The sequence below is a fragment of the Rutidosis leptorrhynchoides genome, chromosome 10 (genome assembly GCF_046630445.1).
Source record: "Rutidosis leptorrhynchoides isolate AG116_Rl617_1_P2 chromosome 10, CSIRO_AGI_Rlap_v1, whole genome shotgun sequence".
In the NCBI taxonomy this organism is placed as follows: domain Eukaryota; kingdom Viridiplantae; phylum Streptophyta; class Magnoliopsida; order Asterales; family Asteraceae; genus Rutidosis; species Rutidosis leptorrhynchoides.
This window is the reverse complement of record NC_092342.1, coordinates 13,237,300-13,309,388: the sequence shown is the minus strand read 5'-3', so window position 1 is coordinate 13,309,388 and position 72,089 is coordinate 13,237,300. Positions and strand designations below refer to the sequence as shown.

The following is a 72,089-nucleotide window of genomic DNA, read 5'->3' as shown; positions in this document are numbered from 1 at the left end:
AAGATCTATCTTCCTCTCACTATTTCCTTCCATTAGGAACTTAGTTTCAAGGAATTCAGCCTTTCGAGCAACAAATACATTCTGCTCGGAAGGATCATAGAAATAATATCCCATATCATCCTTGGGATATCCTATGAAGATACACTTCGTGGATCGAGCATTCAACTTATTAGGGACGTAACGCTTAGGATAAGCTTCACATCCCCATACCTTTAAGTATGATAGAGATGGAGGTTTTCCAAACCACATCTCATGAGGAGTTCGTTCCACTTTCTTGGTTGGGGCCATATTTAGAATACGAGCCGCGGAGCATAGACAATAACCCTAAAATGATAGAGGTAACGAGCTTCTAGCCATCATAGATCGAACCATATCCATTAGGGTTCGGTTCCTCCTTTCGGAAACTCCATTAAGTTGGGGTGTTCCTGGTGGAGTAAGTTGTGAGATAATCCCACAACTCCTAAGATGATCTTGGAAAGCATCGCTTAGGTATTCACCTCCTCTATCGGTACGAAGTACCTTGATTGTCTTATTGAGTTGATTTTGTACTTCGCTTTGATATTCTTTGAATGCTTCAAAAGTTTCGTCCTTATGTCTTAACAAGTAGACATATCCAAAACGACTGAAGTCATCAATGAAAGTAACGAAGTATCTTTCACCATTCCTAGCTATGGTCTTAAAGGGTCCACATACATCCGAATGTATTAATCCCAATAAGTCCTCAGCCCTTTCATAGGTCCCTTTGAAAGGTGCTTTAGTCATTTTGCCTTGTAAACAAGATTCACACACATCAAACGAGTCCATCTCATTTGATTTCAAGAGTCCATTCTTTTGAAGTGTATGCATTCGGTTCTTGTTTATGTGACCAAGGCGACAATGCCATAAGTAGGAATCACTCAAATCCCTTTTGAGTCTCTTGGTGCTAGTATGGTATATTGAGCTACTAGATGATGTATCATCGTGAACCAATTCATAAATTCCATTTGAAGGCGAAGCCTTAAAATAGAATACATTATCTAAATAAACATGGATATCATTATTAACAAAATTAAGATAAAAACCACATTGTTTTAAACGGGAAACTGAAATAATGTTTCGACATAAATCCGGTGCATACAAAACATTGTTCAAAATAAGTTCCAAACCACTTGGAAGCTTTAATACAAAGTCTCCTTGAGCCTTCACTTGCACTTTGGCTCCATTACCCATAAAGAGACTTGATGTTCCCGTTTGCTTGCTACTTCTTTTGAACCCCTGCAATGAATTGCAAATGTGAGTTCCACATCCAGTGTCTAATACCCATGTATTAGAAGAAGTAATACTAAGCTCTATATATACCATATATATGTTACCTGAGGTTTGCCCCGCATCCCTCTTTTCCTTCAACTCCTTAAGGTAGACCGGGCAGTTGCGTTTCCAGTGACCCATCTCACCGCAACCGAAGCACGGGTCTTCCTTGGAGTTTGCTTGTCCGGCAACCTTTTGCTTCTTGTTCTTGTTTTTGGTTGGGGTAACCATCCTCCCCCTTCCTTTGCCTTGATGGGCGGGTCCTTTTCTCTTAGCCACCTTAGGCTTAGAGGTGTTGTTACCTTTTGACCCGCCATCATTGATCATTAGCACGGGTGAAGCCCTTTTACCCATGCTTGTTTCGGCCGTCCTTAACATGCCATGAAGCTCACCGATGGTTTTATCCATCCCATTCATATTGTAATTAATTACAAATTGGTCAAACCTCTTTGACAAGGAGTTTAGGATAAGATCGGTGGCTAGCTCATTGGAAATGTTGAGGTTAAGACGGTTTGCGCGATCAATGAGGCTTTTCATTTTGAGGACATAGGAGGAGACGGATTGGGTGTCATCCATACGACATGCATGTAGCGCTCGAACCGTTTCGAAGCGCTCGACACGTGCTTGTTGAAGGAACATCTCCTTCAATTGCGTTATCATGTCATATGCACTATGATGTTCGAAATCCTTTTGGAGTTCGGGTATCATAGTCCCAAGCATTAGGCAACCAACTTGCACCGAATCGGCACAATATTTGTCATAGTAAGCCATGCCCTCCGTATCATCCATGTCGGGTTGATCGAGAATGGGGTCCTCCAACACATACGCTTTATCCTCGAGTTTGAGGACAATCCTAAGATTACGGAACCAATCCATAAAGTTCGTATGGTTGAGTTTGTCTTTCTCAAGGAGAGACCTTAACGATAGGTTGTTTAGGTTAAGTGGTGCGTTTTGCATGTTGTTGTTGTTATTAGCGGCCATCTACAAAATTAACAAAGTTCATTTAAGTATTGATTTCAAATTTAATAAACAATACCCTTTTATATTATAATTGTCTTATTAAATATTAGAATCCAACGGTAAATCAAATTTCGGTTAGGTGACCTTTATCCCGTTATTTGATTTAGCTAGGTAGTCATTTATATGACAATTGCAATCCTTTTGCAACTTCTAAATTATGGGATCATGCAATCCTTTTGCATGGCATATTTATCCCATCAACGCCTATTTGTTCCTCATGCTTTGGTGACCCTAAGTTCATGATTCCCAAATCAAGTCGTCCTACTTGTGTAAACATGTAAAATTAACATGCAAGTGGTTAGGTGACCTTTATCCCACAAGCATGTGAATTTTACCTTAACCATATTAGTTTGCTTATAACGGTTAGGTGACCTTTATCCCATTATGAGTTCCCTAATATTTTTAAGTGTCACACAAAAGGATGGCGTTTAACTTGTTTGCTTTGTTGATTAAGGGATTTTAAGTTTTCATTAATTCTAGTTTGAGAAAACATTTATGCCATACACCAACATGCATTTAGTGTATGGTTCATTTGAAATCCATTTTCAAGTCTTGTAATTAAGCCAATTACTTGATATAAACCAATTTATATATGCGATCCTTTTCATGTTCTTAATAACCGTTTATTAATGTCCTTTTGCTACTTTTAATTTAACCATTTAAATTGTCGATATGCATGTTATTAATAATGTTAATTTAACCAATTAAATTGTCATTTTAGTTTGTTGTTAACTTGTGTGATTAACTTGTAGCATACATTCAATCCACAATCATACAATAAACAACCAAGCATGCAAAACAACATGTTCACAATCAAGCCTTTTGGTAAGCATTTTGTTTAGCCGAAAACAAAATGCCACCGGGTAAGGGTAATTACACAAAGTAGGAGATTTTAAATCTCCCACTTAATCTTGCATCCAAATGCTTCTTCATGTGTTCTTCAAGTCTTCATTATCTTCATCAATTTACAAAATATATCCTAATACATTTTTGTCTAAAAAATGAAATTACAACCTAATCTATTTTACATACCAAATATAAAATAAATTACATAACCAAATGAATTATTACATGCCAAATGAATAAATATTATTACAAACCAATTGAATAAATATAAATCAACCATGCATGCAACCAAACACAAGGTCAAGGCTTAGATTGTGAACTTTAACATACAACCAAGTATGAACCAAATAGAAGAACCAAAACCCACTTTTGGAACTCCATAAATTCGGCCATATAATAAACCCACCCAAAACCATAAATTTTTTTGCATTTTACAATCATGCATGTACATAAAATGCAAAATATATAGTGAGTTTAATAACTATCTCGAAGTATATTTCAACAACTTCGGCTCTAGATACCATTGTGGGGATTTAACAAGTTACAAAATGCTTAAAACATTTTAAGAATCATATTAAAGCGGAAGCATGTAAGAATTACCATTTAGAACTTGTTAATCTTTAACCAATTAAAGTTAAATCCCAATAAGGATCAAGTTGTGTTATATACTTACAAACTACAAGCAAGTAAAGAGATTATACCTACTCCAAGCTTGCTAGTAAGGAATGAAGATGATGATGTTGAATGGAGCTCCAAAAGTGTGAAACCTCAAGTAGTTATACCCCAAACTTTGAACCAACACCCTAGCTTTTAGTTAGGATTTATTTGACACTTAATATGAGCTTGCATAAACTAGTGAAGAACCCTTTTTCTTCCCCTAAAACCCACGGCATACAGCAGCAGCTAGAGAGGTTTTTTTGCAGTTTTTTTTGATGTATTTTGTGTATATGCATGTGTTGTTGTGACTATGAGTCAATGGACATGTTTTATAGAATGATGCAAAAGCATGACACACTAAAGAAGGAATCTCTAGCATGTGCACTTGACTCCCAATGCCACTACCAACAAGTTTATAAAAAATTAGTTTTATAAAAGAATTAGTTTTTATAAAACCTTTTAATTTTTATAAACTTCCATATATTTATATATATACATTTTATATAAAACCAAATTATATAAAATGTAACATAAATACATTAATTATTTAACCTATAAATAATTAAATCCATAATATATATAAGTTATTCCATAATTTATATATATATATGTATACATCAAGTAATATCTCAGAAAACCATTTTTCTTAAAGTTCAAGTGTCGCGTATTTAATCAATGATCCAATCGTTAAGATTAAATACGTACAAGGTGTCGGTAAGTTTGTTATTGGGTATGACCCGACTTGGATAATAACACATTAGCCACATTAATTTAATATGTCTCTCGGGCATACGGAATACCTTCAGTTATATCTTTTCCTGAATCAATGGTCGACACTGGAATCTATAAATCTCATAATATTAACAAAATTTGTTACCTTTCACTCTCAAACTTTTACAATTTTGTTTCTGTCTACAAATTATTGTACTTGATTATACTTTCAGTTAGCTATCTAATCTTCATATCTCTCTATCTATATTCATAGAAGGGAAACTCTTCTGCAACTCTCATCACTATCTTCTACTTCTTTTTGAGTTCTTCTTCTTCTTCTACAACTCGTCGTCTCCACTACCTCATCACCTCACCAACGAGTACCATCATTCTTCTGTTTTTATTCGTCACTATCAAACACACCACCGCTACCCTAAACCGCCATCAAGAACCACAACAACCACTTTTGTTCACCATACTCGACCACAATCAACCACCACAGTCACCATCGCCAACCATCCTTATATCTCTATCCTCTCTCTCATTTATTTCTGTTTTCAGTTAGAACATCGATCACTTCCCATCTCCATTTTCGGGTAACAACCACCAAGGACACACCATGAAACCACCTTACTTGATTACCACACCCACCGTCCCTCTTACTACCACCACCCGCCACCTTCTACCTCTCTATCATTTTCTCTCTCTTGCTTCACGTCTTCTGTGACAACCAAAATCACCATCATCATTGGTTGTAACCTACTCTTAAACAAACCGAAATCATCTAATATCTGTTACTGTTTCAACGAACAACATCACCCAACTAATGATACTATTACAGCCGGAAAACGACCATTATTATGCTGCTATACTTATTATTATATTTTCCTGTCAAAACAGTCCCAACATCACTAAACCAACCCACTTCACGACCAACAACTCCGATCACCACTGCAGCTTAATTGTTTCTATTTTTTTTTCTATCTATGTACGAGCAAGAAAAGGTGAAACCCTCTACAAATATTTCCTGTAAACCATCAACCAAAAACCACCCACAACCGTGACCTTCAACAACCCACGAAAAACTGCTGCAACCCTTCCTGTTTTGCTGTATGCTTCATTTTATTTTTCTTCCTGTCAAACACCACCGTGACACCACCAACAAACACCATTGTGAACTGCCTACTGCTGCACGCTACTATTTCCATTTTCGTTTCGGTTCCTGTGATGAATAACAACGATGGTGATTAAGATAATCACCATGATGAAAGGTTAATGATGATCGATGTTTACTTGGATAACACGATGAAGAAGATGACTAGTAATAAGTATTGATGATGGATCTGGGAGTGAACGATTGATGAGGTTTATGACTAGGTTGATTAAGAAGCAAAGAAACTATTAATAATGATGCTAAAGTAACTATGATAGTGATGATAATTATTAAATGGTGATGATGATCATAAACGCATAATGGTGATAATCGATGGAGGAAATCGAGCTGTCTAATTTCTTTTTGCAACCCCACTTGTTTCCTTTAGTTAGGTACTGATATTATTATAATTGGAATTAGCATTATATATATATATATATATATATATATATATATATATATATATATATATATATATATATATATATATATATATATATATATATATATTATGATATTTATCACAAAACGAAAATCGAATGGTTTTAAAGATGTGTTTGTAAATTATATCAGAAAAACCGGATAGCTCAGCTGGTTAGGAGTGTTGTGTTTTAAGCGAGAGGTCTCAGGTTCGAGTCCGAGCCATGACGTTTATTTTCTTAGGCTTGTTGGAAGGTAGTCTTCTTTTATATTATTATTATTATTATTATGGAAATAATAAAAGTTATTACTATTTTCATTAATCATAGTATTAGTAACCTTTTAATAGAATAAGTCTTATTATTAAAATTATCATTAGTAATAAGATTTTTATAATTATTATTATTATTAAGTATGAAGTATTATTATCAAAAATATTATTTTCATCATCATTATTATTAAATTTTTCATTTAAAAACTACAAGTATTATCATTAGAATTAAAATTATAGGACTTATTATTAAAACTATCATTAATATTATAATCATTAATATTAAAATTTATACTATCATTATTATTATTTTTACTAATATTATCTTAGTATCATTATAACTACTGTTTTAACAAACAAATGATATATATATATATATATATATATATATATATATATATATATATATATATATATATATATATATATATATATATATATATATATATATATATATATATATATATATATATATATATATATATATATATATATATATATATATATATATATATATATAATTAGTATACATAACTTAACTATATTAATTTTCTTATTTATTTTAAATGTACAAAATAAGTACATTTAATTAAATGATGAAATATATATAAGTTATTAATACAAAAGTTGTATCACTAACAATAAAATATATATTTGATCGATTACGAATATATGTGTAAATGAATATACAAATGATATAGGTTCGTGCATCCGAGGCCAACCCTGCATTATTCAGTATCGTCGTATGAATATTTTTACTACAAAATATTGTATTGTGAATTTCATTTGCTCCCTTTACTCTTTATATTTTTGGGACTGAGAATACATGCGCTGTTTTTACAACTGCTTTATTAAATGCTTTTGAAATATATTTTGAACTGCGAATACATGAAATGCTTTTATAAATGTTTGACGAGATAGACACAAGCAAAACATTCCTTGAATGAATTATTATGCAGACAGAAGTTCTGCGGATTATTATTGAATTATGTGGACATGATAATTGCCACCCTTGAATTATGTGGACATGATAATTGCCACCATTGAATTATGTGAACATGATAATTGCCACTATTGAATTATGTGGACATGATAATTGCCACCAATTGAAGTGAATGTTATATATCGAGAGAATGATTTTATACACAGGTTATGTGTATGATATTTTGTACACGAGATATGTGTACGGTTACAAAGATTTGTTAAAATGGTTTCGTACACGAGAAAGGTGTAGTGACCCGAACTTTTCCATGTTTATATATATTAATTGATATTGATATTTACATGATTAAATGTTTCCAACATGTTAAGCAATCAAACTTGTTAAGACTTGATTAATTGAAATATGTTTCATATAGACAATTGACCACCCAAGTTGACCGGTGATTCACGAACGTTAAAACTTGTAAAAACTATATGATGACATATATATGGATATATATATAGTTAACATGATACTATGATAAGTAAACATATCATTAAGTATATTAACAATGAACTACATATGTAAAAACAAGACTACTAACTTAATGATTTTTAAACGAGACATATATGTAACGATTATCGTTGTAAAGACATTTAATGTATATATATATCATATTAAGAGATATTCATACATGATAATATCATGATAATATAATAATTTAAAATCTCATTTGATATTATAAACATTGGGTTAACAACATTTAACAAGATCGTTAACCTAAAGGTTTCAAAACAACACTTACATGTAACGACTAACGATGACTTAACGACTCAGTTAAAATGTATATACATGTAGTGTTTTAATATGTATTTATACACTTTTGAAAGACTTCAATACACTTATCAAAATACTTCTACTTAACAAAAATGCTTACAATTACATCCTCGTTCAGTTTCATCAACAATTCTACTCGTATGCACCCGTATTCGTACTCGTACAATACACAGCTTTTAGATGTATGTACTATTGGTATATACACTCCAATGATCAGCTCTTAGCAGCCCATGTGAGTCACCTAACACATGTGGGAACCATCATTTGGCAACTAGCATGAAATATCTCATAAAATTACAAAAATATGAGTAATCATTCATGACTTATTTACATGAAAACAAAATTACATATCCTTTATATCTAATCCATACAGCAACGACCAAAAACACCTAAAAACACTTTCATTCTTCAATTTTCTTCATCTAATTGATCTCTCTCAAGTTCTATCTTCAAGTTCTAAGTGTTCTTCATAAATTCCAAAAGTTCTAGTTTCATAAAATCAAGAATACTTTCAAGTTTGCTAGCTCACTTCCAATCTTGTAAGGTGATCATCCAACCTCAAGAAATCTTTGTTTCTTACAGTAGGTTATCATTCTAATACAAGGTAATAATCATATTCAAACTTTGGTTCAATTTCTATAACTATAACAATCTTATTTCAAGTGATGATCTTACTTGAACTTGTTTTCGTGTCATGATTCTGCTTCAAGAACTTCGAGCCATCCAAGGATCCGTTGAAGCTAAATCCATTTTTCTCTTTTCCAGTAGGTTTATCCAAGGAACTTAAGGTAGTAATGATGTTCATAACATCATTCGATTCATACATATAAAGCTATCTTATTCGAAGGTTTAAACTTGTAATCACTAGAACATAGTTTAGTTAATTCTAAACTTGTTCGCAAACAAAAGTTAATCCTTCTAACTTGACTTTTAAAATCAACTAAACACATGTTCTATATCTATATGATATGCTAACTTAATGATTTAAAACCTGGAAACACGAAAAACACCGTAAAACCGGATTTACGCCGTCGTAGTAACACCGCGGGCTGTTTTGGGTTAGTTAATTAAAAACTATGATAAACTTTGATTTAAAAGTTTTTATTCTAAGAAAATGATTTTTATTATGAACATGAAACTATATCCAAAAATTATGGTTAAACTCAAAGTGGAAGTATGTTTTCTAAAATGGTCATCTAGACGTCGTTCTTTCGACTGAAATGACTACCTTTACAAAAATGACTTGTAACTTATTTTTCCGACTATAAACCTATACTTTTTCTGTTTAGATTCATAAAATAGAGTTCAATATGAAACCATAGCAATTTGATTCACTCAAAACGGATTTAAAATGAAGAAGTTATGGGTAAAACAAGATTGGATAATTTTTCTCATTTTAGCTGCGTGAAAATTGGTAACAAATCTATTCCAACCATAACTTAATCAACTTGTATTGTATATTATGTAATCTTGAGATACCATAGACACATATACAATGTTTCGACCTATTATGTCGACACATCTATATATATTTCGAAACAACCATAGACACTCTATATGTGAATGTTGGAGTTAGCTATACAGGGTTGAGGTTGATTCCAAAATATATATAGTTTGAGTTGTGATCAATACTGAGATACGTATACACTGGGTCGTGGATTGATTCAAGATAATATTTATCGATTTATTTCTGTACATCTAACTGTGGACAACTAGTTGTAGGTTACTAACGAGGACAGCTGACTTAATAAACTTAAAACATCAAAATATATTAAAAGTGTTGTAAATATATTTTGAACATACTTTGATATATATGTATATATTGTTATAGGTTCGTGAATCAACCAGTGGCCAAGTCTTACTTCCCGACGAAGTAAAAATCTGTGAAAGTGAGTTATAGTCCCACTTTTAAAATCTAATATTTTTGGGATGAGAATACATGCAGGTTTTATAAATGATTTACAAAATAGACACAAGTACGTGAAACTACATTCTTTGGTTGAATTATCGAAATCGAATATGCCCCTTTTTATTAAGTCTGGTAATCTAAGAATTAGGGAACAGACACCCTAATTGACGCGAATCCTAAAGATAGATCTATTAGGCCTAACAAACCCCATCCAAAGTACCGGATGCTTTAGTACTTCGAAATTTATATCATATCCGAAGGGTGTCCCGGAATGATGGGGATATTCTTATATATGCATCTTGTTAATGTCGATTACCAGGTGTTCACCATATGAATGATTTTTATCTCTATGTATGGGATGTGTATTGAAATATGAAATCTTGTGGTCTATTATTATGATTTGATATATATAGGTTAAACCTATAACTCACCAACATTTTTGTTGACGTTTTAAGCATGTTTATTCTCAGGTGATTATTAAGAGCTTCCGCTGTCGCATACTTAAATAAGGACGAGATTTGGAGTCCATGCTTGTATGATATTGTGTAAAAACTGCATTCAAGAAACTTATTTTGTTGTAACATATTTGTATTGTAAACCATTATGTAATGGTCGTGTGTAAACAGGATATTTTAGATTATCATTATTTGATAATCTACGTAAAGCTTTTTAAACCTTTATTGATGAAATAAAGGTTATGGTTTGTTTTAAAATGAATGCAGTCTTTGAAAAAACGTCTCATATAGAGGTCAAAACCTCGCAACGAAATCAATTAATATGGAACGTTTTTAATCAATAAGAACGGGACATTTCAGTTGGTATCCGAGCGTTGGTCTTAGAGAACCATAATTTTGCATTAGTGTGTCTTATCGAGTTTGTTAGGATGCATTAGTGAGTCTGGACTTCGACCGTGTATACTTGAAAAATGATTGCTTAACAAATTTTGTTGGAAACTATATATTTTTAACATGTGAATATTATGTGATATATTCATCTCTTAACGCGTTTGATATTATGTGATAGATGTCTACCTCTAGAACAAGTCCCATTGACTCACCTAATAATAATGAAGAGTCAAATGTAAATTGGAATGATTCGTGGACTGATTCACAAGTTCCCGAAGAGGAACCGGAAGAAGAGTCGGAACCGGAAGAAGAATCGGAACCGGAAGAAGAATCGGAACCGGATGAAGAAATAGAACTGGTGGGGGAAATAATAAAACGGTTAAGTAAAAGAAAATCCTCAACCAACCGACCAAGGTTAATTATGGTCAATGGTGTTTCCGCCAAGGAAGCAAAATATTGGGAGGATTACCAATTCTCCGATGAATCGGATTCCGACGAGAATTCCGATGATGTTATAGAAATTACCCCAACTGAATTTAAAAAGGCAAAAGAAAATAATAAGGGAAAGGGCATAAAAATAGAGAAATCTAATTCCAACCCCGATGAACTTTATATGTATCGTCAACCCCCGAAGTCCTTAAGTTGTAACAATGACCCGGGAACCTCTAAACCACCGGGTTTTTCTAAACCAATGTGGAAAATTACGGCTCGTATTAGGGAAACATCATATATCCCTAGAAACTTGGCAAAACGAACCAAAACTGAAGAAGAAGAAACAAGCGAGTCGGAATAAGATAGTTGTATTCGTGTGGTGTAATATATGTAATACAGTGTGCTTATGCTTTATGATATATGTAAAAATTGCTTGTATTAATAAGTATTTTTTTATGAATCTAACTCTTGTCTATTTTACAGTATAAAAACACAAAATGGATAGACAACCCAATATTTTAAGAGACCTACCCAGAGACACGTTTGATGAAATCTTGTCTAGAGTCGGTCAGAATTCTTTGGCACAACTATTTAAGGCGAGATCAGTTTGTAAGACATTCGAAGAACGTTCCAAGAATGCCTTGGTTTATAAAAGGCTTTCGTTCGAAAGATGGGGGATATCACATTGGGAAATCCATAAGTTACGATGTGTTTACTTTGACGCATATATTGCGGGGAACCCAAATGCTATTTTACGCAATGGGTTAAGAAATTATTTTGACTCAATATATCCGAATATTGGACTTCGTGATTTAGAAAAAGCGGCTAACATGCAACATAAAGAAGCATGTTATGCTTACGGATTAGTAATGTTCGCTTCTCACCAAAGTGAGAACAAGAACATCGGGCTACAACTATTAAACAAAACGTTCCCACAAGTGACGGAGTCAGTAATTGGGGTAAGAAATGAGGTTTTTAGATTGTTACGGGACTGTTGGACATTACGTAACCCTCGTCCCTTTGACGACGTTACAACACGATGTCTTATCAACGGCCATAACGGTTATGTTCCACAAGACCAAGGATGGGAAGTAATCCTAGTAAAACCAGAATGCATGACTTGTTTCTGGACGTATGAATTACGTGTCTTTATTGCCTTTGCTGAACGACTTGTGTACTAGCTAGAATTATCTTCACAACCATCTTGTATCAAATTTATTGTGTGCTATATTTCATGCTATATGTAAAATAAGCGGTATTGTAAGTTTGTAAAATATTGTGTAAAAGTTTGAACGCGAAATATTATTATAATCAGTTTTTCATATAGAATTGTAGTAGTTGAATTGTATATTAGCTACTAAGTATGAACTTAACGGGTAGGTACTACCCGAATTTAAACTTATAAAACGCTAATATGAAGAAAAAGCTTTTATAAATGAGTTCATATTATGCTACGAAATACTATTAACTACTCTTAATATTCTGTATGATTAACTTGTTCCATTTGACTATTTTGAAGGAAATGGCACCGACTACTCAACACACCGTGAATATGAATGAAGAGGAATTCCGTACTTTTCTAGCTTCAAACATAGCCGCAGTACAGGCTGCGCTACATACCAACAATAACCTTGGATCTAGCAGTACAGGAAATCATGTAGGATGCACCTACAAAGAATTCACTGCCTGCAAACCTTTGGAATTTGATGGAACCGAAGGACCGATCGGATTGAAACGGTGGACCGAGAAGGTCGAATCGGTGTTTGCCATAAGTAAGTGTACTGAAGAGGACAAAGTGAAGTACGCTACGCATACCTTCACAGGTTCTGCGTTAACATGGTGGAATACCTATCTAGAGCAAGTGGGACAAGACGATGCGTACGCACTACCGTGGTCAGCATTCAAGCACTTGATGAACGAGAAATACCGTCCCAGAACCGAGGTCAATAAGCTCAAGACAGAACTTAGAGGGTTACGAACCCAAGGATTTGATATTACCACGTACGAAAGACGATTCACAGAATTGTGCCTATTGTGTCCGGGAGCATTCGAAGATGAGGAAGAGAAGATCGACGCGTTTGTGAAAGGATTACCGGAAAGAATCCAAGAAGATATAAGTTCACACGAGCCCGCCTCCATACAACAGGCATGTAGAATGGCTCACAAACTAGTGAACCAGATTGAAGAAAGAATTAAAGAACAGACTGCTGAAGAGGCCAATGTGAAGCAAGTCAAAAGAAAGTGGGAGGAAAACGGTGATAAGAATCACCAATACAACAACAACAGCAATTACAACAATAACAATTATCCCAACAATCGCAACTACAACAAACGACCCAACAACAACAACAACAACAACAACAACAACAACAACAACAACAACAACAACAACAATTATCCCAACAACAATAATAACCGCAACAACAACAACAATCAGAAGCAGCTATGCCAAAGGTGTGAAAAGTATCACTCGGGGTTCTGCACCAAATTTTGCAACAAGTGTAAAAGAAATGGTCATAGCGCGGCGAAGTGTGAGGTCTACGGACCAGGGGTTAATAGAACGAAAGGAACAAATGGTGTCGGAACGAGTAATGGCGGAGCAAGTAGTGTCGGAGCAAGTTATGCCAATGTAGTTTGTTATAAATGTGGAAAACCGGGCCACATTATTAGAAATTGCCCGAACCAGGAGAACACGAATGGACAAGGCCGCGGAAGAGTTTTCAATATTAATGCGGCAGAGGCACATGAAGACCCGGAGCTTGTTACGGGTACGTTTCTTATTGACAATAAATCTGCTTACGTTTTATTTGATTCGGGTGCGGATAGAAGCTATATGAGTAGAGATTTTTGTGCTAAATTAAGTTGTCCATTGACGCCTTTGGATAGTAAATTTTTACTCGAATTAGCAAATGGTAAATTAATTTCAGCAGATAATATATGTCGAAATCGAGAAATTAAACTGGTTAGTGAAACATTTAAGATTGATTTGATACCAGTAGAGTTAGGGAGTTTTGATGTGATAATCGGTATGGACTGGTTGAAAGAAGTGAAAGCAGAGATCGTTTGTTACAAAAATGCAATTCGCATTATACGAGAAAAAGGAAAACCCTTAATGGTGTACGGAGAAAAGGGCAACACGAAGCTACATCTTATTAGTAATTTGAAGGCACAAAAACTAATAAGAAAAGGTTGCTATGCTGTTCTAGCACACGTCGAGAAAGTACAAACTGAAGAAAAGAGCATCAATGATGTTCCCATTGCAAAAGAATTTCCCGATGTATTTCTGAAAGAATTACCGGGATTACCCCCACATCGATCCGTTGAATTTCAAATAGATCTTGTACCAGGAGCTGCACCAATAGCTCGTGCTCCTTACAGACTCGCACCCAGCGAGATGAAAGAACTGCAAAGCCAATTACAAGAACTGTTAGAGCGTGGTTTCATTCGACCAAGCACATCACCGTGGGGAGCTCCTGTTTTGTTTGTCAAGAAGAAAGATGGTACATTCAGGTTGTGTATCGACTACCGAGAGTTGAACAAACTTACCATCAAGAACCGCTACCCACTACCGAGAATCGACGACTTATTTGATCAACTACAAGGCTCGTCTGTTTATTCAAAGATTGACTTACGTTCTGGGTATCATCAAATGCGGGTGAAAGAAGATGATATTCCAAAGACTGCTTTCAGAACACGTTACGGTCATTACGAGTTTATGGTCATGCCGTTTGGTTTAACTAATGCACCAGCTGTGTTCATGGACCTTATGAACCGAGTGTGTGGACCATACCTTGACAAGTTTATCATTGTTTTCATTGATGACATACTTATTTACTCAAAGAATGACCAAGAACACGGTGAACATTTGAGAAAGGTGTTAGAAGTATTGAGGAAGGAAGAATTGTACGCTAAGTTTTCAAAGTGTGCATTTTGGTTGGAAGAAGTTCAATTCCTCGGTCACATAGTGAACAAAGAAGGTATTAAGGTGGATCCGGCAAAGATAGAAACTGTTGAAAAGTGGGAAACCCCGAAAACTCCGAAACACATACGCCAGTTTTTAGGACTAGATGGTTACTACAGAAGGTTCATCCAAGACTTTTCCAGAATAGCAAAACCCTTGACTGCATTAACGCATAAAGGGAAGAAATTTGAATGGAATGATGAACAAGAGAAAGCGTTTCATTTATTGAAGAAAAAGCTAACTACGGTACCTATATTGTCATTGCCTGAAGGGAATGATGATTTTGTGATTTATTGTGACGCATCAAAGCAAGGTCTCGGTTGTGTATTAATGCAACGAACGAAGGTGATTGCTTATGCGTCTAGACAATTGAAGATTCACGAAAAAAATTATACGACGCATGATTTGGAATTAGGCGCGGTTGTTTTTGCATTAAAGACTTGGAGGCACTACTTATATGGGGTCAAAAGTATTATATATACCGACCACAAAAGTCTTCAACACATATTTAATCAGAAACAACTGAATATGAGGCAGCGTAGGTGGATTGAATTATTGAATGATTACGACTTTGAGATTCGTTACCACCCGGGAAAGGCAAATGTGGTAGCCGATGCCTTGAGCAGGAAGGACAGAGAACCCATTCGAGTAAAATCTATGAATATAATGATTCATAATAACCTTACTACTCAAATAAAGGAGGCGCAACAAGGAGTTTTAAAAGAGGGAAATTTAAAGGATGAAATACCCAAAGGATCGGAGAAGCATCTTAATATTCAGGAAGACGGAACCCGGTATAGAGCTGAAAGGATTTGGGTACCAAAATTTGGAGATATGAGAGAAATGGTACTTAGAGAAGCTCATAAAACCAGATACTCAATACATCCTGGAACGGGGAAGATGTACAAGGATCTCAAGAAACATTTTTGGTGGCCGGGTATGAAAGCCGATGTTGCTAAATACGTAGGAGAATGTTTGACGTGTTCTAAGGTCAAAGCTGAGCATCAGAAACCATCAGGTCTACTTCAACAACCCGAAATCCCGGAATGGAAATGGGAAAACATTACCATGGATTTCATCACTAAATTGCCAAGGACTGCAAGTGGTTTTGATACTATTTGGTTAATAGTTGATCGTCTCACCAAATCAGCACACTTCCTGCCAATAAGAGAAGATGACAAGATGGAGAAGTTAGCACGACTGTATTTGAAGGAAGTCGTCTCCAGACATGGAATACCAATCTCTATTATCTCTGATAGGGATGGTAGATTTATTTCAAGATTCTGGCAGACATTACAGCAAGCATTAGGAACTCGTCTAGACATGAGTACTGCCTATCATCCACAAACTGATGGGCAGAGCGAAAGGACGATACAAACGCTTGAAGACATGCTACGAGCATGTGTTATTGATTTCGGAAACAGTTGGGATCGACATCTACCGTTAGCAGAATTTTCCTACAACAACAGCTACCATTCAAGCATTGAGATGGCGCCGTTTGAAGCACTTTATGGTAGAAAGTGCAGGTCTCCGATTTGTTGGAGTGAAGTGGGGGATAGACAGATTACGGGTCCGGAGATTATACAAGAAACTACCGAGAAGATCATCCAAATTCAACAACGGTTGAAAACCACCCAAAGTCGACAAAAGAGCTACGCTGACATTAAAAGAAAAGATATAGAATTTGAAATTGGAGAGATGGTCATGCTTAAAGTTGCACCTTGGAAAGGCGTTGTTCGATTTGGTAAACGAGGGAAATTAAATCCAAGGTATATTGGACCATTCAAGATTATTGATCGCGTCGGACCAGTAGCTTACCGACTTGAGTTACCTCAACAACTCGCGGCTGTACATAACACTTTCCACGTCTCGAATTTGAAGAAATGTTTTGCTAAAGAAGATCTCACTATTCCGTTAGATGAAATCCAAATCAACGAAAAACTTCATTTCATCGAAGAACCCGTCGAAATAATGGATCGTGAGGTTAAAAGACTTAAGCTAAACAAGATACCAATTATTAAGGTTCGATGGAATGCTCGTAGAGGACCCGAGTTCACCTGGGAGCGTGAAGATCAGATGACGAAGAAATACCCGCATCTTTTTCCAGAAGATTCGTCAACACCTTCAACAGCTTAAAATTTCGGGACGAAATTTATTTAACGGGTAGGTACTGTAGTGACCCGAACTTTTCCATGTTTATATATATTAATTGATATTGATATTTACATGATTAAATGTTTCCAACATGTTAAGCAATCAAACTTGTTAAGACTTGATTAATTGAAATATGTTTCATATAGACAATTGACCACCCAAGTTGACCGGTGATTCACGAACGTTAAAACTTGTAAAAACTATATGATGACATATATATGGATATATATATAGTTAACATGATACTATGATAAGTAAACATATCATTAAGTATATTAACAATGAACTACATATGTAAAAACAAGACTACTAACTTAATGATTTTTAAACGAGACATATATGTAACGATTATCGTTGTAAAGACATTTAATGTATATATATATCATATTAAGAGATATTCATACATGATAATATCATGATAATATAATAATTTAAAATCTCATTTGATATTATAAACATTGGGTTAACAACATTTAACAAGATCGTTAACCTAAAGGTTTCAAAACAACACTTACATGTAACGACTAACGATGACTTAACGACTCAGTTAAAATGTATATACATGTAGTGTTTTAATATGTATTTATACACTTTTGAAAGACTTCAATACACTTATCAAAATACTTCTACTTAACAAAAATGCTTACAATTACATCCTCGTTCAGTTTCATCAACAATTCTACTCGTATGCACCCGTATTCGTACTCGTACAATACACAGCTTTTAGATGTATGTACTATTGGTATATACACTCCAATGATCAGCTCTTAGCAGCCCATGTGAGTCACCTAACACATGTGGGAACCATCATTTGGCAACTAGCATGAAATATCTCATAAAATTACAAAAATATGAGTAATCATTCATGACTTATTTACATGAAAACAAAATTACATATCCTTTATATCTAATCCATACACCAATGTAACGACCCGGAAATTTCCGACCAAATTTAAACTCTAATCTCTATATGGTTCCGACACGATAAGCAAAAACCCTAAAGTTGACCCGCATTTTTTTTATTTTCGATCGTTCTATACTTATAAGATTAATATGTACATAAATTAAACCTTACCAACATGATAAGCAATCCAAATTGTTGAGACTTATGTTTTCGAAAAGAGTTTTACACAACGTTTGACCGTCTAGTTTGACCGATGATATCACGAACTATATAACATATGATAATTATACGTTTGTGTATATATATGTATATATACATATTTAACATGATCTAAGAATGTTTTAATATCTCATTTTGTATTAATAACAATAAGTTATAAGTATATTTTGAAACTACTAACTTAAGTTTTCAAAACGATAACTATACGTAATGTTTTTCGACGTAAATACTTATAACCTATATTACTTATACATGCATCGTATAGATATGTATTTTATCACTTTTAAAGGGCTTACATACATAAAACAATATAAGTATATTTACAAAAGATAGCTATATTTGAATCCTCGTTCCGTTTCCTCAAAGATTTCTATACGTATACCTAGAGTATATGTACCCGTATCATACGCAGCTTCTAGATGTATTTACTATTGGTATATACCAATAAAAATCTGCTCCTTAGCAGCCTTAAATGATTAAGAAACATGTGGAACCAACCATTTGTCAAGTAGCATGAATTATTTAGCAAGAAAACAAAGTTAGGTATCTTTTTTTTCCTTTATAACCTAAAAACGTTTTTATGCATGCACACCATTTCTTCACCCCATTTTCTCATACTTACACTTCCATTTCTCTCTCAAAATACTCTTAACTTCATACTTGATCATCTCCAAGCATTTTCCCCATCATTTAGCTTCAAAAACCTTACTTAAACACCATAAGAAAACCATACAAAAACACTTCAAGAAATCCTTCCAAGAACACCAACTTACTTCCAATCTTTCATCCACTTCCATCACCCTTTTGGTTCTAGGTTCTTACTCCTCTTTTACAGCAACCTTGTCCAAGGAACTTGAGGTAGAATCTATGTTCATAACCTTATTCGATTCATATATATATAACTATCATATTTTGTGGTATACAATTTTAACAACAAGAACATAGTTTGAAAGTTTTCAAACTTGTTTGCAAACTAAATAGATCCTTCTAACTTAACTTTTAAAATACTTCAAGACCTGTAATATAACTTAAATATATGCTAACTTAACAAGGTAAAACTTGGTTTTTCAAAGAACACCTTAAAAACTGTTTTTACGAAGTCGGAGTGCAACCAGGGGCTGTTTTGGGTTGGATAATTAAAAACCATTTTAAACTTTGAATTGGAGGTTTATTCTCTGGAAAAATGATTTTTACTATGAATATGATAACACATAAAAATTTCATGATTTAATTCAAAGTATAAGTATTTTTAGAAAAATAATCATTTAAGGTTGTTTACATAAAGGAAAATGTTTAACTTCATAAGTTTCACTAAAGTTTCACCTATGCCGTGTGATTTTGAATACAAACTAAGGTATTTACAGTTCATAGTCTTAAAGAGGGACTCGATCCAAGGATATGGCAAGTTGAATCAACGAAAACGGAGTTGTAACGAAGAAACTATGACCGAAACAAAATTGGTTATCCAAGACTAATTTAACTTCGGGATTAATTGGGAAAAATTTATATAAATCACATATTTCTAAGATAACATGATATTTTATATATATGTACTCATAATTCAATTTTATATGGTTCAGGATCACCCGTAAACAATACGAGAAGATTAATCATAAGATCCCATGTTTGTACGCAACACGTCATTTGACAACACCGGTACTTTATGTACGCAACACGTCATTTGACAACACCGGTACTGTGGGTCAAGATTAATCTCGACCAATACATATACGATGGGGTTTTTATTTATTTCATTGGGGGTTTATTAAACACCTAAAAATGAACCATTAAAATTGAATTACTAACATCGGACTGCTAACTACGGACTAAGGAATTATTCAAAGTATTAAAAGTATTATAAGTATATATATGTGACGATTGTTTAAAATGAAAATATATTGATATATTATATATGGATAGGTTCGTGATATCAATCGGAGACCGAGTCGAAATTACATATCTTCAAGACAACAGTGAGTATATAGTCCCACTTTTAAACTCTAAATATTTCGGGATGAGAATACATGTATTTTATGTTTTACGATATGGACACAAGTAACTGAAAAATATATTCTACGTTGAGTTGTACCACTGGCATACTTCCCTGTAGCTTGGTAACTAATATTTACAGCGGTATTGTAAACGCGAATCCTGTTGATAGATCTATCGGGCCTGACAACCCCAATCGGACTGGACGACCAGTATTCAACGGTTGCACAGTACTTCGTTTTGTGACTACACTTGGTACGGTGTAGTAAGATTTCATATTAAAGGGAATATGCGACGTGATTGAATGTTAAGTATGGTTACCAAGTGCTCAACCACTTAAAATATTTTTATGAAAATGTTTATATATGAAATCTTGTGGTCTATATATATATATTGCTGCCGGCATTAAACCTATATCTCACCAACTTTATGTTGACATTTTAAAAACATGTTATTCTCAGGTATGAATTAAGTCTTCCGATGTGCATTAGCTCGTACTAAGGATACTACTTGAGGCCATTAAGGACTTATATCATAAGGCGTTGCATTCGAGTCATTGAAGTTCATAGAGACTATTATTAAGTAAATGGCGGTTTAGGTCATTTGAATATTATGAAATGTCAGGCGAATATGTCAATTCTGGATGTAACTATAGATTGCCTTTTAAGAATAAATGCAACGTTTGTAAGATGTATCATATAGAGGGCAAGTACCTCGCAATGTTATCAACTATTGTAATTCGTTTGTAATCAATATGGACAACGTCCGGATGATTAGTTTCGGATCCTTTCAGTTGGTATCAGAGCATTGGTCTTAGCGAACCAGGCCTTGCATTAGTGTGTCTAACTAGTAGTTGTTAGGATACATTAAGTGAGTCTGGACTTTGACCGTGTCTGCCTGTCAAAAGTTTTGCTTATCAATCCTAGTCGGAAATCATCTGCTTATCATCCTTAGGGAACTGCCTGCTTATCATTCTTAAGTCTAGACACGTCTTACTGCATTTAGTGCATCGATAGTGTATAGACAAAATTCATATCCTAGCGTATATGTTACTATAGACATTGCCTGACGTATCTCAAAGATTCTCCGTAATTCATGGGATTTTGATATTATATATACATATGAAAATTATGTATTGAAGAGTACCAAACCCAACTCCTATAATCTATTCCAAACAAAAAAATTCATTTCTCCGACCATACAAGATGGATTCTTCATCCAGCTCAAATTCCTCCGACTTCGATAGCTTCGCCGATATGGATTTTCATTCGAGCTCCGAGAACAGCGTTACCGGAATGGATCAACCAATTTCCCATCATCTATTCTGGATGAATTGGGGATGGGTTCGTAATATACTAAATTTCTGGAGGCAAGAAGAAAGTGATCCATTCCATCCACCAAATTGTCCTCTTAACGATGAACCTGAAGCACTTACCGGCAAACCTATTCGAAACACCATTTTCTCGCTCATTTCTAGAGTATCTCGTCATGATTACATACTATCCCATATTTCAAATCTTGTTCATTCGCTCGTTCCAACCGTCAATCATCCCGGTATAATAGAAGAAGTCAACGAACTCCGTGCTCGGGTAGTGGTTTTGGAGAATATGGTGCGAAGGTTACAAACACCAACAGCAGCACCAGCAGCATAATCCGTACTACCATCGTCAATGCCGACAGTACCTTTATCACCCCAATCACAACCGCGCCTTAAATCTCAACATCACAATCTGTATCTCGAATATCAACATCACACGACTCAATATCTGTACTTCGAGTATGATCTTCGTTCTATATATCGTTCTACATCGATTATCTTCGCTTTACGTATCGTATGACGATTATGTAATTTCTAAAGTCTTAGACATTATGTAATCTAGAATTAACGATAAATCAAATGAGTTTAATATCTTATTGACTCATTAAATCTATGATTATCTCTGAAGAAAATATATATGCAAGTATATTTTCATAAAGATAGTAATTAAAAATTCCTTCGTACAAACTATTAATGATGAAAATATTTTAACGGGTGGGTAGTACCCGAGGAATATTTAGAATTCACATTAATAAGTTATATTGTACATTCTTGAATCTGATTCAACGGTTATCTATTATCTTACTTACAACCACCGATATTCGTATCCGCTCACCCTAGAATAACCATTTTCAATCAAATTTCATATTCGGATTTTGACCTACCAGAATCCAACAAGTGGTATAAAGAAGAAAACTCTGGACAATTAAAATGAATTAAAATGTTGATTGTAACATATGAAACTAAACAATTCTTCAAGCTTGCCACTTGATTTTATCTTAAACCTCATTCGTAACTTGACGATTACAATTCGCATTCAAATCCTTTCATGATTCCTGAAAACACCTCGAGCGAGAAGTTGAACCCGCCGCACCTCGCCTAAGGAATGAAGATTTATACATACAGTTATACACCTGAAGAACTCTCGAACCCAAATTCATAATTTAACACATAACGTATTGAATCCTTTGCCATTTATTAGAACAACCCTACAATTCCTTTTCAAGAAGCTAATTTTGTCACAGCTCCACTTCGACTTTTCAGTGAGATTATTTCTATTATAATCATGATATTTATACCTTGTCCTTTCGCCGTCATTACCGGAAAACCTTTTATATCCCTCGACAACATCAACAGGTGCACCAGCACATCGTTATCCTTTTGGCGAAATCAATAATCAGTATTTTGAAAATCTCGCGAAACTTCTTCCATCATATCTATAATGTCTATCCCTAAGAATTTCATAATCTAAATGTGAAGTTTCTGAAAAACACCCGGGACTATGAAATAGTTCTTGAAATGCTAACGAAGCAGCAAAAACTGTAAACGACTTTAACGGTCAAAAGTTTGATGACAAAGAAAAGTAAGGTGGTAAAGCTAAAAAAAAAAAAAAAAAAGTTTGGAACTAGAAAATGGATGAAGCAAAGTATGAAAGAGGCTGTGGATAAATCACATGGACTGAACCTGCTCTCAAAGAATACAAACGATTCCGTACCTGCTGAAACCGTCAGTAAGAACCCTACTCTTTATTCAAAACCTTGCCCGGATGATATTTTTCATCATCATCTTATCTTAGATATTATAAGATATCTTCATATCATTCGTTATACATATTTTTCATATTTCTGGAGATATTTTTACAACTATTCCTATCTGCGATCATTTATCTCTCCGTAACATCTGCGTTACAATATAAAAGAAACTGTGTTAATTTCTAAATTCTGAAACCTCCGAGATTAAAATATAAATGATTTGAAGTAGTGTTGGGAACTGATGCATGAATTAGTATAATATAATGAAACTTGATCAACTTCATTATATTACAGTAAGTCATGTTAAGTTTCTAATGGAATGTGATGATTCACAGTACCGTCATCATGTGCCATGTTACACGGCTCTTACATTCTATCAAGTCTCCAAACATATTAGAACGTATCACCTTGATAGTTCTATTTTTCTGGAATATTCGAGTAATTTAACGAATCAAGATCGTGCCATTACAATTTCATTCTAAAACCGATAGCTAGGTTCATTCCAAATTTCCTACCTACGAATTTCGGACCATTGTTCGCTTGGCTCGAGGACGGGAAGAAGAAACGAAGGGACAAAACCTCAGAATAGAAATAGGAACATAAACCACAGCAAATAAGAGAGAGCATTAACTGTGGATGACAATGATTTTAAGGGACGGGAGTAGGAACATCGAAATATAAGGGAAGGTATAAAACCTAACAATAACCCCGAAACTACAAACCGTGCATATCAATACGTATTGCAACGTAAAGGCACGGGAGAATTAAAAACATTATAATTCCAAGGAAAGGATAAAAGAGAATAGATTCTTCTGGTGATAGATGAAAAAGAAGAATGAAAGATATGAAAGTTAGAAATATAACAAGGATTAGAATGGGATGGAGCATATTAGCGAATGTCTTAAAGTAGGAACTAAAGAGAAAGAATAGAAGATGTGGGAAGAAAGAAAGGGAAGGAGGTAAATTTATAGTGAAATATTCGACAAAGAAATCAAAACAGATTGCCGCGTTAAATCAAAGAAGATCCTGATCGCCGCAAAACTAAATCTTATTACATAAGATTTTCTTTAAAACCCTTAAATCCCGGAAATCGATCATAATCACGTCATCGGTTACAACAATTCTATATTTACTCATTTCACTCTTTTGTGATAGCTTCGCTCGTGCGTCTCACATAACCGAATCGTTTTATCTAAATCTTTCAATAATGATAAAATTTCATTATTACCTCATATTCGTCATGAAAACATTCCTATTGTGATTTATGACAACCTCTACCAAATTTCGAGGACGAAATTTCTTTAACGGGTGGGTACTGTAACGACCCGGAAATTTCCGACCAAATTTAAACTCTAATCTCTATATGGTTCCGACACGATAAGCAAAAACCCTAAAGTTGACCCGCATTTTTTTTATTTTCGATCGTTCTATACTTATAAGATTAATATGTACATAAATTAAACCTTACCAACATGATAAGCAATCCAAATTGTTGAGACTTATGTTTTCGAAAAGAGTTTTACACAACGTTTGACCGTCTAGTTTGACCGATGATATCACGAACTATATAACATATGATAATTATACGTTTGTGTATATATATGTATATATACATATTTAACATGATCTAAGAATGTTTTAATATCTCATTTTGTATTAATAACAATAAGTTATAAGTATATTTTGAAACTACTAACTTAAGTTTTCAAAACGATAACTATACGTAATGTTTTTCGACGTAAATACTTATAACCTATATTACTTATACATGCATCGTATAGATATGTATTTTATCACTTTTAAAGGGCTTACATACATAAAACAATATAAGTATATTTACAAAAGATAGCTATATTTGAATCCTCGTTCCGTTTCCTCAAAGATTTCTATACGTATACCTAGAGTATATGTACCCGTATCATACGCAGCTTCTAGATGTATTTACTATTGGTATATACCAATAAAAATCTGCTCCTTAGCAGCCTTAAATGATTAAGAAACATGTGAAACCAACCATTTATCAAGTAGCATGAATTATTTAGCAAGAAAACAAAGTTAGATATCTTTTTTTTCCTTTATAACCTAAAAACGTTTTTATGCATGCACACCATTTCTTCACCCCATTTTCTCATACTTACACTTCCATTTCTCTCTCAAAATACTCTTAACTTCATACTTGATCATCTCCAAGCATTTTCCCCATCATTTAGCTTCAAAAACCTTACTTAAACACCATAAGAAAACCATACAAAAACACTTCAAGAAATCCTTCCAAGAACACCAACTTACTTCCAATCTTTCATCCACTTCCATCACCCTTTTGGTTCTAGGTTCTTACTCCTCTTTTACAGCAACCTTGTCCAAGGAACTTGAGGTAGAATCTATGTTCATAACCTTATTCGATTCATATATATATAACTATCATATTTTGTGGTATACAATTTTAACAACAAGAACATAGTTTGAAAGTTTTCAAACTTGTTTGCAAACTAAATAGATCCTTCTAACTTAACTTTTAAAATACTTCAAGACCTGTAATATAACTTAAATATATGCTAACTTAACAAGGTAAAACTTGGTTTTTCAAAGAACACCTTAAAAACTGTTTTTACGACGTCGGAGTGCAACCAGGGGCTGTTTTGGGTTGGATAATTAAAAACCATTTTAAACTTTGAATTGGAGGTTTATTCTCTGGAAAAATGATTTTTACTATGAATATGATAACACATAAAAATTTCATGATTTAATTCAAAGTATAAGTATTTTTAGAAAAATAATCATTTAAGGTTGTTTACATAAAGGAAAATGTTTAACTTCATAAGTTTCACTAAAGTTTCACCTATGCCGTGTGATTTTGAATACAAACTAAGGTATTTACAGTTCATAGTCTTAAAGAGGGACTCGATCCAAGGAGATGGCAAGTTGAATCAACGAAAACGGAGTTGTAACGAAGAAACTATGACCGAAACAAAATTGGTTATCCAAGACTAATTTAACTTCGGGATTAATTGGGAAAAATTTATATAAATCACATATTTCTAAGATAACATGATATTTTATATATATGTACTCATAATTCAATTTTATATGGTTCAGGATCACCCGTAAACAATACGAGAAGATTAATCATAAGATCCCATGTTTGTACGCAACACGTCATTTGACAACACCGGTACTTTATGTACGCAACACGTCATTTGACAACACCGGTACCGTGGGTCAAGATTAATCTCGACCAATACATATACGATGGGGTTTTTATTTATTTCATTGGGGGTTTATTAAACACCTAAAAATGAACCATTAAAATTGAATTACTAACATCGGACTGCTAACTACGGACTAAGGAATTATTCAAAGTATTAAAAGTATTATAAGTATATATATGTGACGATTGTTTAAAATGAAAATATATTGATATATTATATATGGATAGGTTCGTGATATCAATCGGAGACCGAGTCGAAATTACATATCTTCAAGACAACAGTGAGTATATAGTCCCACTTTTAAACTCTAAATATTTCGGGATGAGAATACATGTATTTTATGTTTTACGATATGGACACAAGTAACTGAAAAATATATTCTACGTTGAGTTGTACCACTGGCATACTTCCCTATAGCTTGGTAACTAATATTTACAGCGGTATTGTAAACGCGAATCCTGTTGATAGATCTATCGGGCCTGACAACCCCAATCGGACTGGACGACCAGTATTCAACGGTTGCACAGTACTTCGTTTTGTGACTACACTTGGTACGGTGTAGTAAGATTTCATATTAAAGGGAATATGCGACGTGATTGAATGTTAAGTATGGTTACCAAGTGCTCAACCACTTAAAATATTTTTATGAAAATGTTTATATATGAAATCTTGTGGTCTATATATATATATATATTGCTGCCGGCATTAAACCTATATCTCACCAACTTTATGTTGACATTTTAAAAACATGTTATTCTCAGGTATGAATTAAGTCTTCCGCTGTGCATTAGCTCGTACTAAGGATACTACTTGAGGCCATTAAGGACTTATATCATAAGGCGTTGCATTCGAGTCATTGAAGTTCATAGAGACTATTATTAAGTAAATGGCGGTTTAGGTCATTTGAATATTATGAAATGTCAGGCGAATATGTCAATTCTGGATGTAACTATAGATTGCCTTTTAAGAATAAATGCAACGTTTGTAAGATGTATCATATAGAGGGCAAGTACCTCGCAATGTTATCAACTATTGTAATTCGTTTGTAATCAATATGGACAACGTCCGGATGATTAGTTTCGGATCCTTTCAACCAACGACCAAAAACACCTACAACCACTTTCATTCTTCAATTTTCTTCATCTAATTGATCTCTCTCAAGTTCTATCTTCAAGTTCTAAGTGTTCTTCATAAATTCCAAAAGTTCTAGTTTCATAAAATCAAGAATACTTTCAAGTTTGCTAGCTCACTTCCAATCTTGTAAGGTGATCATCCAACCTCAAGAAATCTTTGTTTCTTACAGTAGGTTATCATTCTAATACAAGGTAATAATCATATTCAAACTTTGGTTCAATTTCTATAACTATAACAATCTTATTTCAAGTGATGATCTTACTTGAACTTGTTTTCGTGTCATGATTCTGCTTCAAGAACTTCGAGCCATCCAAGGATCCGTTGAAGCTAAATCCATTTTTATCTTTTCCAGTAGGTTTATCCAAGGAACTTAAGGTAGTAATGATGTTCATAACATCATTCGATTCATACATATAAAGCTATCTTATTCGAAGGTTTAAACTTGTAATCACTAGAACATAGTTTAGTTAATTCTAAACTTGTTCGCAAACAAAAGTTAATCCTTCTAACTTGACTTTTAAAATCAACTAAACACATGTTCTATATCTATATGATATGCTAACTTAATGATTTAAAACCTGGAAACATGAAAAACACCGTAAAACCGGATTTACGCCGTCGTAGTAACACCGCGGGCTGTTTTGGGTTAGTTAATTAAAAACTATGATAAACTTTGATTTAAAAGTTTTTATTCTGAGAAAATGATTTTTATTATGAACATGAAACTATATCCAAAAATTATGGTTAAACTCAAAGTGGAAGTATGTTTTCTAAAATGGTCATCTAGACGTCGTTCTTTCGACTGAAATGACTACCTTTACAAAAATGACTTGTAACTTATTTTTCTGACTATAAACCTATAATTTTTCTGTTTAGATTCATAAAATAGAGTTCAATATGAAACCATAGCAATTTGATTCACTCAAAACGGATTTAAAATGAAGAAGTTATGGGTAAAACAAGATTGGATAATTTTTCTCATTTTAGCTGCGTGAAAATTGGTAACAAATCTATTCCAACCATAACTTAATCAACTTGTATTGTATATTATGTAATCTTGAGATACCCTAGACACGTATACAATGTTTCGACCTATCATGTCGACACATCTATATATATTTCGGAACAACCATAGACACTCTATATGTGAATGTTGGAGTTAGCTATACAGGGTTGAGGTTGATTCCAAAATATATATAGTTTGAGTTGTGATCAATACTGAGATACGTATACACTGGGTCATGGATTGATTCAAGATAATATTTATCGATTTATTTCTGTACATCTAACTGTGGACAACTAGTTGTAGGTTACTAACGAGGACAGCTGACTTAATAAACTTAAAACATCAAAATATATTAAAAGTGTTGTAAATATATTTTGAACATACTTTGATATATATGTATATATTGTTATAGGTTCGTGAATCAACCAGTGGCCAAGTCTTACTTCCCGACGAAGTAAAAATCTGTGAAAGTGAGTTATAGTCCCACTTTTAAAATCTAATATTTTTGGGATGAGAATACATGCAGGTTTTATAAATGATTTACAAAATAGACACAAGTACGTGAAACTACATTCTATGGTTGAATTATCGAAATCGAATATGCCCCTTTTTATTAAGTCTGGTAATCTAAGAATTAGGGAACAGACACCCTAATTGACGCGAATCCTAAAGATAGATCTATTGGGCCTAACAAACCCCATCCAAAGTACCGGATGCTTTAGTACTTCGAAATTTATATCATATCCGAAGGGTGTCCCGGAATGATGGGGATATTCTTATATATGCATCTTGTTAATGTCGATTACCAGGTGTTCACCATATGAATGATTTTTATCTCTATGTATGGGATGTGTATTGAAATATGAAATCTTGTGGTCTATTATTATGATTTGATATATATAGGTTAAACCTATAACTCACCAACATTTTTGTTGACGTTTTAAGCATGTTTATTCTCAGGTGATTATTAAGAGCTTCCGCTGTCGCATACTTAAATAAGGACGAGATTTGGAGTCCATGCTTGTATGATATTGTGTAAAAACTGCATTCAAGAAACTTATTTTGTTGTAACATATTTGTATTGTAAACCATTATGTAATGGTCGTGTGTAAACAGGATATTTTAGATTATCATTATTTGATAATCTACGTAAAGCTTTTTAAACCTTTATTGATGAAATAAAGGTTATGGTTTGTTTTAAAATGAATGCAGTCTTTGAAAAAACGTCTCATATAGAGGTCAAAACCTCGCAACGAAATCAATTAATATGGAACGTTTTTAATCAATAAGAACGGGACATTTCAAAAGGTGTACTGTATTTAAAAGATATCGCATGTACATTACAGGTGGGTATAGGATTCGGGCCCATTTGTACCATGCAGGATTTAAATCTTGTGGTCTATCAAAATGATGAATTTTATTGTTTTATGATAAACCTATGAACTCACCAACCTTTTAGTTGACACTTGAAAGCATGTTTATTCTCAGGTATGAAAGAAATCTTCCGCTGTGCATTAGCTCATATTAGAGATATTATTTGGAGTCATTCATGTTATATTTCAAAAGACGTTGCATTCGAGTCGTCGAGTTCATCAAGATTATTATTAAGTCAATTATAGATGGATATATTATGAAAGGGTATGCATGCCGTCAACTTTTGATGTAAATGAAAGTTTGTCTTTTAAAAACGAATGCAATGTTTGTAAAATATATCATATAGAGGTCAAGTACCTCGCGATGTAATCATATGTTATTGTATTCGTTCTTATGGATTAGGACGGGTCTTTACATCTTGCGCCCATCACAGAACCCATATTATCCTAAATTTTTAATCTGTATTCTTCCAGCACCAACATAATTTTTATATTATAAACAACACTTACCATAACGTTTAGTAGATGCAGGTAATCAGTGACTGAAAAAGACTCAGCCGATGAACGTTTCCAAAATAAGGCCCTCGGTACTCCATTCTTGTCTGTCTTGTGGGCAAAACTTTTAATGGTTCGTCGATATGCCTCAAGAATCCAAATCTACCAAATTAAATAGATAAGGACGCATAATAAAATAATATACGATTCAAATGTAGTAATATTATCCAAATCACCAAACTTTTATTTTTACCTTAAATGACCACATAAAACCCGCCAAAGTATAACCCTTTCCGACCTCTAACTGGCTTTCCCGAGCTTGAAATCCATCTTTAACTACGGGGTAAGTGGCATCCCAAATACGATTACCCCACGGGTAGTCATTCAATTTAGCAAAGTCTTCGACTAACCATAGGTATTTTTTGCTCACCACATGAATCCCTTGCTTACCCATAAATGCTCTCTCCACAATCAAAATAATGGCTAGTCGCACGACATCTTCATCACTAACCACAAAATCATCACCATCATATAAAAGCTTTTGGATATCGGTAATTGTAATGTTTGCATTATCTTTACGTTTTGGGAAACAACGTCGTCTAATCGGTGGTGTTTCTACATCATAACTTCTTGAAATGTAATGTGCCATGTCCGTGCGACGATTAAACCTAAACCCCGTGATGAGACAAAATTCCCGCCTACTAAATCTAATTTTGAAATTCGGACGGAAACTAAACCATATTTCCTCATCATCAGCTGGGTACTCTTCGTCTATTCCTATCGGCCGCTCACTTTTTATTTGGAGCATTGCATGTACAAGGCCCGGATCATTGCCCGTGTATAGAAGATCTAGCCAAGGACCAAAACAAGTTCCCCTAAAATTTTTTTGTTGATTTTCAGTCATGACTGCCTTTAGTTGAGGTATAACATTCAACATATTCTTCATCGTCAACTTCGCCTCAACATATCCCTGAAACAGACAGTTTTTCAGAAAAAAGTACAGGCGCAAGGACGCAAGTATCACCTTGCGTCTGGTTTATCACACAGGCGCAAGGACGCAAGACGTGCCTTGCGCCTATACCAGATTGTAGTTTTATGCCCCTAAAACAATCGTGTTCCAGTTTTTATAATATGTATCACACCACAGAATGTAACTTAAACAAATCTTGCAACAGTTTAATTGAGTTTTGCATCACCAAGCTCGTTGAAGCATTACATAGAACACTTGGTGTGCAACAAAACTTATAAATCAATTTCGACATAATAAATGACCAATCGAACGAGAATAGTTAAAAGGATACACTTACCTGTTCTTGTGACATCTTGATGGAGTTTTTTGTCGGTTTTTTTTCTCTTCCTTTTTCTCAATACGCCAATCGTGGTGGTGATGGTGATGGTGCTGGTGATGGTGGTGGTGGTGGTGGTGATGTAGTGGTGGTGCTGGTGATGGTGGTGGTGGTGGTGGTGGTGGTGGTGGTGGTGGTGGTGATGTAGTGGTGATTCTTAGAAGAAGGGTCGCAAGGGTAGACGGGTCGCAAGGGGGTCGCAAGTGCAAGGTTCTTCGTAATCGTCGTCGGTCGCAAAGAGGTCGCAAGATCTCAGTCTGTCGGTGTGTGTGTGTGTGTATGTGGTGTTTGTTTCGTTTATTTGACCTAATTTATTAAGACTAGGACGCAAGGACGCAAGGCGCAAGGACGCAAGTCGCAAGGTCGCAAGGTCGCTTGCGCCTTGCGCGGGCAATTTGTCAATATTTTTTTTTTTTTTGGGTTCCGGCTCAGAAAGGGGGAAAAAAATGGGTAAATAGGTGATAATGCCTCCCTTTAATCATACGGATACAAATTAAAATTAAACACAATCTGAAACTTCAAATCATAAAGAAGACATGTTGTAAGAGAAGAACAATAAATCATCTTCGATGTTGAATTATTAGTAAAATACTCAGAGTATAATAAAAAGGTATATAATGACTATCATGATTACGGGTCCAGTGGTGTTTTCAGATTTGGGGTTGCAATTGATCGAAGCTGCCATAATCATATTTGATGTCGAAATAATCAAATGAAGAAGTTACTCTATTCTTGTAATGTTGAAATTTAGCTATTGTTTTAGTGATCCGGGAATGAAACACAAATCCGGGTCAAGGGACTAAACCCGAACATTGCCCTATCCTGGGACCGGATCTCTAACATGTGATATACAGCGGGATATTTTTGTAATTTATTCTATAGAATAAAAGGTACGAGAATAAAAATAAAATAATACTGTAATGGATTGTTATGTTATATGTCTCTTCGTCTTCTTGTTGTTGCTTAAAAAAACTGATGATCACTTCCAGTAACTTTTTGGGTTGACTAGCAATTATCGACGTTGACTTGACCCGTTTGTAACCATTCAAGTGGATCCGAATGGGTCTTAAACTCAGCAAGTCATCCGACCATGATGATGCTTTATCAACTAGTACTAGTTTATTACATTCACCCGCTGTTCAGGATTCACATTTTGTACTCGAACTTGTAAGTTTATAACCTTTCACCTTTTTATATGTATATTTTTTATAAGTATACTTTTTTTTTAACCTTGTGTTCGAGCGTTTTCTAATCAAAATATTATAAAATAAATATTTATTAATGTTCATATAACGTTTGTGAAACAAATTAAAAAAAAAAAAAAATTACTTTCCCCTCCTTTCCTAAAATATACTTCCCTCTCGGTTATATATATATATATATATATATATATATATATATATATATATATATATATATATATCATTATGCTTAGGAGGGTTTTTAGTTGATCATAACTTTCTTTGTTGTTATTGTGAGTGGTGGAATTTTGGGTCTTCGGATTTGTGGGTTGGAATAATCAACCCGAACATAGAATTCTACTAGTAATGAGGACATAGACTCAACGTGCCCCACTAATTTAAACGAGTTAGCGTTTAAACTGTTACAAATCTTATCTGGTAACAGATCGTATGGGCATATGGCTATGATGTAGTGAGTTTCAAATCCTATATACATTTAGGACAACGTACCACTAGGCCACCTTCTAGTCTTCTAGACAGGGTTGTAAAAGTAGTCGAAACCTTGAAAGGACTAATGGGCCAAGTCTAGGACTAGTCAGTCTGTTGACCAACTTTGACTTTGACTGATTATGACCAAATTAATCCGACTTTGAACTAATAGCTTCGGGATTAATTAAATTTGACTTTGACTGATTTTTTATGTAATGTTTAGGTTCGAAATGCTGATGAAAACGTGTACCCATGTGATGTGGAGCCGACTGTGACCTTCATTGTTCAAGAAACCAGAGTTATAGTCTTGAATAATGATCAAGGTTTTTCTGTTGAAAGTATTAAAGCACTTTGTGATGATGTTTTCTGTTCTAAAAAGGACCCTAGTAGTACTAGTGGTAACAAATATATTGGGAAAAAAGGCGTTGCTGCTTTCAATTCTGTATTTTGGTTTACTAACGCTCTCGAAATACATTCTAATGACTTCCATATTATGTTAAGTAATACTAATGGTTTGCCAAAATGGATTCCACCTCGTGATATTAGTTTGTTTTGCAAGATGGTTGCTGCTGCTTTGGATAGTTGTGATCCAATGGACGATAAACGTTGGAACACATGCATGGTCCTTCCAAAGAAAAATGAAGAACTTGCACAAGTCTACTTAACTTTAATGTTTCCTAAACTCCATCCGTGTGTAATGCTATTTCTTCATCGCCTTGAATGTATCAAGTACATAAATTTTGTACATAATTCACTCATTGTTATGAGAAAAGAAGTTGTTGGAGACGGATTTGTTAACATCTTTCAAGAAGAAGAAAAGACAACTTGGTTTGTCAAAAAGTCAAAACTTCAAGTGGATGATCAAGTAAGTAGTGATCATCATGTCCAAACGACGACTGAAATATCAATAGCGTTTATGTTAAAGGGTTTAAATGATGGAAACTACACCCCGGAGATATACGAGAATCTTGTTTTCGCTTCTCTGCTTCCATTAATCTCGTTCGGTTTAAAATTTATCATTCAAGCGGATTTTATCGTTTCGTCATCTAGGAAAGAAGAAGTTGAAGTAGATAATCCATGGAACCAATGGTTGCTAAATGAGCTTCCAAATGTGTTTGTTAATGCTGAAATTTCATTCTGTAGTCTTCCTTGTTTTAAGGAGAATCCAGCCAAGGGTGTTTCCGTATTTTTAAGTTTCGTTCCTCTTGAAGAAGACCAAGTTGAAGGGTTTTTTTCTTGCTTAACACATACGATTATTTCCAAGTTGCGTGTGTCTAATTGTCTGCTTCTAGAAGAAGGGGATGATGACAATGTGTGGGTCCGCCCATGTAAAGTCGTAAGAAACTGGACGGAAGAAACACGTTCGCTGTTGCCGGATAGTTTGATAAGGGAGCATCTTAATGTCGGATACTTGAATAAAGATACGGTTTTATCAGATTCATTAGCACAAGCTTTAAGCATTGAAGAATGTGGACCCATATTTCTTGTTGATTTTATGGCTTCTTTATTATGTGGGGGGGTTGGTTCTCTTAAATCAATGGGTCTCAGTTGGCTATCATCTTGGCTAAATGTTTTGTATCATCAGATATTGTTGGTTAATCAACCTGAGTATGATATGATCATATGCTCTCTTAGCCAATTACCGTTTATTCCTCTTTTAGATGGTAGTTATGCGTCAATTAGCGAAGGTGTAATCTGGATACTTAAGAATGAGCATGGGTTTAGAACGTTTGGAATTATCAATCCGAAACTCCGAATTGTTAATCCGGCCCTTTTCAGTGACCATGTTGAAAACATAACCCAAATGCTTTACAAACTTGGGGTCCAGAGATTAGCTGCACATGATACTTTAACAATGCACGTGTTACCCGCATTATGTAGTAAAAATATAATAATGGCGGAAGGTAAAGAGTTAATGATCGAGTATCTTTCTTTTGTGATGGTTCACTTAGAATCGGGTTGTTCTAAGTGTCTTGTAGAAAAGGAGCAGATACTCTCACGTTTGAGTAAGGATGCATATGTTTCCACAAATTATGGGTATGTACGATTTGCTGACGTGGCAATTCATTTCGGTAAAGAATTCGGTAATCCAATCGATATGAGCAAGTTGCTTGATGGGTCCACTATGAAATGGGTTGAGATTGATATCGCTTATCTGAAGCATCCGGTTCACAACTCGTTATCTAAAGCGTTATCGAAATGGAGGAATTTTTTGATGAAATTGGGAGTTACTGATTTTGTGAAAATAGTTAAATCCAAAAAGAGTGATGATTGGGATTCACAAGAGTTAATTCATTTGTTGTCGCATGTTTCCTCGAATGGTGATAAACAAAAAGGTGTATGCCTTTTAAAGGTACTTGATACGGTGTGGGACGTTTACTTTAGTGACAAGCCATATAAAGGTTATGTTATAAAAATCCTAAGTGGCGTTCGATGGTTGGCGTCTAGTATGGATGATCAACTTCACTTTCCTAAAGATTTGTTCCATAACTGTGAAAATGTGCTTGAAATTCTTGGTAACACGGCACCATACACTGTCCCAAAGGTTAGTAATTTAAATTTTTTGTATTAGCAACACAACACATTATTAGTTCTATACAACACATATGAATTTTCACATATGATGCGTTTCTTGTTACGTAGATTTCTAATATGAAGCTCTTAAACGATATTGGGTTGAAGAATACAGTCACTCTTGATGATGCTTTAGCAGTTCTCAGAGTTTGGAGAAGATCTAAGATAACTTTACGGGCGAGGTTGGTTTCACTCTTTATATCTCTCATTAGTTTATATATTTTTTGTATATTTTTTTTCTTTATTATTAATCGTTTAAAATTTTTATTTATGCCAGCATATATCAGATGTCCAAGTTCTACACTTATTTATTAAATAGAATGAGCATCTCGAAGAAGAAAATATCTAAGGAGCTTTGTTCTCAACCTTTCATATTCGTTCCTTGGGTGTTTATTAGTAACACAAATGAAATGGTATGCGGTTTATTATTATCTCCCAGTGAGGTATGTTGGGATGATTCAACCGGTTTAATGGAACAAACAAAGTCTAATCATCCTCGGTTTTACCAATATAATAAGACTAATCGTCTTTTCAGCATGATGTTAAGCAACATTTATCCTCCTGGCCTTCATGATTTCTTTGTGAAGGAATTTGGAGTTGCTGAAAATCCTCCTCTTTTAAGCTACCTTGAGCCGTTATTACAGTTATCAAATGGGAGTTTGCCATCACTTGCATCTAAAACAGTGAGTAGTTTATTCATTTACTTTATTATGGTCTCAAAATGGTTAAAGCTTTATTATGCGATTTTGTTTCAAAATATTGACGTGGTTGATATGTTAGGTTTTCCAAGTTTTCCGAAAATGGAGTGACGAGTTAGACTCGGGGATTATGAGATGTGATGATATTGACTACGTGAAAAAAAGCATGAAGGATAAGAAAATGAGGGTCCTTCCAACTTCGCACAATGAATGGGTCTCATTGCATAAATCCTTTGGTCTAATATTTTGGTGTGAGTATGAACAACTAACAAAAGAATTCATCAACTTGAAAAATGTTAATATTTTGCATTTTTGGGAGCTAACAACCGGAGAAAAACAAATGCTTCGGGATAAAGTTTCTGTTTTATTTTCTAGACTCGGAATCCCTTCTCTCTCTGAGGTACTACTCACTCATATGCTCTCTTTCTCTCAATAAAGGTGGAAATTTCGACCCATTATTTTTATAAGGATTATGATTTATCATTAACGGGTCAAATGGGTAAAATCTGAAAATTTAGCTAAAAGGGAGAAAATTTCAACTGGGTACAACAGTCAAATGTGTTATAATTTGTCTAAATTGTATTCAAACGTTTACAGCCTCCTAAAATTGTTTTTGTATTCAATAAACCTGTTCCATAACCTTATTTGACCTATTTCCCAACCTACCTTACCCGCCCATTTTGCAACCCTTTACTAAATTGGTTACAAATGATAATAGGCTACTAATAACACGAGGAATAATGTTATGTAGAATAGAATGTTGTAACTTGTTTACATATTTAGTAAATCATGTATTAAGAGAACCAACCCGACATAAAGAAGTTAGTTTTGACCAAAATGGAAATATTATAAAATACTAATCTGAATCCGAATTGATCTATCCCCCTTCTACCAAATCAAACCCGAAGCAATCCCTGTTTTAAATAAATGGGTCAAAATTGCCACCTCTACAACATACTAACCGTCTAGAATTATTGTGTCGTTTTGCAGAATGTAAATCGTGAAGTAGTACATGATGGGCCGACAGATAGCAGTTACATAATTTCATTGGTGAATTGGGCTCTCCCATATGCTCAGCGTTACATTTATAACATTCATCCAAATGAATATTATCAACTCAAGCTGTCCGGATTCAAAACCCTACACTCTTTGAAAATCACTGTGGTAGATAAATTGTTCTACACGTACGTCATAAACAAGTTCGGGATTAAATCCAATAATCTAACTGAGTGCACTTGTCTATTACACGACAACGTTTTGTACGCAGCTCGTAAATTCGATGACCATTCGCTTTTTATCGAGCTTTCCCGTCTTCTTCTTGTTGGAATACCCGAATTTAATTTCACGAATTTCCTTCACGTGATTACAACAATGGCGAAATCGGGTTTTACCGAGGTAAAAATGGAAGAATTTGTTACGAATAGTCAAAATTTACCAAATCTTCCGAGTGAAGAATCACAATGGTCGTTATCATCTACTTCATCATCTGAAGCGGGGTCTAGTATGACTAGAAAAACGGGGAAAATGTCAAGTTGGCCACCTGTCCATTGGAAAATGGGACCCGTTTTGATACCGCATGATGTTGGATTATTAGATAGTATCAGTGACCCGGACATGTTGGATACTGTTATCGATATGAACGTATATTCTTCAGATACCCCACAAAATGTGATAACCGGGAGGATAGGAGAAAGTGAGGCGTTCAAATACTTTTGTACAGAACTTGGTGAAAAACGTGTGACGTGGGTCAACGAGGTCAACGAATCTGGATTGCCGTATGATATTCTTGTTGAAGATAAGGATAACAACGAGAAGGAATACATTGAAGTTAAATCAACATCGAAGATGAACAAGGATTGGTTTAATATAAGTTTAAAGGAGTGGGCGTTCGCTGTTAAAAAAGGTGAATCTTTCAGTATCGCGCGTGTTGTTTTATCGGATAAGAAACCTGCCAAGATTACTACTTTTAAAAATCCTGCAAAATTATGCCGCTCAAAGCAGCTTCAGTTGGCTATTCATCCAAACAAGTAGTAAATATTTATGTCTTATATAATTGCGTGTATATATAATTACTGTTGGCTTGTTGCTAAGTTGGAATCTGTACACTAAGAAGCTTTTGATAGTCTGCTGCAGTTATAAAAACTAGTAACTTACCTTTCTATTAACTCAAGTACTATGTACTGCAGTTGTACTATTCTATTATGCAGATTTTAAATGATGATAGCATCCTTTTGTATCAAGCAGGAAACATTTTGAAACATTTATCATGTTTGAAATTTTTATCTAAGTGGTAACCTCAGGAACGCGCAGCTGCCACGATACCTCGTTTTGAAACCTTTTATCATTTTCGAAATTTGTATTTAACTAACCACCATATGTAGCCTCTAACAATAACAAAATAAATGACTTCAATAATCAAATGATGAACCTGGATTTGGGAAATTCGGTTTACATATTTGTAAGAAAAGTACATGCCAACGAGGACAAACCCGGATTTGGGAAGTCCGGTTTCATGCGGCGTGGACATCCCTGGATTTGGCATATTCGTGTATACTCTTACAAATTTATTTTTTCAAGGAAATACTAGCTTAACAAATTGCTCTTAAATATATACCGTGCTATTTTGCGGAACTTCAATGAACGTGTTTTAAGTTATATACTGGATACTGGATGGGATTTCTTTGTTACTTGCACTTGTTTCTTGGATTTGAAATATGGTTGACGAAACAGAATGGTCGATATGATCGGTACCTACATAAGTAATCAACTTTCAACAACGTTAGCAACACTACGAAAAAAAATTAACTATGGATGGCCATTGATCTGATCAGATGAAATCCAGTAAACTATATTTGGCCATTGATCTGATCATAGATGAAATCCAACCCCTTCTCTGCTCATTTCCTGACCCTTTCTAAGCTGTTGGATCCTGCCCAGCGCAGTTTAATCAGAAACTCTTGCCTTAAATAACTGCTTCGAAGCCTGTGGGAGCCTATTTATTATGTTTCCCTATTGGTCTCAATACCATACCAAACCCTCCCTCCCGTCGCCTCCTTGCTTACCGGACTAGAGATCTTATCCCTCTCTACCTTACCAGGAATCTACCATAGGCCTAAGTAAGGCCGACTAAACGAGTCCGGAATTGATTTCATTTTATTAACAATCAAATCAAGGTCCCGAGTCTTTGCCTGTAACCATATCACCACTATCTGATTTCAAAGGGGGTAAAACGAGATCCATAAATTTTTTTTCTCCCTTTATCAGCACAAAACAACCTAAGCAATGTCCAAAGAGTTTCATGCCTTTCTTAGCCGGACCAAGCCAATTGGCGATTTCCGCCAAGTCTTTCCTAATTTTTAGAGCCAGAAGCAAAACTACATGATGAAATGAAAAGTGTTTCTTACGATTACGCCCAACAACCCACTTGAGCAATTTTCCATTCTTCCATTGATTCCTATGAAGATAGGAAACTTGTATTTCTAATTCACAAATTCATCTTTGTTTATGCCTCTAACTCTCATTTTGGTCCTACTTCTGATTCATCCACTCATTCTTGCCTTTCAATCTCGACCTACGCATGGAATAGCGACTTTCTTGCAGTATAGGTAGCAACTATCTCGAAATGTTCGACCAAGTGACTTCGTAACCGAATATGCTTTTTTTTTTCCTTTCTGTAGCATAGGCCTTCGCCACACATGACATGAGGTTGTCTACCTCATTAGTATTTAAACTGGAATGCTAGCGGAGGAGTGTAACAGCCTTATCGCACTATTCGACTTGTATTTGAAAAAAATTACGTACTCATAACTGATCCTTCCTAGCAAAAGGTGTGCTTCAATGTGATGGTTCGAAAGTGCTTTCTAATACTCTTCGCATCCCCATACATTATTCCATTGTGACCGCTAACCACTCTAAGTTGACCGCTAGCGACTCTAAGTTTACTAGCAAGCTGTAACGATTGAAACTACAACACGCAATTATTTAGTTTCACCTATCCGTGAAACTACATTCGGCTACCTCTCCCACTCATCAAGGTAATTGCCAAGAGAGACCGGGGAACGCTATGCCCCTTCATCTACAAAAGATCCGTCCGAAGTGCTGTTTCTCAAGGTCGTCTGAGTCAGAACAAATCCGCCGGGGCGATCCAGTTACCTGGAATTTTCACTCTAGGGTAGGAAGTCTTATTAAGAAAGAGTTGTGAAATTCTTTAGATTTCTGGATTTAATTTGAAACACAATGGGGAGTTTCTATGCTCATGTTGTCTTTGCATGATCGAGATTTCCAGTTGACCCAACTAATGAAGAGTTTTACTAAACGCTTATTTGTGTTAACCGATTGGAATTGCAAACCTATTTAGTGTGGACAACTGCAAATATATAAACATAAAGTTTTGGAGGTAGGTATTAAGGAGTATGGGTTTGTTTCAGGAACTACATATTAGACGCTTTGAGTAGATATATTGAAGGAGGTGTGGGGGTCTAAATGGGTTAGCCAACCAATTTAATGATGTTAAAGGTTATACCGAAAGACGATTGATGTTAGTATAAATGGGTAAATGTATGTCATGTTTATTGAATTGAATATGAATGAAAAGTTTGGTTTAGCCAAAAGCCTATCTTCTCTCTATATTTTCTTAAGAGACTAGCCATCTCCAATCGATTTCTAGTAACTGCATGTTTTGTTTTTGTTTTCATTTTCTAAATATCAAATGATTCAGATGCATTTGTTTTTTGCTGTTAAGGAGCAAAATCTACATTTTCTTTATCGGATGCATAACTTATACATGATTTACTAATTATTTAATCAGGTTAGCATCAAATGGCTTGTTTGATGTAAATTTAACACGAATCTTCTGAGTTCAATATCAGTAAAGGAACCACTTCCAAACTTATACTTCATTGCAACAAACGGCAGTTTTCAAATTCCAACTTGGCAACAAGCCAACAGTAATTATATATGTATATATACACAAATATATTATATGTATAAGACGTGAATATTTACTACTTGGAGGGATGAATAGCCAAGTAAAGCTGCTTTGAGCGGCATAATTTTGCAGGATCTTTAAAAGTAGTAATCTTAGCAGGCTTCTTATCTGATAAAACGACCCGCGCGATACTAAACGATTCACCTTTTTCAACAGCAAACAACCACTCGTTTAAACTTATATTAAACCAATCCTTGTTTGCCTTTGACGTTGATTTAACTTCGATGTATTCCTTCTCGTTGTTATCCTTACCTTCAACGAGAATATCATACGGATATCCAGTTTCTTTGACCTCGTTGACCCACGTCACACGTTTTTCACCAAATTCAGCTGAAAAATATTTGAAAGCCTCACTTTCTCCTATCCTTCCGGTTATCATATTTTGTGGTGTATCGGAAGAAAACACGTTCATATCGATAACAGAATCCAACATGTTCGGGTCACTGATACTATCAAATAATCCAACATGATCCGGTATCAAAACGGGTCCCGTTTTCCAATGGACCGGTGGCCAACTAGAGTTTTTACGCAACTTTTTAGCGGTCCTAGACCCTGCTTCCGATGATGACGTAGACGCTAACGACCACTGTGATTCTTCACTTGGTAGATTCGGTAACTTTTGACTATTCGTAACGAATTCTTCCATTTTTACCTCGGTGAATCCTGATTTCGCCATTGTTGTAATCACGTGAAGGAAATTCGCGAAATGAAATTCGGGAATTCCAGCAAGTAGAAGACGAGAAAGCTCGATAAAAAGCGAATGGTCATCGAATTTACGAGCTGCGTACAAAGTGTTGTCGTGTAATAGACAAGAGCACTCGGATGGATTATTAGATTTAACCCCGAACCTCTTTATGACGTACGTGTAGAACAACTTATCAACCACAGTAATATTTAAAGCGTGTAAGGTTCTGAATCCGGACAGCTTGAGTTGATAGTATTCATTCGGATGAATGTTATAAATGTAACGCTGAGCATACGGTAGAGCCCAATTCACCAATGAAATTATGTAACTGTTATCTTTCGGCCCATCATGTACTACTTCACGAGTTACAATCTGCAAAACAACATAATAATTATTAAATTTGAGGTGGTGATTTTGACCCATTTACTTAAAACATGGGTTTTCTTCAGGTTTGATTTGAGAATTGATTCAGATTAATATTTTATAATTTTTCATTTTTGTCAAAACTAACATCTAAGCTAAAAACTGTTGGAAAGTCAGCCAATGCACCCCGGACCGTTTCAATCTTCGCCGAAAATGACCCATTTTGACATGCCATCCAACCAGCCCATCTTGCAAACGGTAGTGCTAGTGTGTGTGTGTGTGTGTGAGAGAGAGAGAGAGAGAGAGAGAGAGAGAGAGAGAGAGAGAGAGAGAGAGAGAGAGAGAGAGAGAGTACCTCGGTAAGAAAATGAATTCCCAGTTTCCGGAGTAAAACGGAAACCTTATCCTGAAGCATCTGTTTTTCTTCGTTAGTAAGCTCTCCTAAAGATAGAAAATCAATGTTGTTCAAGTTACCGAATTCGTTTCTTAGGTGCTCATCATCGCACCAAAATACGTTTCCAAACGACTGATGCAATGAAACCCATTTATCTTTCACAGTTGGAATAATCGTCGTTTCCTTTTCCTCCATACTCTTCTTTAAGTAATCAACGTCATCGGAACTCAAAGCCCCCGAGTCTAATCCATCACTCCATTTTTTAAAAACTTGAAAAACCTAACACATGAAACAATAATATTATTATATACGTATGACTAGAGGGGCTAATTCGACCCATGCATATATATAAAGAACATCACTAGGACTATGGCTAATTGCTAAAACATAAAACTGGTCAAGCTGGATTCTAGCTCAAAACGAAAATTCACCAAAAGCCATTTGGCCTATCGGTATTAAGGTAACTCATCAACTATGATGTTGTGAGTTCGAGTCCAGGGCGGACTATTCGCGATATGGGTGTGTGTGTGAGCGCGCGTGTGCGTTTACCGTTCCAAAAAAAGAAAGATAATGTATTAATAAGGTTTTCTAACTATAAATATATAATATGGTAATATTCAATGATATTCAAGTTTATCTAAAAGAAGACAGAAAAGTATCAGGCACTAGGCCTAAAAGTCCAAATTTTTTTTTACAAAAACATGTTTTTGACACTTCACCCGATCTACAAATCCGGCCACCTACAGTAGTAAATGCATAAACAATAAGTGATTTTTTATTTTTTCATTCTTTTAAGTGTTGTATCACCAGATATTTCTTTTTTTCCCTGAATAAACTATCATAATCATCAAAATAACTACTTAATCCTTTTGTATGAATTAGTGTTAGAATAGTATTAAGAATACTAATCAATAAAGTAATATATTTACTAACGATATATACCACCGCGCTTCTAGCCGAGTGATATCCCCATTCCTTGTGATTGGGGTTGGGATTGAGGTCATGAGTTCGAGCCTCCCTCAGCTCATCCTCAATCAATCTATCTGCCTAAAATATGGAGCTCCAGATCGACCCCAGGGTTTCTCCCGGATCCATTTAGGATTAAAACCCGGTCCGCCTGCCCCTCGGGATGGTTTAAGGAACGGATTCCTGCAATGCGTTTCGGGGTTTCCTCCCGAAAGTGCGTGTGTGGAAAATGATCGCAAAGGTGGTTAATACCCTCTGGGTGATGCCAGCAACTTGCCTTTTAACAAAAAACAAAAAGAAAAATTACTAATGATATATTGGCTGTACTCACTGTTTTAGCTGCCATTGAAGGCGAATTCTCGGTCGATAACTGTAGCAAAGACCGAAGGTAAGATAACAGAGGAGGATTCTCGGTTACTCCAACCTTGTTTACAAAGAAATAACGAAGGTCGGGATAAACAGCGGATAATGTAGACGACTTCATTGAACCCGTAGAATCATGCCAAAATACGTCACTAGGAGATAATAACAAACCAGATACCACTTCATTCGTCGTATATTCAAATGAGTCTGGAACAAATATGAAAGGTTTTGAACACAAAATCTTCACTATCTTTTGCTTTGAGACGCTCATCGCATTACACAAGTATGTGTAGAACTTGGACATTTGAGATATCCTAGTAATTGTAATTTATAAGTGGTTACCACTAAGATAATATATAACACAAACAAAAATATTCAAAGTCAAAGTTGAAAAAGAACGACTGTAAAAGTCAAACTGAGACAGTTACTACCTGGCTCTAAAAGGTTTCTTAGATGCTCTCCAAACATCGAGAATCGATAAAGCATCATAAAGAGTGATTGTTTTCTTCAAACCAATATCTTCTATGAATTTCACACTGTTAACCTGTATATGTAACAACAATAGTATTACGCCGTTAAAAAAAGAAAAAAGAAAATCATGTATATTAATGAATTTTTACATATAACATTACTAACCTTTGGGGCAGTGTACGGTGCCTTGTGACCAAGAACTTCGCGCACATTTTCACAGTTATGAAACAGATCTTTCGGAAAGTGAAGTTGATCATCCATGCTCGAAGCCAACCATCGAACACCATGTAGGATTTTTATAACATAACCTTTATACGGCTTTTCACTAAAGTAATCGTCCCATACCGTATCAAGTACCTTTAAAAGGCACACACCATTTTGTCTAGCACCGTTCGAAGAAACATGAGACAACAAATGCATTAACTCTTGTGAATCCCAATCATCATCTGACTTCGTGCACTTGTTAATCTGTACAAAGTCGGTTACTCCTAATTCGATCAAGAATTTTCTCCAAATCGACATATCATCTTTGTTAACCGGGTGTTTAAGATAACTGATATCGATCTCGACCCACTTCATATCAGAGCCATTAACCAACTTACTCATATCAACAGGATTCCCAAATTCTTTACCGAAATGGATCGGCACATCGACAAGACGTTTAAACCCTTGATTTGTGGAAATAAAAGCGTTGTTACGTAACTGTAACAGAATATGCTCCTTTTCGAAAAGACACTCAATACAACAAGACAATTCCAAATGAAACATTATAAAAGAAAGGTACGCAATCATCAAGTCCTTATCTTTTTCATCACAAATAGCAGGTAACACGTGCGATTTCAAAACATCGTGCGCAGATAGCCGCCGGACTCCAAATTTGTAAAGCATTTGGGTTACGTTTTCGATTTGATCATCAAAAAGTGCAGGATTAACAATTCGAAGACTTGCATATACCTTCCCAAAGGCTTCAAAACCATTAACAGGATCAGTATGCAACCAAATTGTACCTTCATCAGTTGACACATAACTACCATCTAAAAGAGGTATCATCGGTTGTTGACTTAACGAACTTATGAAATTATACTCGTCAGTTTCGTTAACCAACATCAAAAACAAAGCATTTAGCCAAGACGATAGCCACCCGAGGCCCATTGATTTAAGAGAATCGGCCCGACATAAAGACGCCATAACTTGAATGAGAACTTTGGGCCCACATTCTTCAACGCCTAAAGCCCGTGCCAATGGATCCGTTAGAACCGTATCTTTATTCAAGTATCCCACATCAAGATGCTCCATTATCAAACTATCGGGTAACAAAGAACGAGTTTGTTCTGACCAGTTACGTACTACTTTACAAGGTGGGACCCATTCGTTATCGTCCCCTTGTAGAAGCAGACAGCTAGAAACGCGCAGCTTAGAAATAATCATATCTGGAAGCTGCGAAAAAAAACCATCCACTTCTCCTACAAGAGGAACAAAACTCATAAAGACCGAAACGCCCTTTGCCGGGTTCTTTTTAAAACAAGGAAGGCTACAGAATGACAGCTCAGCGTTAACGAAAAAATTTGGAAACTCCGTTAACAACCACTGATTCCATTGACTGTGTTGGTCAACTTCTCTCGTTGACCAAGAAACACTAAAGTCCGCTTGGATGATGAACTTCAAACCGTAACCCCTTAAAGGAAAAAAGGCGAATACGGGCTGTTGGTCGAGCTTCGAGATGTAGTCCCCGTTACCTAAATCCTCCAACATAAGCGCCACCGATATTTCAGTTGTTTGAGAATCCAGTTGAAGCGTACGAGATTTCACAAACCAAGTGATTCTTTCGTTACCTAGAAAAACATTTACGACACCGTGTTTGGCGACTTGCTTCCTTATGACAACGAGCGAATCGTTTAGAATGTTTCTGATCTTGATACAATCAAGTCGGTGAAGGAATAACAATATCGATGGATCGAGGATAGAGAACATGGGAAAAATATTCTCGAGTTGATCATTATTCAATCTTAAAGGGAGCATGATCATGCACGTATTATTACATTCCGGATCCACGGGATCGTTAACCAGTTTGCTATAAACATCAAGGTCACGAGGTGGAACAAGTGTCGGCAAAAAGAAACCGATTTGACTTTGACTTATGTCAAACTTAATATGGAACCCGTTAGAATGGATTTCAGGAGCATCCGTCACCTGGTAGTAAGTAGATCAAGATCAAATTATAAAGAAATATATAAAACTAACAATGGAGCATATATATACATGTAAAATTTAAAAGGTCGATACCTTGAATACCGATTTGAAGCCAATGGCCTTTTTTCCAATATGTCTAGCACTAAGTTCCATCTCTTTTGAGTTGCTGACATCACAAAGTGCTTTAATCTTTTCAACCGAAAATCCTTGGTCATTGTTCAAGATAATAATGCATTTTTCTTGAAGAATGAAGGTTAGAGTAGGCTCAACATCACATGGGTACACATTCTCATCAGCATTTTGAACCTACCAAATAATCAATACAAAAATAATATTACTTTACAATAATAATTAAAAAAAATAAAAAATAAAAAAAAATAAAAAATAAAAACCTCTTGAAGCAATTAAGTTTTATAGTTTGAGGCCATAGGCCGCAGACAAAACATATACGAAAGAAAAGTAAACTTGCAGGGAAAACATTGAGAACTTACTATTTCGAGTAAAAAATTCGATTCCCGAGAGTATAACTCTTGAGAAAGAGAATGCAGTGTTTCGTCTAAACGAGAACATTGCTTCTCTAATATATCATTTTCCTCAATAAACGAGAATGCAGTATTTGAATCCAACCCAAATTCTTCTCGTCTAATACACTCAATAATCTGTTTTGCTAATTCATCTTTATCAATATTCTCCTTACTTTCATCAACAATATCACACCCTAATCTTAATTCTTTGACCTTTTTCACCCATTTCGTACCGGGTTTTGAAGAACTTGAAGCGACTAGTTCTCTCTCGTTTGCATTTAATCCATCATTCATAACAAAAGGAACTATATCCGTACAAATTCTAGAATCTGATTGGTCTGTCAAACCTTCATCTGTATTTAAGATCACCGAATCAACTTGTTCTGACGTCGATGTAGATTCAACACATGGTGCAGTTTTTCTTCTTGATCTTTTCTTAGGAACCGACTTTCGAGGACTTAAAAAAGCAGTCGTTGATGTAACTATAGACCACTTAGATTCTTCACTTGGGAGCGTAATTAGTTTCTGCTTATTTTTTAAAAACAGCTTGATTTGTTCCTCAATTGAACCCGATTCTGTTGTTGCAATCATGTGGAGGAAATTTGCTAAGGGCAAATTAGGAACTCCGGAAACAAGAAAACGAGAAAGCTCCATAAAAAGCGAGTGAAGATCCGAACAATATTCAGGAGTTGCATACAAAATATTGTCCTGCAGAAGACAACTGCACTCGATTCGCTTATTGGATTCAATACCAAACTTCTTTATGACGTTTTTGTAAAACAACTTTTCCACCAAAACAATTTTAAGATTCTTGAATTCAGAATAATAATCATTTCGATGGAAGCTGTAAATGTAGCGTTGAGCGTATGGGAGAAACCAGTTTATGAATAAACATAAAGAAGTATTATCTTTCACGTTATCCCATATTGCTTCACGAGTAACAACCTGCACAAGCCATAAACAATAGACGGATTACATCAAGTAGTACAACACTATATATGACATTATCCCTCGCGTCACTTTTAGCAAATTACTATTTGTAATCAATTTAGTAAAGGGTTAAAAAAATGGGTGGGTAAGGTAGGTTAGGAAACGGGTCAGAACAGGTCCAGGATGGAATGGGTTTATTGAATACGGAAACAGTCTTAGGATGTTGTAAACCCATTTGATCCATTACCCGTTTCGACCTGTTACCCAAACTGACCCGACCTGATCCGTTTGGACCCATTTGACCCATGACCCATTTCAACCAAAAACCGCTTTGACCCATTACCCAAAACCGATCCAACCTGAACCGTTTGCCAGGTATAGTTCACATACATTAATATCAAAATTTAAGATAATAATAATAATAATAATAATAATAATAATAATAATAATAATAATAATAATAATAATAATAATAATTATTATTATTATTATTATTATTATTATTATTATTATTATTATTATAGTTGTCAATATTTTACAGTAGTCATTATACATCTTTTTCCACTAAAGTCTCCAAGTTTGTCAAGAAAGTACCTCAGGAAGAGAAGGGATTCCCAGTCTACAAAATAAAACCGAAACTTTATTTCGAAGCATTCGTTTTTCTCTGGTAGTAAGCTCCCAAAAACGCAAAATATTAACATTTTTCAATTTCATGAATTCTTTTCTTAGTTGTTCATCGTCACACCAACATATTAGACCAACTGATTGATTCAATGAGACCCATTTATATTGCGAAGTTGGAAGGATCCTCATTTTCTTATCTTGCATGCTTTTTTTCAAGTAGTTAATATCATCACAACTCATAATCCCCGAGTCTAACCCATCGCTCCATTTTCGAAAAACTTGAAAAACCTAACATATAAACCAACGAAATAAGAACAAAATCGCATGATAAAGCTTTAACCATTTAGAGACCAAAAGTAAATATATAACTCACTGTTTTAGATGTAAGTGATGGCAAACTCCCATTTGATAACTGTAGTAACGGCTGAAGGTAGCTTAAAAGAGGAGGATTTTCAACTACTCCAAAATCATTCACAAAAAAATCATGAAGGCCAGGATAAATGTTGATTAACATTATGCTGAAAAGACGCTTAGTCTTATTATATTGGTAAAACTGAGGATGATTTGACTTTGTTTGTTCCATTAATCCGGTTGAATCATCCCAACATACTTCACTGGGAGATAATAACAAACCACATACCAGTTCATTTGTGTTACTAAACTCCGAAGGAACAAATATGAAAGCTTGAGAACGCAGATTCTTAGATATTTTCTTCTTCGAGATGCTCATTTCATTTGATAAATAAGTGTAGAACTTGGACATTTGAGTTATGCTGGCATAATTAATAAAATTTTAATGATTAATAATCAAGCAAAAAAAAAATTTAAACAAAAAACACTCCATTCACACCGATACAAAAAAAAAAAAAAATACACTAATGAGAGATATAAACAGTTATATCACCTGGCCCGTAAAGTTTTCTTAGATCTTCTCCAAGCACCGAGAACTGATAAAGCATCATCAAGAGTGATTGTATACTTCAAGCCAATATCATCTAAGAGCTTCTGATTGGAAACCTACGTAACAACAAACATATCGTGCAACAGTTCTTATGTGTTCCATAGATCTATACCTGGCATACAGATAGGTAGGATCGGTTTGGGTAACGAGTCAAGACAGTTTTGGGTTGAAATGGGTCATGGGTCAAACGAGTAGAATTTTTAAACGGGTCCAAATGGGCCAGGTTGGGTAAGGGGTAAAATGGGTCACGGGTCAAATGGGTCCAAACTGGTCATATAATTCTACATTTTATTTATTATATCATTTTAGTTATTTATTATTACCAGTGTTGTAAAAGACGGCCGAAACGGGCGCCGCAACGGATTTGCCTTAGTATCGTTGCAACGGGCCTTGAAACGGAAAAAAAGACTGTCAACGCTTAAAAAACGGTCAACAACGCTAAAAAACGGTCAAAGACGGAAAAACGGTCAACTTAATATATATATATATATATATATATATATATATATATATATATATATATATATATATATATATATATATATATATAATAAGTCAACGTTAGTCAACATCCGTTTCGACCCCTTTTTTCCGTTGCGACGTTTTGAGGTCGCTAACGTTTCGGCCCCGTCTCACGTCTTTTCAACCTTGATTATTACATTTATATATATTTGTTTTATATAAGAAAATATTAATATACATAATAATAGTAATTGATATAACCATGGATGCTTTCATAAATGTTTTACAGATGAAACTTGTTATGCTTGACCCATGTGACCCATTCACAAGACCCACTGGACCTATTTCTATTTACTGAACTTTAGGAATTGATATCCATTAGACCTATACTTTTGTACAGGACCTAATAGGTTGGAGGAAAACCCATTAGACCTGTTTAAGTTGTCTAATTTTTCTCCAGACCCAGTTGACCCGAAAGCTTGACCCATTAGACCCAAATTTGAGAGTATGGGTCTCAATTGTCAGGTATACAGGTATACATAGAACTAATGTTATGCTAGAAAAAAAAAAATTCTAAAATCACTAACCTTTGGGACAGTGTACGGTGCCCTGTGACCAAGAACTTCACGCACCGTTTCACAGTTATGGAACAAATCTTTAGGATAGTGAAGTTGATCATCCATGCTAGACGCCAACCATCGAACGCCACGTAGGATTCTTATAACATAACCTTTATAAGGCTTGTCACTAAAGTAATCATCCCATACTGTATTAAGCACCTTTAAAAGGCACACACCTTTTTCTTTATCACCATTCGAGGAAACATGCGACAATAAATGCATTAACTCTTGTGAATCCCAATCATCACTCTTTTCAGATTTAACTATTTTCACAAAATCAGTGACTCCTAATTCCATCAGAAAATTCCTCCATTTCGATAATGCTTTAGATGCAGATCTATAAACCGGGTGTCTCAGATAACCAATATCAATCTCAACCCATTTCATATTGGTCCCACCAACCAGCTTGCTCATATCAATTGGATTACCGAATTCTTCACTGAAATGAACTGCCACATCAGCAAGTCGTACGTACCCATAATTTGTGGAAACATACGCATTGTTACTCAATTGTGTAACTATTTGCTCCTTTTCTACACGACACTCAGAGCAACCCGATTCTAAGTGAACCATCGTAAATGAAAGATACTCGATCATCAACTCCTTACCTTCCCTTATAATCTTTTTATCACATAACGCAGGTAACACGTGCATTATTAAGGTACCATGTGCAGATAATCTCTGGACCCCAAGTTTGTAAAGCATTTCGGTTATGTTTTCAACATGGTCACTAAAAAGGGCTGGATTAACAAATCGGAGTTTCGGATTCAACTTCCCGAACGTTTTAAAACCGTGCTCATTTGTATGCATCCAAATTGTACCTGTACTAATAGATGCATAACTACCATCTAAAAGTGGAATAAACGGTAATTGGCTAAGAGAGCATATGATATCATACTCGGGTTGATTAACCAACATCATAAACAAAAGATTTAGCCAAGACGATAGCCAACTGAGGCCCATCAACTTAAGAGAACCGGCCCGACATAGAGAAACCATGATCCGAACAAGAAATTCGGGTCCACATTCTTGAATGCTTAAAGCTTGTGCTAACGAATCTGTTAGAACCGTATCTTTATTCAAGTATCCGACATCAAGATGCTCCCTTATCAAACTATCAGGCAACAGAGAACGCGTCTCTTCGGTCCAGTTTCTTACTACTTTACACGGGCGGACCCACTCATTGTCATCCCCTTCTAAAAGCAGACAGTTCGACACACGCAGCTTGGAGATAATCATATGCGTTAAGCAAGAAAAAAACCCTTCAACTGCGTCTTCAAGAGGAACAAAACTTAAAAAGACGGAAACGCCCTTGGCTGGATTCTCCTTAAAACAAGGAAGACTGCAGAACGAATATTCGGCACTAACAAACAGATTCGGAAGCTTGTTTAACAACCATTGATTCCATGGATTATCTTCTTCAACGTCTTCCCTAGACGACGAGACAATAAAATCCGCTTGAATGATAAATTTTAAATAGTAACAGCTTAACGGAAGCAGAGAAGCGAAAACGAGATTTGGGGTGTAGGTTACATCACTTAAACCCTCTAACAAAAAAGCGATTGATATTTCAGTCGTTGTTTGTACGTCATGATCATCGATATGATCCACTCGTAGTTTTAAATTCTTGACAAACCAAGTTTCTTTTTGTTCTCCGCGAAAAATATTAACAACGCCGTCTCCAACAACTTCTTTTCTCATAACAACGAGTAAATTAAGTTTTTCAATTCGGTACTTGATACATTCAAGTCGGTGAAGAAATAGCATTACCCACGGATGAAGTTTAGGAAACATTAAAATTGTAAAGTCGACTGCAAGTTCTTCGTTTTTCTTTGGAAGTATAATGCACGTGTTCCAACATTTCTCGTCCGTTGGATCGTTATCCAAAGCAACCGTCTTGCAGAACAAACTAATATCACGAGGTGGAATAAGTTTTGGCAAACCGTTACTTATGTTAAACTTGATATGGAACACGTTTGAATGTATTTCGGGAGCTTCAGTAACCCGAAATACAGATTTAAAACCAATGCCTTTTTTCGCGATGTGTCGAGAACTGCAAACATCATCACAAAGTGCTTTAATACTTTCAACAGTGAAACCTTGATCGTTATTCAAGACTATAACTCCTGTTTCTTGAACAATGAAGGCCAGAGTTGGCTCCACGTCACACGGGTACACGTTTTCATCAGCTTTTCGAACCTAAACATTACATAAAAAACAGTCAAAGTTGTCAAAGTCAAAATTAGTCGGTCAAAGTCGGATCTATTAGTTCAAACTCGGATTAAATCGGACAAAATCAGTCATAGTTGGTCAAATACAGTCACAGTCAAAGTTGGTCAACATTTGACTATTCCCAGACTTGGCCGATTAATCCCTCAAGTTTCTCAGTTACTTTACAACCTTGTCTAGAAAGTGGCCTCTTTCTCTAGGTAACCAGAAATATAGATCCCTCTATGTGACCAGTTTTGTAACGGGTTAACCGCTAACTCATTTGGATTAGAGGAGCGCTTTAAGGGTGCGTTTGTTTACCTCTTAATTGAATGGTTCGGCGCGTTAAATGCTAAACCATTCAGCATTCAACGTGTTTGTTTCTGATCTCTGAATGACAGATGGTAGCATTCAGAGCTACAATTCTCTCTTAACCATTAAGCACAAATTTTTTATGTAATATTCTATTTAAATTATCTCAAGAACACTTACAAAAAAGCTATATTGTTATTTTTATTCATGTCAAAGGTTGATAAGGTAATTTAACATCATTCACATTATTACTTTAAAATGATTATCAAACAGATTATTGACATTCAGAATCAATTTCATTTATGAACCATTCAACGCTTAATCATTCAGTTTTATCAAATGCACCCTAAGTCTATATCCTCATTACCAATAGAATTCTATGTTCGGGTTTGGTTACCCGAACCCACCAACCCGAAACCTGACCCAAAATTCCACCACTCACAAAGATAAAAAGGGTAAAATTATGATCAATGTGATGATCAACTAAAAACCCTCCTAAGCATAACCACATATATAAGTTATAAATTAAATTAAATAAATAAATAAAAATATACATATAAAAAACCTTTCGAAAAAAAATTATATACATATAAAAAAAAAGACAGTAAAAAGGTATAATAATCTTACAAGTTCGAGTACAAAATGTGAATCCTGAACAGCGGGTGAACGTAATAAACTAGTACTAGTTGATAAAGCATCATCATGGTCTGATGACTTGCTGAGTTTAAGACCCATTCGGATCCACCTAAATGGTTACCCAAACGGGTCAAGTCAACGTCGAGAATTGCTAGTCAACACAAAAAGTAACTGGAAGTGATCATCAGTTTTATTGAGCAGAAAGAAGAAGAAGTGACGAATAAACATAACAGTCGATTATTAATTTATTATTATTATCATCGTACCTTTTTGTTTTGTAGCGTAATTACGAAAATATCCTCATAATTAGAGATCCGATCCCAGGATAGGGCGATGTTCGGGTTTAGTCCCTTGACCCGGGTTCCGGAAGTCAAACGGGGTATTAGGAAACTTGAAATAAACCATGCGGAATATAACATCCTCACAAGTTTAAAGTGATATGGTGACAATCTAGCTGACGTGAGATATCTAAAAATATGGACATTCTGTTCATTTATATTAATTTATTAATTATTAATATAAACTTTTAGCATTTTATACTTTAAACATTAAATTTCTCATTCATTATAAATCGATCACATACTTTATACACTACCTAATAGACAAAAACGATTAATAGTCACCAGGGGTGTTTTCGTCCTTTCACTTTTGTTCTCTTTTCCCACCTTTCTTTTTAAAAGCTTCCATAGTTTGTTCAAATATTAAAATCGACCCCCCAAAGTGTCAAATACTCATTTTCATAAATAAAAAAAATTAAATAAACTCCACCCAAATATTCAACGGGCCATATCTTCTCGCTCGCAACGAGTTAAATTTTTCTGACACCATCGTTAAACTCGAAATAATTTTAGGAGCACACTGTCACTAACTATACGCAAAACAGAAGCTTTTTAAAAAACGCTAAATATTTGAGGTACTTTTCATACACGTCGATTTTGCGTTAAATTTTTAAAAGTCGACAGTTCCATAGTGAAACGCGGAGATGTACATATATTGTTAATTTAAAATAACATTTAAATCTTTCACGGATTATACCTTTTAGTTCGAATCGAATTGCGCTTCAACGATATCATCTTTAGCCACGAAATAATTTTACAAACTAAATGCAATATAATATATTGAAAACCGAACCCCGGCGCGAAGCGAGGATTCGAACACTAGTTTATTACAACAACAACAACAAAACCCAATCCCACATGTGTGGGGTATGGGGGAGGTGAGACGTAGACAATCCTTCCTCTATCCTTGAATAAAGAGAAGTCATTTCTCCACCCCGAGTGACACACTCCAAGAGTAGAGAAGGTCTTCCCTCTTTCTGTTCAACGGGAAAAGAGATTGCTTCCAACGGACCTCCGGCCAAAAAAAATAAATAAATAAATAATAAATAAATAAATTTTTTTAATAATAATAATAATAATAAATAATAATAATAATAATAATAATAAAATAAAATGGAAAACACGCCATGAAAATGGTAGAATCAAATTTTCATGAGATTTAGATCATGCCTGGGATTCAATTTAGGCTTTAAGCGGCCGTCAAGTCGCCAACAAATCGGCGCTTGTTGTTGCCTTACTTAAAAGAGCCGTAAAAAAAAAAAAGTTTGATGAGCGGAGCTCAAGGCATATCAAGAAAACCTACACAAAAGAACAAAAAGATATATATGACCACATGCGAACAAACTTAAACATACCTAAGCATCTAAATCTACAAACGTAAAACATACAAAAAATAGAACATACCTACGTACAAACAAGCACTCATGCATACTTAACATCTACACGCATACAAACTTAACATCTAAATCACTTCTTCATTTATTATTATTAATTAATTCTTACTATTACTAATTCAACATCGAAGATGATGATTTAATGTTCTTCTCATACAAGTTATCTTTCTTTATGCAGCAGCAGGAAGCAAAAAACCCAAAACTCCACTGTAGCACTTCTTTATGCGAATCAATTTGGGAATTTAAATTGTCCGTGTTATTTTTATTACCATATGTACTAATGACGAGGGTGTTTAAATCCTCTCCATTGTTTGGACGAATGCTCACCTTTTTTTTTTCTTTTTTTTTTACACGTTAGTCACTTTTTGTATATTGATTTAAACTCGTTTTTATAGTTTAGTTAACTCAAAATGTCAACTTCTACCTTTTGTGTAAACCAAATATATGTGATGGGGGTAAATCTGACTCGTGAGTTTCTGATAAGTGTTTGACAACTTGCGGGTTTTATTTTCTATTACAATTATAATTACCAATATAAATAATAGAGAAAATTTGTCTTATTTATGAATAGTACTATTTAGTTTTTCACTTTTCACAAATCAAATCCCCTAACTTCTATTAAAATACAAATCGAACTCTCCATTTTATACCTATATTCTAAATTATTTATCACATCACTAACACTAAAAATACTGAATAATAACACCACCACGCTTTACTGACTTGTACACTGACAGTAGGACCCACATAGGCCACTATTGTGCTTTTTTTTTTTGTTTCCAACGATAAAAGAAGCAACTTTCTTAAAAGAAAAAACCCTTCAATGCTACCAAAAGATGTCGAAAAATATTTTTTTTTACAAAATAGATCAACTAACATTAACGCTAAAAGAAGCAACTTTCACAAAAGGAACAATTCTTCAATGTTAGATGTCGATTTTTTTTTTTTTTTTTACAAAATAGATCAAGACCTTTTTTTTAACTAGCATTCAAAACGGAGCCCCCGGCGCGAAGCGAGGGCTCCACTACTAGTTTTTAACCATTTGTCTAAATTTCTTGTTTTTTGTTACCGTGTTAGAATTTTTATTAGTTAAATTGTACCGTATATTTTTATAACTAGGATGAGGTCATATGCCCATTTGGGCCCAAAATTTTGGATAAAAAAAAATAAAAAAAAATATTGACGTCATCATGTTACTATTCCTACTATTCATTCATGCCCGCTGATATACTTATTTATAATTATAATCTGCAAGTAACATATATGAAAAAAATATTAACCGGTACCGTGTACACCATCTCCAATGGGTAAAGAAAAAATTATTATACGCAAGACGTGTATATAAGGGATTGGTGTATGTCACCGTTAGTCAATATCATCTTTATACACACTTAATAACAACTTATAAAAGACTATTGTAATAAATTTTGTGGATTATAACCTAATATAAATTAAACTACGTCAATAAATATTTTCAAATATTTGATTTAACATAAACTTATATAACTAAGCAACCCAAAAATTCATATATGTAAATCATAAATTAATTAAACACCCTATTTTATGTCATGATATCAAAGGGGAGAATATTGACATTGGGTTCCTATCCAAATACCTCTCGGTTTGAACTTCTACCTCTCGTATTGAATATCAAGACTCTTGCATCATAGACCGAAAATTTAGTATTTACACCATTTTTTTGGACAGCAGTTAGTTGGGGATCACCCAGAGAACTTAACCACTCACCCGATCATCTCCTGCAGTTTCTATACTCGCCCCCAACTGCGTGCTCATGAGTAAACCCGTACCAATCTCATACTTAACTATTTCTTTAATTCGAGTAAAAAGTAAATATCCTTTTGATCGACCAAATAAGTAATCACCTCACTTCAGTTTCCCTACATCTTACAAAGCGAAAATATTACGTCTGACATGTCAGACTTAGAGATACACCCACTATTTTCGGCACACGTGTATTTTTGTGATTTAATAGTGAATTATGCTGCTAATTACATTATACTTACACGTGGCCCAGTTAAAACGTTGATTACCATAACCTAACCTTACGCTAACAAAATACATACACGGCCTCTCTTTTAAAAAGCAAAAACCCCCAAATCGTAAACAACGACGATCATGGCCGACCACCACTGCAATCGACCGCGCCGCTACCACCAATGAATCCTTTGCGTTTTTCTCTACAAAACCGTATGGATTTTGTCGCCGGTTAGTACATGGATGTTGTATTTATATTCCATCGATTCAAAGGCATAATCTGGGATATCAGAATCTTTATTGAATACAAGTACGTGTCTCTATCAATTTTGTAACTTCATATTTATTCTTCTGATTGTGTTAGATTTTGAATTTTAGGGTTTTTTTTACACTGTTAAATACAACAGCGATTTTTTTTTTTTTTGGGTTTATGTTATTTTCGGTTTTTCGATTTTAATGGGTATGTTGAGTTGGTTTTATCTGTAAGTAGTTTTATAAATACGTACATATGATTTTTCTAATATTTTTTTCCAATTTGAAGCCTTTTCAGAATGTTTGCTGTGGTGACAAAACATTAATTAAGTTGATTTATGTATGGGTCTACAAACCATGTTTGATCACAAATGTAAGACCATTTTTCTAGGTTTGGGACTGAGGAGTGTTTGTATTTGCTTTACTTGTGTGGTTAAAGTTTTTCTTCATGGGTTGTAGTTTCATATTTCCATTATTAATATACATTTGATTTGATGTTTTTAATTTGTGAATTCCCATGACATATGTTAGGTTTCTTGTAGGTGTAGAGCTTAAGACAGCAAAAGTCTGTGACCTTGGACTACTAGATTATAAAGCAAAGCATGTGTTTTACCCATACGAGAAGAAGAAATTCAGATGCCATTATGATTATTATTGGGCTTATGTATTTGAGGTCTATACATCAAGCTCATCTATATGGTTGTAATACATTATCAAGAATAAGGCAGTTTATTTGATGTGTAGTAGTATATATATATACATATTGCAAAATAGTAACCAACTTTCATCTTGGTTGCTACTGTTTGCAGCTTACATCTCATGTAAACATATCTTCTTTACATATTACAAACCGTGTGGCTTAATGCCACATGTCAGCCTGCTAATCACCATGCTAAATATTATCCACATGTAATTATCTTAATTAATCCTAATTATCTCAACTAATCTGACAAAAATACACGTGTCCATACAGATTAAGGAATGAAACAATTTAATTAACTGCTTTATTTGCATAAAAATAACCGTTCTAAGATCCAAAATTCTAGGTTAAACCACAAAATACGCTTCCAACTCAATCGATTTGACCTTCTTCGTTTCTTCAAGTAGTACGAAACCCTAATCCTAATCTCTCTTATCCTACACTGATCTCCGATCGATCTGCTACAACCCTTATAACTCAATCGATAGAGCCAGAAAATTCATTTGATATCTGATTCTGAATCAATCAAATACGATTGATTCAGGTTTTAATGGCCTAATTTCATCGTTGTTTATGCATCTATAACATTTTGGTACTTTCAGCAAACGACGATGTGTCACGGTTTTATTCGCTCCTTTTGCAATTGGATTCATTGGTTCAGCCAATCGATGGAAGGTTTGGGTTTTCTTTGCCTTTTTCCATTATTGATATTCATACGTAGCGTGTCTATAAACCCTATTTTGATGATGATTTTCGGTTAAGGTCATTGATTTTTTTGATTGTTTACCTCTGCTATCACATGGGTTTTATTTCTGTTATTACTCCTCTTTATCTGAATTTTCTTTATCTGAATCTTGGTTACTTTCAAAAAGTGTATTTGATGTTAATTTTATTGTCTTCCAATTTCAGTTTGGTAATTATATCATGTTAGTATGTAATTGCATCAATGAATTTCAGTCACGCTATTGTTAGTGTTTAACATACTTCATTATAATGCGAAACTGAAATTGTTAGTGGTTCAGTTTGTTGTGCGAATGTTTACAAAATCAGTGCTTCAGATCCATTTTGTAACCTTCCAATGTACTCTGATTGTTGTTAGTCTTTATAGTTAGTGCTTCAGTTATATAATGAACATTGATGTAAACAGTTTGTTAGTCTTTATTTGTTAGTGGTTCGAATAAATACTAACCAATCAGTTTGTTAGTGGTTCGAATTGCTAAACCTTCCAATGTACTCTGATTGGTTACAAAATCTCCATATTAGGTAACACCACCACCACCAATAAATTCGTATCGAAATTCTAAACATGATGGTACAAATTTTGTTGGATTTTACATAACAACGCGTAATGGATTTTTCATTAGAGTCGGTTTTACTCTGATTGTTCGTGGATACCTTCGGATCTTGCATCACATGTTGATAATAGGTATATATCTTTCTTTATACTTTTTATAATTTACTTATGATTTCTAAATTGTCGCTGTTTTGTTTATGTTTTACGTTCTCACTGCATAGCTATTCATTGTGTTATATTAGTTTCTTTATGTGTGCTTATGTTCTTTCTACCTTTCATCTTCATTAATCTTCAGTTTTTGGATGCTGTTTTTTAATGCTTAGTGGTTAATTACGTTTGTTATCAGCTGTGTATTCGTATTTTTCGGTTACCGTCTTCTAAGGTAAGAATTGAAAGAATAAAACAAAACCTGATGCAGTTTGTAGGAGAAAATCAGATTAACTCAGGTGAACCCAAGAGGTTTTAATGATAAGAAAGCGGTGGCTTTTGAAGGCATTTATTTAATTGAATTCTTATCAGAGTATTTAACAGCAGGTGCATTTTTGATATTACTATGTTATCTAAAAAAGTAATTGAGTTTGTGACTATTAAGGGGTTGGTTGATATTATGAGGGATGTTGTAGTTTTTAGGGTTGTGTTTGGGTGCCTTCACCAGCCCTTGACCGCATCAATTCACCAACTGACCAAGGGATGTCTGAAAAGTTTGTTTCCTGATGTGCTCATGCCTCAACTTAAGTGTCTATTAGTAGACGCGGTTGTGATGGACAACGTGTCCCCGATTACATAATTCTTTACACGTTGTACCCATTTATGGCTCGCGCTCTTCGATTTCCGCTCATATGCCTTCAATGTTTGTTCGCAGGGGCGGAACATTTAAGGGACAAAAGGGGGTATCCGCCCCCCCTCGATTTTAGGGAAAAAAAATTTACACTAAAAAATTTTTTATTTATGAAAATATAAGATTTTTTTTAGTGTTTACCCCCTTCGATTAGTTTCTTACCCCCTTCAATTAGTTTCGCCCCTTCTCGAGTCGGGGTCAAGTTCCGCCACTGTTTGTTCGTGTTTCGTTGCAAGAATCCAGTGTACACCTTCCAGGTAATATTGTCGATATTTGTGGGCCTTTGGTTTTCCCCATTTCTGTTTATATTGTTGCTCATTTGTGTTATTCATTATTTTCAATGCACGGTTGCAGTTCATGGTTATGTCATGCGGTCCACTGGGCGTCAACTTCAGGCTGTGTACCTGCCCGTCTGCAGAAGATAACCAGCAGCTACGGCAATAGAAATGCTAGAATTGCACCTGATAATAATAATAATAATCAACCATTAGATTCTTCAAGTGATAAAATTGTATGCTTTCATTGTTTATGCATTGGTTATTTTTAGTTGTTTTCGATTCTTATGACGAAAAGTATTCTTCTTCTTTTTTTCTGTAGTTTTGATGGCTGAAGTTGGGACAACACCGTTAGTTGTTAATGTGGAAGATGCCAACCGGACGTCCAATGCAGGAACAGAATGTCGCAGAAATTCTGTTGGCAACAAAATCCAGCAAACGGGCTTTCAATATCTGTTGCTACAGGAGCGTCGAGTTCTACATCCGATGTGCTCAATTCAGGTTTGTTGCCTTTTTAATTCATTTGTTTCTTATCTTAATTGCATACCCTCTATCTGTATGGCATTTTGTAGCTTTCATTACTTATCGAATTTCGTCTGTTCATTATACCTCTATTGTATTAACAGCTTCCTTTTCTGCTAATGCTTCTACAAGTAATGATGTCAGTGATTCTTCGCTTCCAACTATTGAAGGTTTGTGTTGTTGTTCATAGTACATGATTTTTAGTAATTCTACTGATATAAATAGTTACCGTTCTCGATCAGCCTTAACATCCGACGACTATTGTATTGAATGCAGATGTAACGAGTTTTTAACACGACCTCGACAACTACGATAACATATGTGGTAACTGCGGTGCTAATTTCTGGTATGCTGTGATCCATCTATCTCACTCTATATTACTCTATATAAGTACTTTATTTTGTTCTATTGTTCTTATTCTTACTTGAATTCAAATTTACAAATAAAGAAGGGCATTGCTACAATGAAGCTCCTTACACATCTCAACCTCAGATGCGGGAGCCTTGAAAGAAAAGGTACTTGAATTGACCCACTGATGTAAATGGGTTCAGATTGCCACTTATGGTGAAATGTATCATATATTGTTTGTTGTTAATAGAAAAGTATTAAAGTTCATAAAAAGTAGTTTCTATATCATGTATTTATGACTGTCATCTGACATAGTATTTCGTCTCCTTAACATTTTGAACGCGCATAACAGATTGGTGCAGCTCTTCAAAAGCGCTAGGAACTATTGTTTTTGATAGTTGGCCCAAGACTAATGGGTACTACGATGCTGATATAGAGTACAAAGGCGGTATGCCTCAGCAGGTCAACAAGTTACATCCACTGTATATGATAGTAATACATTAAAATAAATATTATCTACTTTAATTGTTGACAAACTGTATGTATATGAATTATTATAAATGATTATGTGAAAATCTGGAAAGTTGTTAAATATAGCTTTATTTATGTTGACGGATTATGTTGACAAACTATTTTTGTACATTAATAATCCCTCCTAGGTTGTTTTTGGTCATTTTGTAGTGGTCATGTAATCGTCATTTTGTACTCTCTTTTTCATACCGTTAATTGATATAACATATACGTTTTCATTTTGTAATATTAGGAGTCTCCGTGCAACGCACGGGCTCTTAGAGGCTAGTATATATATATATATATATATATATATATATATATATATATATATATATATATATATATATATATATATAAGAAAAAGGTTTTTTCAAATAATAATAGTAGTATTAATAACCTGATATGATCTTTTTACTCATGGACCTTAAGTTCAATGCTTATTTGATACTCCGTAATATTCTTTTTGTAATCCTGATTTATGCTTTAGGAACCGTTCCTAAAAATTAAAGAAAAAGTGTTTGTGGGTCTCCCAATATGAAATTCATTTATTTTACAACCAAATGCATTTTGAATTGATATCTAACACTCTACTCTTGAAATTCGTTTATTTTACAACCAACTACTTTTGAATTGATATCACCGGTAATTGATTTTTTTAATGTTATAGAAAAGTGAAGAGCTTAAGAATTCGAAATTAGTTGTTTCTTTTATGTTTTTGGGTTACATTCTATAACTTTGAAGATTTTGATAGATTATCATGATATTTTATCTCTTATAATTACGGTGCTCAATAGAGTACATGCAGGGTTTTCAGTTGTGATTGCTTCACAAGGCATGTTTACCAGGATGGAGCAAAAGACGTCATGATATCAGTCGTCAGTGTGGTATCCACTTTTCTATTTTTAATGTTTTATGTTGATAGTTGATGTGGTTTTTTATGGTTATAAGACTGTTTATGAATTTATGCCCATCAAAGCTCAAATTCATGTATTTGTAATTCATTCACGTAAAAATATGAACTTTTCAGTTTGAAGTTGTATGTAACTCCAGTAATGTTTTTTATGGTTACTAAATGCCTTTTTATCCTCAGATAAATTTAGCACGAAACAGTCATGTTCATGGAGGGTGTAGAAAATGGATCACATGTATCCAGGTAAATATAGGAAGACGATTTATACTTTTAGTTTCATTACATCATCAGAGTGGTTCTGTTGTATAAATGTTTCCAATGGTCCACTTTCATAGTGGTTTGCCCTCAAGTGTTGGTGGCATGCTTATGATAGTGCCTTTATTACAATGTAAAATATAACTTTGATAGTAGTTAATCAAAAGCGTTCGAAATATATACATAGTACAAATCTAACTTTAATTTTTATAAGTAGTTGTTTTAAGCACTTTAAGTCGGATGGTGTTCATTCTATGGTGATTTTCAGTCTCACAATTGCTAAGTGAGGTTTCAAAACAAGTTCTTTTTGCTACACTTTTACAAAATTACATTGTTTGAATTTATATAAGGATGGGTATATTGGGCGGGTCATCTGAACATGTCATAATAATTGAGGTTAAAGTGTGTGACGACCCGGGAATTTCCGACCAAATTTAAATTTAATCTTTATATTATTTCGACACAATAAGCAAGTCTGTAATGTTGAGTCACACAATTCTTGAACTGTTTCATATATTTAATTGACCTTCAACTGCTCGACGATTCACGAACCTTCAATTGTAACTAGGAATGTAAATAAAAATAATTATATATGTAAATAATTATATTAGTATTAATGAACTATTAAGTAATTTAGTTATTGTGAAAGATAACTTTAAATAACGAAAGATTTTTATTTTGAATGTATATTGTATATTGTATATAAATGATTCAAATATATTTTGCCAACGTTATCAAAATATTAAATGTATAATGTTATACTTTGTGATTAATTGTTAATATACGTAATTAATTATCTACTTAACATTTAAAACATAATTATATATATATAGTAGTATACATATATATATAAATATAAATCTACATATATTTTCTAATCAAGATTATATTATAATATATATAAAACGTATAAACATTAAATATTCAATGAATGTTATCGTATAATATATTATGTAATTATTAAATATTACATAAATTTAATAAATTGTATATATAAAGTGTAAATACAAGTTAAGAATATAGTCGTTATAATAACCATATTATTACTTTCATTATTATTAATATTAATATTAATATCCGTATTAATTATACTATTAGTTTCAATATTATTAATAAATTTTATATTAAATATTAATGTTTATATAATTAACATCATTATGTTCCTTTATATAATCAATATACAAAGTTATATAAATATGAGTTATATGCAGATATATCTATATAAGAAAATCAGTATTTTTATTATTTATTATCATTATTAATATTAATATCATTATTAATAGAATTTTAATTATTATTAATATAATTATAAATATTAATTAATAATTATATATAAAATTACATATATAAGGAATCTGAATCATAATTTGTTTCATGTTACTATCATTCTGTAGACTAGTTTTGGATTATGTCTAAAGGTGAATAATAAATTGAAATCATGTCAGATAATTGGTACGAATTAGTTACACTTCAACATCCACTGTATATTTTTTTTTCTTTTTGTTTCTTATTTGTTTGATTGTGAATCTGTCGACAAGAATAGGTTATATAAAAATCGTTTGAGTGATTGTGGTGAGAAGTCAGTGGAGTCTTTCTTCAGTACCATCAAATATCAATCTTAATTACTGCAGTTTTAATTAGAAACAGAAATTTTCAGAAAAACGTAAGCTAACACCTCTGTTCTTGTTTTCTTTTTTGCCATAATTTGATTTCGAACAAATTTTCAAAAAGTAATAATGTAGAGTTGCTAGGAATCATCTATTCAAACTATATGGAAAGATTCAGCATCCAATTTTCATTATCGAATTCCAATTTCGAAGTCAAAGATTTAGTTTTTAAAAGTCAACAAATGTTCTTCAAGTGAATTCGAAGTCTCTAAGATGTTTCTTGTTAAATTAACGATTTGAAAAGCTTCCTGGGAAGATTTAGGATCTATTTCATGTACAAACCTAGATCTAAAAACGTCTTAAAATCAATTTTGACAATTGAGTTTATTTTTTTTATTTTTTTTCTTTCCTCGGCAGTCGCTGTTCTAATCTTTATTTTTTCTTCTCGCGTTTATTAATAAATTATCTGTATCATAAAACATTTAGGAGTTTATATTTTACATTGAAAAACAATCAAACAAATCTCTGTTGTCAATAAGAGAGCTTTAGTCGATTGAGTTTAGGGAAGACGAAGAAAATAAAGGGAACAAAATAACGATTTATATATTTAAGAGTTGTAATAATAATCATAAAAACGGCAACAGCCGAATGGTTAGACAGTTATTCGGGTATGCGAGAGGTCGGGGGTTCGAGTCCCGGGAGTGGCAATATTCTTTTTAGGGCCGAATTTCATTAGAGGTAGCTTTTTTATTATTATTATTATTATTATTATTATTATTATTGTTATTATTATTATTATTATTATTTATTATTATTATTATTATTATTATTATTATTATTATTATTATTATTATTATTATTATTATTATTATTATTATTATTATTATTAGTACTAGTATTAATTATTGTTGTTATAATTGTTATTGTCACTAATCTTACTACCATTACTTAGTTATTATTATTACTAATATTAATTTATGTATTATTATTATCATTATGATCATTATTATTATTATTAACATTATTATTGAACATAATACAAAATTATTATTGGTATTAATTTATAAATGGTTAGTATTAAAATTGTTACAATTATTATTGTTATGAAGTATTATGAAATGATATCAAAATTATTAATTTTATTACCATTATTATTAAAATATCAATTTTATTAAAACTACTAATGTTATCATTATATTTAATATTATTATTTTCATTATATTACTTCAAATATTATCTTAGCATTATTAAATACTGTTTTAGCAAACAAAATGATTTACATATATATATAAGTATATAAATATATTTAATATATATAAAACATAACAAACTTAATATCTTATTTAGTTAAAATATATATAATAAAAAAATACATAGAACATATAAATTATTAACATAAAAACGATATAACTAAGAAAGTTATATATATTTATTCGATTACGACTATGTATATTAATATATATACACAAATGATATAGGTTCGTGAATCCGAGGCCAACCCTATACTTGTTCAATGATGTTATATGTATTTTTACTACAAAATACATTAGGTGAGTTTCATTTGCCTTTTTACCCTTTATATTTTTGGGCTGAGAATACATGCGCAACTTTTATAACTGTTTTACGAAATAGACACAAGTAATCAAAATTACGTTCTATGGTTGAATGATCGAAACTGAATATGCCCCCTTTTAGTTTGGTAATCTAAGAATTAGGGAACAGACACCCTAATTGACGCGAACTCTAAAGATAGATCTATCGGGCCCAACAAGCCCCATCCAAAGTACCGGATGCTTTAGTACTTCGAAATTTATATCATGTCCGAAGGAGGATCCCAGAATGATGGGGATATTCTTATATACATATTGTGAATGTCGGTTACCAGGTGTTCAATCCATATGAATGATATTTTTGTCTCTATGCATGGGACGTACGTTTATGAGAAATGGAAATATGAAATCTTGTGGTCTATTAAAATGATGGAAATGATTATTTATGTTAAACTAATGAACTCACCAACCTTTTGGTTGACATTTTAAAGCATGTTTATTCTCAGGTATGAAAGAAATCTTCCGCTGTGCATTTGCTCATTTTAAGGATATTACTTGGAGTCATTCATGACATATTTCAAAAGACGTTGCATTCGAGTCGTCGAGTTCATCAAGATTATTATTAAGTTAATTATAGTTAGATATATTATGAAATGGTATGCATGCCGTCAACTTTCAATGTAATGAAAGATTGTCTTTTCAAAAACGAATGCAATGTTTGTAAAATGTATCATATAGAGGTCAAGTACCTCGCGATGTAATCAACTGTTGTGAATCATTTATAATTGATATGGACTTCGTCCAGATGGATTATGATGGGTCCTTTCAAAGTGGGCTTTTTATAACCGGTGCACCTATTAATTTTTTTTTGTGGTCCATTGTGAACTAGGCCTTTAAGGTCCATTAGATAAACTGTTCTTAGGTCTAATAGATGTTTGATATTGCTCAATAACATCATATATATCTATCGCAATATCACTTAAAACGCTCTAGAATCGAAGATAATGAAGGTGATCTACAAGTGATAAGCCAAGATGCGCGAATTTGTATCAGAAGAATGATCTGCAAAGAATTTTGATGATTTATGACATTGGTCGATCCCGATACGAGTTAGGGTCAAGGTAGCACTCTAAAATGATAAAACAAGGCTTCTGATATGTTAGGCTTCGTCCAAATGAACTAATATTGAAAAGAAAACGAAACAGTGCCTAAAAACCATTCGGGACGCCGTCTAGCATAAGAGGACGCCGTCCTGGCCTTTTATCTGGGACGCCGTCTAGCATTATTAGGACGCCGTCCTGTCGTGTTTTGTGGGACGCCGTCCTGCCTTTTGGGACGACGTCCCGTAGTAGGTGTACCCGACTTTTCTGCTTTTTACCTAATTTCTCCACTTTAAAGCTTCATTTTTGGGACTGTTTCAAAAGAGAATACGAACCAGAGAATTTAGAGGCGATTTTCAGGAGCAAATTGGAGAACTCCAACCTCTTTGAAGAGGCTCAACATCAAGGCATCATCCATTAAAACCTTCTTCATCCAAGAACTCTTGTTCTTGTAGGTTTTTTACTTGTTCTCAGCAATGATTTCAGTTAATTATTTGATTGTATTGTTGTCTGTTACCATGATTGTTGGCTAGTTTCTATAATGTTTGTCTAGATTAATAACCAAGGTATTGGATGTAATCTTATTGATTGAATGTATTATGCGTGATAGATTGAAGCTTGAATTAAGAACCATGCTTATTGTTGTTAAAATCATTTGTATCTAGTTAATTGATATGTTGTTGATAAAGAGAACTCTTGTTGATGTATCATATTGATTTACAATCAACTTGTCTTAGATTGATTGTTTGCTAAACCGGACCAAGGGGGTAAACTAGATTAAAACGGTTAAACAAAATAGGAATGAATTGTGTAGAGCGAACGCAAAGACAATTGTTATTCAAGTCTTTGATCTTGTTGATCAACTAGTCACAAACGAAAAGGTCTAAGTAATAGGGAACCCTCGCTTAGTAATTCTAGTTTGAGTACTTGCTAAAGAGAACTCTTGGCGAGTCGATTTAGGTGATTAACATGCTTATAGTTATTTGATTACAAATACAAGAACCATAGTGAAAAGGGAACCCTTGATCTTGTTATTGTATTTGCGTGTTTATCCGAGAGAACTCTTAGTGAACCTATTAGATAACTACACACATAATTATTCAATCAGGACTTAATATCTAAAAATACATCCAATACCGAGGGTAAAATATCTAGATAAACATTTCATCTCTTTGATTTAATTCAAAACTATCTTACTTGCTTTATTTGCACTTATTATCATTTCATAAACTTAAAAGACAAAAATATTGTTTTTACATTTAACCTTCTTTGATTTGGCTAAATCGTTAAATAGCCACCAAAACATAAAACTTGTACTTTTAACTTTCATTCACTTAGTTAATCATAATATAGTTTCTAATTCTAGTTTGACTGATATAACTGTCCTTGGAACGATACACGGAACTAAACCAGTTACTATACTACTACACGATCGGGTACACTGCCCGTTAGTGTGTAGCAATCTCTAAAACCGGTATTTTCCATACGATAATTCAGATACCACTTTTAGCACATCAAGTTTTTGGCGCCGCTGCCGGGGACAGTTTTGTGTCAAAATAGAATTATTAACTGATTTGTGATTAAGTAGTTTCTTAATTATTTTAAATTTTTAATAATCTTTGATCTTTAAACTTATAGAATCGGTATGTTTAATAATTTTTGTTAGTTGTGTGATTGACAGTTTATAGGTCGCATATGCCACATACCCGAAGTTCAGAATCTCCATTACTTACACCGTTTACAGAACCTGATAGAAAGCTTGGTAGGATTTCAAAAGAAGTACTTGAAATTTTTGAATCTTCATCAAAGCAAGAAACCTTTGATTCAGAATCAAGTACGACCAAGCCTCGATATTCAGACTTTGGTAAACCCGTTCAACCCCCAAATTTTGAAATGGAAGGAGAAAGACCGTTGGTACCACGACAATCAATGGCAGCAAAGATGAAAGCAACCCGGACCGGACAAGGTAGTGCTATTACTCCACCTACTGGTGAGGTAACTTTTGAAATAAAAGGACCTATTCTTCAAATGATTAATAACAGGTGTCAATTTGGTGGTGGTCCGAATGAAGATGCAAACGAACATATTCGTCTCTTTCAAGAGATATGTCTTCTATTTAAACTTAAACCAGAAACTGACCAGGCCATATTATTAAGACTTTTCCCTTGGACACTCCAAGGGGAAGCACGAAGTTGGTTAGATTCATTGGCCGAGGCTACGATAGAAACGTGGGATGGTATGTTGGAAAAATTTCTTAAGAAATATTTTCCAGCATCCAAGTCCGCGAGACTCCAACACGAAATTACCCAATTCTGTCAAAAGCCGATGGAAACCCTGTACGAAGCATGGAATCGATTTTCCAAAATGCTAAGAGGTTGTCCAAACCATGGTTTGGATACCTTTCAAAAGGTCCAAATCTTTTACAAAGGTTGTGATGTAGCAACCCGAATTTCAATTGACCAAGCGGCCGGTGGTTCTCTTATGGACAAAACCGAGCAAGAGGCTTATGAGATAATCGAGAAACTAGCCGATTATTCTCATGAGTGACATCAAGAACGCCCAATTACTCGAAATGCTCAAGTCCAAAGCGCCGGTGCTTATGATGACTTAAGCTCCCTAGGTGTGAAAATAGATGGTGTTGTCCGAAACATGGACAAAATCACCAAGGAAATCCATAGTATGAAAGTAGGTTGTGAATACTGTGGAGGTCTCCACTTAGGAAAAGATTGTGATGCCGGGTTAACCATGGCTCAAAAAGAAGAAGTGGCTTTCATAAGCCAAAGAAATAATAACCAGTTTCAGGGAAGAGCCCAATTTAACCGGAACTTTAACAACCCCTACAACCCTCAAGGTCAAACTTCCAATTTTCAACAAGGGTCAGGTAGTGGGTTCCAACAACAAACTCCGGGTTTTTACCAAAAACCCCAACATGAAGAGAAAAAGTCAAATTTAGAGAGTATGTTGGAAAAGTTAATTACATCACAAACTCAGCTTGTCACAAATATAAACCAAACCAACGAGAAAAACGAACATCAATTTAGAAACCAACAAGCATCAATTCAAAATTTAGAAAAACAAATGAGTGGTTTAGCCAATTTACTGAGCGAGAGGAAACCAGGTAGTTTACCGGGCGATACCAGTAAAAACCCACGAAATGAGCACGCAAATGTTATCACCACACGGAGTGGTCTAGCATACGATGCTCCAAAAATGCCCGAAAATTCTGAATTCAGGGTTCCATTGAACCAAAATGATGAACCGGTTAAGGAGCCGGAAAAAGTGGTTGAAAAGGAAGAACGGGAAAAACCCGTAGTGAAACCATATCAACCACCGCTCCCATACCCAAGAAAACAACAACAAGAGAGGCTAGAGGCCGAAAGGTCGAAATTCC

General features: G+C 34.3%; 2 protein-coding genes across 2 annotated transcripts; one reads left to right on the top strand and one right to left on the bottom strand.

Moving 5' to 3' along the window:
- Positions 1-33,228: 33,228 nt before the first annotated feature.
- LOC139870040 (protein NO VEIN-like) lies at positions 33,229-39,218 on the top strand. Its single transcript, XM_071857892.1, has 6 exons — positions 33,229-33,336; positions 34,063-36,384; positions 36,483-36,595; positions 36,691-37,096; positions 37,194-37,511; positions 38,102-39,218. Exons 1-6 carry the CDS (start codon positions 33,229-33,231, stop codon positions 39,140-39,142), a joined length of 4,308 nt encoding a protein of 1,435 aa, XP_071713993.1. The 3' UTR covers positions 39,143-39,218.
- Positions 39,219-41,973: 2,755 nt separating this feature from the next.
- On the bottom strand, positions 41,974-54,906 carry LOC139870039 (protein NO VEIN-like). The gene is made up of 12 exons (XM_071857891.1): positions 54,799-54,906; positions 51,619-53,850; positions 50,513-50,625; positions 49,982-50,381; positions 49,579-49,896; positions 48,022-48,999; positions 47,624-47,836; positions 45,506-47,530; positions 45,301-45,413; positions 44,838-45,183; positions 43,502-43,819; positions 41,974-43,155 (listed from the first exon to the last, which is right to left on the bottom strand). Exons 1-12 carry the CDS (start codon positions 54,904-54,906, stop codon positions 42,115-42,117), a joined length of 8,205 nt encoding a protein of 2,734 aa, XP_071713992.1. The 3' UTR covers positions 41,974-42,114.
- Positions 54,907-72,089: the final 17,183 nt, after the last annotated feature.

Bases quoted from the DNA above. Each gene is read 5' to 3' on its own strand.
- LOC139870040 (XM_071857892.1), top strand. From the start codon at position 33,229: ATGGGTCTTAAACTCAGCAAGTCATCCGACCATGATGATGCTTTATCA. The intron at 36,596-36,690 runs GTTGGTTTCACT...TATTTATGCCAG, and splicing joins AAGATAACTTTACGGGCGAG to CATATATCAGATGTCCAAGT. The intron at 37,512-38,101 runs GTACTACTCACT...GTCGTTTTGCAG, and splicing joins GAATCCCTTCTCTCTCTGAG to AATGTAAATCGTGAAGTAGT.
- LOC139870039 (XM_071857891.1), bottom strand. From the start codon at position 54,906: ATGGGTCTTAAACTCAGCAAGTCATCAGACCATGATGATGCTTTATCA. The intron at 47,837-48,021 runs GTAAGTTCTCAA...ATTATTTGGTAG, and splicing joins CGAATTTTTTACTCGAAATA to GTTCAAAATGCTGATGAGAA. The intron at 47,531-47,623 runs GTATCGACCTTT...ACTTACTACCAG, and splicing joins GCTTCAAATCGGTATTCAAG to GTGACGGATGCTCCTGAAAT.